This window comes from Protomyctophum parallelum, assembly GCF_964188405.1.
Source record: "Protomyctophum parallelum genome assembly, chromosome: 14".
Lineage (NCBI taxonomy): Eukaryota > Metazoa > Chordata > Actinopteri > Myctophiformes > Myctophidae > Protomyctophum > Protomyctophum parallelum.
This window is the reverse complement of record NC_139709.1, coordinates 26,358,013-26,430,101: the sequence shown is the minus strand read 5'-3', so window position 1 is coordinate 26,430,101 and position 72,089 is coordinate 26,358,013. Positions and strand designations below refer to the sequence as shown.

Genomic DNA, 72,089 nt, shown 5'->3' with positions numbered 1-72,089 from the left:
TTTTAGATTTTGTCAGAACAGAACAAAGAACCACATGGAAACATTTTTTTTGCTAATCACATTTGAACCACATTCCTAGGTGGTTCGAAATATGATTTCAATCTGATTTCTAAAGATGTGCATACTTCATTGTACAACAGTATCGCTCACCAAAAATAGCCTATCTACAGGCTCACAAGTCACAACGCATTGCATCATATCGCCTTGTGAGCTTATAGATTGGCTATTTTCTGCAAGCAACGCGTTGTATGACAAAGTAGAGTAACCTAATCTCTCAAGGTAGGTGAAAGTGGTGGAGAGTGGTTTCGCTCAGGTCCAGGTCCAAAATAACATATTTTTTGTAAAAAAAAAACAATCCTAATGATTATAGGCCTACTTCATTGCATGACGGTGCTGAAAATAACAGGTCTTCAATTATCTTGAACATCAGATATTTTTGGTGAGCGGCCTCTAACTTAAGACCTGGCAAGAAAGCTTACCTGCTCATTCTAAATCGAAACCTCCCTTCTCATCCTCATCATTACAAACCTCCGGTATCATATTAAGACCATATTAATTATAAAAGCAAAATGAAAGAATAATGAATGACAGAGAGGGAAGCAGAGAGACATTATAGGGAGTAATGCAGGAAGAATGAGAAAATTAATGGGACGGACGAGAGGCAGAGGAGAAAGAGCGGGGAAGGAACTCATGAAAGGAGAGGAAGAGAGAATGACAGAGGGGCGGTAAAACCAGCTCAGCAGAGAAACCCTAGCTGTCTTAATCAATATGTGGAGGTATTTTTGGAAGAAACAGACATGGGATCTATTGGATTGTTGATGCTTTTTGTGGAGGCCAAATGGAATGCAAGGCCAAGACATCACATATATCAAGCCTCTTCTGCTGAGTAAGGGCGTTTCATTGTCCCTCTTCTTCCAATATATTTGCTGTGCTGACATAATCCAAAGGCTCAAGTCATATCCTGACATCCGTTTAGAATGTATACAAAAGTGATATGTATTTAATCAAATTTTCCTCCAGACTGTTTTTCCGACTATCCTTGGGATTGTGTGTAGGGGGAGGGTGGGATAGGGGATTGAGTTTTATTTTTATATTTTATATGTCTGTTAAATACTTGCCCCTGGGCTTGTCACAAAAAACCTGAATAAAAAGATTTTGAAAAGAAAAGAATGTATACAAAAGTGTACAAAATGTTAATGTCTCCCAACTGACTCAAGGCTTGAAAATCATCTTTAACCGCTTACTTTTTTGCTTTTGTCCCTCTAGACAAAATCTCTTTGCTGATAATAGCCAATCTACAAGCTCATGAGAAGACTTTGACTCTGAATCTGCTATGTCCGCTGAATGTTTGCCTCACAGATCAAGGCTCATGTGAGCTTGTAGATCTGCTATGTCCGCTGAATGTTTGCCTCACAGAGGGCTCATGTGGGTAAGCCTTCTCCTCCTCTTCATCTTCTACAATCTACATCCACCCTTCATGACTAAAGCCAAGGTGATTTCCACAGATACGGTTGATTAAAGGGTGTGTAGCACTAATATAGGCCATCAATTCTACATAAAAGTTTCAACGCAATAGGAACAGGTTAAAGGTATATTTAATATACAGCACTACTACAGACCTCTTGGAGGAGGCGTGATGATATAGATTGGAGTGTACCTGGTACACGCAGCATATCTAGGGCATGGTTCCATTGAGAACACTTCAACACAAATTAGACTAAAACCTTCATCCCGAGTTTATGACTGTACTCTACTGTAAATGCATTTTTATTTTATTGTGTGGACCCCGGGAGGATTAGCAGCTGCCTTTCCAAACGCTGATGGAGAACCAACAAATAGACCAATTTACTAAATGCAGAAGCTGCGTGCTAACTACCGTAACCATGGCACATCATGGACAGGGAAATCAATACATGAATTCTACAGATGGTCTGCCATCAATTATATTATCTCCTTTATGAAATCATTCTTCTTCTTAGCCTTCAACATGTAGCAGAATACCCTATGTACTAACATGGAATGTGAATATACTAATATTAGCCAGAATTGTGAGGACTGCAATCACTGTATATATGTATCCTTCATGAATGTGGTGTGCATGCTGTCAGTGTTCTCATGGACAATGAGTAGAACAAGGACATGAGAGTAATGCTGAGATCCTGCTGATTTGACAGCTGTTTAACCAGCCAAAGTATCAGTATTATTTGCCCTTAACAATAGGGATTAATGCTGATATACACATTCACACAGAGAGGGAGAACGAAAGACAGAGAGAGAGACCACGTGAGGGAGAGGGTGAGAAAAAGTCGTGATTACAGTAATTAGTCAGAAACAAACCCTCCGATTGGTCAATGTGACACCCAGGGCCAATCAATAGGCTGTAATTAAAGAGACGTGTGTGTTCAGGTGTCAAGGCAAGGCCATCGCTACAACCCCCATACCAAACTAAAGCATCTATTGTGAGGCTCACTTGGCAAACTATAAAGCACTTTCTTTGCAGTATGTAATGTCATCTTCCCCTAGGAAGATGACAAATATAATCTTGTCTTTAATATTTTTAAACGGAATGTACATAACCGCCCTTTAATGTTCAGTAGAGTCGGGCAGGCTAGACAATTGTTTAATACTACAGCAAAGGTCAGCATGTTGTAATGATGATTAGACTGACTCCCAAGCTTTTCCCACGAGAGATTGCATTGTAGTATGACGCATTGAAAAGCTGAAACAATTAATTGGGCTTTTAAAGGATCACCAGCACTCACTTTAAGTGAGTGCTGGGGATCTTTTTAAAGATGTTTTTAAAGATATTGTTCCCGCCAGAGCCGAACAGCACCCAATGAAAGGGAACTGTAAAATACTCAGCTGATGAGTGTTCACATTCTGGACTGTCATTTATTTATGCTTATATAAATATAAGAAAATAGGTGAGAAGAGAAGAGAAGAGAAGAGAAGAGAAGAGAAGAGAAGAGAAGAGAAGAGAAGAGAAGAGAAGAGAAGAGAAGAGAAGAGAAGAGAAGAGAAGAGAAGAGAAGAGAATTTAGAAAGATAGCTATAGAAAGAAAGATAAGAAAAGAAAAGAGGTAATAAGAAAAAAAGGTAATGATAGGAGAGGAGAGGACTTAATTCATTAGAAAGATAGATATAGAAATAAACATATAACGATAAGAAAAGAGGCAACAAGAAAAGAGGTAATGAGAGGAGATAAGAGGAGAGGACTTAATTCATTAGAAACATACTTGTAACATCCTGATCTTGAGACATCTGGACCGGGAAATTGAAAAGATTAGACAGTAAATTATGAAGCAGCAGATATTTTCTATTTTAATTAATCCAATACAAAATTGCTGTCAGTGCTAAACTTTTCAAGACTGAAATGCGGAGAAATAAAAAAGTAGCTAACATTTTGTGCGGATCCTATCAGAACTCATCTTGGAATATGATTATGTGCTCATTTCACACACACAAATCACATTTATTTGCAATGTTGCAAATTCTTATGTCACCACCTGAGCTTGTGGCTTTCATCTTAATTAGATTTTCACCGGTCAGTCTCCATGTGAGGTCAACCCTCCCTAGATTCTAATCAACCTCAACAGATGCACACCGTGAAACAGTTCAACCTCGAGCTATTAGGGTACGAGTACAAGCAGTTAATCCATCTCCCACAGAGTGCGACATTCTGAACACTATACGCCCGTCCCTGGGGGTAGCAACACACTTTATATTGACATCTTTCCCTATGTGTCCAGTGACTCCAGTCACTTTATACTAATGAACAATACTTGGAATACTTGGAATCCCATGCTTCTGACTACTTAAAGGGACACTTCACCCTTTTTGCAAAAAATACATGTTATGTTAATGAAGTGTAGAAGATTTAGAACACTTTACTGGGGTTCTTTATGTGTGTAATGTGTGGTTTAAGATATTTTAGATTTCATCAGTGAGCCCAGTGTCTCCGATGTCATGGACACTGGGCTCACTTACTTCCTGGACTACATGTTGTCTCAGTAAGACAGCCCTCCCCCTATCCACAAGGAGGAGCAGTGCACCAAAGCATTATGGGATTTGTAGTCCAGGAAGTAAGTGAGCCCAGTGTTGATGGCATCAGAGACACTGGGCTCACTGCTAAAATCTAAAATATCTAAAACCACATATTACACACATAAAGACCCCCAGGAAAGTGTTCTAAATCTTCTAAACGTCATTAACATGTATTTTTTCGCAAAAAGGTTTCCCTTTAAGGCTCTGATAGGTTACCGAAAATGATGTCTTGAAGTGTGTGTGTGTGCACTCTACACATCTTTATACTGGTGTCTGATAAACTGAAAGTTAAGCAGAGTGTAATTGAATGTCAACAAAGTCAGTAGCAGCACTTTAACTTTAATCTGCTCTTTGCACTCTCCTCACATTTTCCCCTCTATATTAATCTTCTCTTCCTTTCACTGCCAGACGTTCAGCAGACTAACCCTGCATCCCAAAGAGCCCACTTCCCCTGAGAGTCTGTGTCTGAATATCCGAGGGCAAGACACTGCCTTCAGTCAACGGGACAAAGTGCACAATTCGCCCCTACAGAATACCCCCCAAACCCCCCCCCCCCCCCCCCCCCCCGCCTCACACAAGTAAAATTGAGGGATTGAGATTGAGAAATAAAAAATGGCAATTGGATATGAGTCTCACTGTATTTAATGGTGTGGTAGGGTATCCTGAAGCTTCCCTGATATTTACTTCCTGCTTCTCATCTATAGGTGAACTCTGTACTGCAGCAAGACGAGGAGATTACTGAATGAGGGACACTTAATTCCCTCAGGGGACCAGGAGGCGTTGTGTGTGGGACAGAGAATAACACTATAAAACTACCACCCCACCCCCATTCTTTTCTCCCTCCATCCTTCTTCTTAGTCACACAGACTGTCCTCTCCATCATTCCCACCACTCCATTCTTTGAACTGTTCCCCTCCCCTCCCCTCCCCCTCTCTCTCCCCCTCCCCTCCCCTCCCCTCCCCCCCCCCTCTCTCTCTCTCTCTCTCTCTCTCTCTCTCTCTCTCCTTAAGTTTCTCACTTCATTGTGCGTGTGAGCAGCAAAAGCTGAGGAAGCCGTCCAAATACAGTTGTGTGACGAAATAGTTCTTTCTCACTGGCAAACATGGACACATGCACACAGAACCTACATCTTGCTATTCTATCTCACGCCATCTGTGTTCCTCCATACTTCCCTGCCTCCTCTCCTCTCCCAGACAGACATGTGGCAGTCAAGAGTCTGGGCAGTGGGCAGCAACAGTCTATTTGCAGCGGCGTCTCTGGTAATAGCCCCAAAGGAGATTAAATCACTTAATCACTCTGTTTCTCCCTGTCAATTTATCGGTTCAGTTTGGTTCAGTTTGGACCAAAACATTTAATACTGTAAAAACTCAAACTGTAAAACAGAACAAGAAGTGTGTGTTAGTGTGTGTGTGTGTGTGTGTGTGTGTGTGTGTGTGGCATCTGCGTGTGTGTGTGTGTGTGTGTGTGTGTGTGTGTGTGTGTGTGTGTGTGTGTGTGTGTGTGTGTGTGTGTGTGTGTGTCTTCCAGCTGACTCAAACTTATGATTGACGATACAAACCCATGGTCTATTCTGTCAAATACTCTATTCCTCCTCTTGCCTGATTTACACATAGTTGCGTGCCAGTGTCCTGCACCAAGATTAGCTGATCTAAGCTCACAACACGCTGCTGCGTGACCCGTTGCCAGCTTGTAGATCTGCTATCTATTCTGGTGTTAGAAATGATACACAACCAAGTGTAATTCAAGGGTTAGCTCTTGGCTCTTACACATTCTTTACCATGTATTGTGTTCATTTAACTGTAAAAATATAAAATCTGAATAATTAAAATTAAAGAAATGGCTCTGCACTTATATGATCTCTTTGGAATGTCAGTAATATTGTACAGTGAAATGTCTAAATAAATATACAAATACACATGGCATATGACAGAATTGATTTGAAATGCTCAATAAGCTTTTTAAGCCAAAATGAGACTGATAACTAATGAATAATGTTATATTCTATGCTTCTGATATGACATATCAGAAGCATAGAATATAACATTATTGTATTGAAATATAAGACTTATCATAAAATACAACCTATGTTGTATGCATGGCCGCTGTCTGTCTGTCTGTCTGTCTGTCTGTCTGTCTGTCTGTCTGTCTGTCTGCACATACACACACACCCCTCCTGCTGTGTACTGTACCCTGCGAGTACATGGACAACAGTACAGTATATAGAGCGTATGGATGGATGGAATGGACAGACATCAGGGGAGGGACGAGGTGACAGAGGATTACCCCACCTTGCCTCCTCCTCCGTGATACACTGCGTGAAGGAAATCCTAAGCCCCGCATGTGCCGCCCAACCTGCTCTTAGAAAATGAACTCAAGAGTGTGTGTGGGGGAGGGGGTCGAGGGATTGGTAAGACTGACAAAGAATGGGCTAGGAAGAGGGAGGTTTACCCTGTGCCTCACCTGCAATCTAGGTAATGAAGACCGGCTCAACAGGGGCAGTTAGGGGTTAACTGTCTCAAAGGCACTTCGGGGCACTTTGACACTAGCCCAGGGGGGACCGGGAATTTGGGAAATTAATCTTCAGATTTTGGAAGTGGCCGTGTGTGTGTGTGTGTGTGTGTGTGTGTGTGTGTGTGTGTGTGTGGGTGGGTGTGCGCGCGCGTGTGTGTGTGTGTGTGTGTGTGTGTGTGTCTGTGTGTGTGGACAGAACGTGTGCCAGTGATGCACAGCCTTTTGTCTGTCTTGCCTGATCTTGATGCAGACTGAATTGTTGAAAGCAGGCATAGATTTGTCAGCTTTAAGCCAAACAATGTGTCAGCTCCTAACCCTGATTGTAGTCCTTGCTTCCCCCGAGCATAAACCCAAACAACCCTGACTCATGGGCTGTTGCCCAGCCAGAGGTCGTCTCAGGCAGTCACAGTGTGACGGACGTCTCCCCAGAAACACGATTAGTTCCTTCTCCCAACTGCAGCACAGCAGTGGGGCTACCATGCACCGCTGCTTGTGTACTGTTGTGTTTTTATTTTGGTTTGATCGTGTACACAAACAGTAGCTAATCGGTCCCTTTCATTCTCAATATCTGGTCCCTTCCTCTCTTGTACCCTAGCTGCCTGTCACCCTTAATCACCTCACGCTGCAATGGCTTAGGAGTAGATAGAGTGGTTGACTGTGAACTCAATGTCGGTTCCCAGTTCGATCCAACAAGTTTAAGTGTCCTTGAGCAAGACACTGACTGCCTAACAAATGCCTTGCATGGCGACAATGTGTGAATGCAACACATTCATACAAAATGCATAACACGAAAAGAGGAGGGAAGAGAGGGAAGAGAGACAAATCTCTTCCCCTACTACTTTCCTTCCTTGATTTGATTCAACTAGAACTGTAAAATGCCGAGCAGTACTCGATACATAATCTTTTCTCAGCCATCTACATGGTACAGGACAAAACCAATAGCTATACCAGTTTTGAAAGTTGGACATTTCTAAAACTATAATAACCAGGCGCATCACCGCCATTCACTGTGAGTACGTCGCGACACCCCCACTCTCACAGATAGGTGATTTCATCATCATATGCCTTTCTATCCCCCAAAATATACAGTTACGGCAAGGTCAGACCTTTAGTCTAACTAATGGAGTGTTCTATTTTCCGATATTCACTTGAGGATGAAGGCCAAATGAGTGCCAGCGTCAATATGATTCTTCCCAGTCTAGAGAAAAGATGAAAACATTTTATTGCGCATCAACAAGCTTTTAGTAATGGACCAGAAACCAATACAATCACACCAACACATTTACTAATGGACAAAAAGATTGCTTTCATTGTGTTCTGGGAAGCTGGCTTGCTGTTGGCTAACTGCCATACAAACTTTATTTACAGGGTACGATAACACTTCGTAAAACAAGCATAGCTGCTGTCACACCACATTGGGGAATTGTTTTACTGTACTAGCACTCTGTCTGCAGAGCTGTAGTCACAACGTCAACAAAACATGATTCCACTTGATGTATAATGTTTTGGGTATGCTGGACACAGGCCAGGGACTTCACCTACTGTGTATTAATAAAAAGGATATCCTTGACAACATCCCTGCAGTTTGTCTCATCCTCTCTCATCAAAGTATTCTTCAAAGACTTTAAACTTCTTCTTTAAGCAGTAAGTATGAATGTGTAATTTGTAACTGGTTACAATTTCTAATTACAGTGTATATCATCATTATGTTTTTCCTTCATTTACATTAGATATAGTCCAGCAAGAGCAAACTTAATAAACAATTCCTCACTTTCCTCACAAGGAACCACTGTCAATTTTTTTTATTTGGACCCTGAGAGAATTCTGCCCATTACAGATAGCTATAAACATGTATGAGCGATCTCTAGTAACTATTCCTCGTTTTTTGCTATTGTTCTCTGCTATCACCAGAAATCAACAGAACAGAGATAAGGTGTTATACTTATTACTATCAATAAACCCTTTGAACACACTTTACAATATATACAGCATCTACAGTAGCCTACTGTATATTTAAGTAGTTGCACTGTAGAAGATTGCATGAGGCAGTAATCTTCCTGTGTCCTTTCTGTTGCTCTGTTTCTATGACTGTCTGTCTCTTTCTGTCTCTATCTCCATCTCTCACTCTCTTATCTGATTACTCAATAGGTGAAAGAGGATTAGGAGCTCGATGGCACTTTAATGGCCAGCTGTGATGTCACAACATGTTCACAGATGTCATTAACAGCCGAGAGGTGGCAGTGTACAAATTTACTGCAGTATATAGTTCTGCATAATTCTGAACTATATACAGAACAGAATAGAAACTGGAGCCCAATTAAAGGGAAACTTAATGACGTTTAGAAGCGTTTTCTGGGGGCTGTGTAATATGTGGTTTTAGATATTTTAGATTTTAGCAGTGAGCCCTGTGTCTCTGATATCATGGACACTGGGCTCACTTACTTCCTGGACTACATGTTGTCTCAGTAAGACAGCCCTCCCTCTATGCACAGGGAGGAGCAGTGGGAATAGTGGGAATGGGAATAGTAGTCCAGGAAGGAAGCGAGCCCAGTGTCGATGACATCAGAGACACTGGGCTCACTGCTCAAATATCTAAAACCACATATTACACACATAAAGACCCCCAGGAAAGTGTTTTAAAGCTTCTAAACGTCATTAACATGTATCTTTTTGCAAAAAGGGTGAAGTGTCCCTTTAACTCTCCTTTTATAGGACTAGATTTGATTTGAAGTTGAAATGTAGAATACTTGAAGAGGAAATCCCCTCTCTAGGCCAGTCCACACCAATGTAACACCCTGCAACTCCTTGCAACTGCTCACGTGCTCAGACCACACCGCTGCAACGGAGCCAAACTATTCTTGTGACCTGAATTTTACAAATCTTTTTGTAGGGTGGTTTTAAGGGCGCATGTGTAGTACAAATATTTAGATATTTTACCTTGGCAGCCACAGATGAGCTGGGTTTCTCCAGGAGGTCCCAGAGCTTCTGTCTCTTGTCAGGACAGCATCCTTCCTCCTCAATGTCCCCATCCTTCTCCCTCAGTGACTCAGCCTCTCTCCTCAACTCCTCATTCATCTGTTCCTTCTTCTGATGATAGCGCGCTTGGCAGCACGACTCCAAGTAGATCTCATCGATGCCCCAGTAGTCCAGCTCCTGTCCGAACGATAGGGCACACATTTCCTCCATCATGTGCAGCTTGCCCGTGCGGTAGAAGTTGAGTATGGACGCGAAGGCACCCGGATGGCGGTCAAAGAAGTACTCATTCTCATTGAGGGTGTAGTCATCACACATTTCTAGTAATGACTCGTGGGTGTTACAGTCCCGTAGCTTCCCCAGGCGGGTTCTGGGAAGTCGGTCCAGCGTTCTCCACAGGACTTCATGGACCAGGCCTCCGACGTTGAGCCGCACCCGTCGGTATCTGGCCTTGATGCGGATGATGTCGATAGGCTCCGGAGGAAGCGGGTTGGCTTTGGTCCCTCTGTCCGCCATGGGTGCTGTTTGTGTGATGGTGTGATGATGACTATTGGTTTACACCAGAGAGCTTGGAGGTGTGAGCGGGGAGGGGCTGATTTGGAGCTTTTGGGGATGGGTGGTAATGGGGTCTCAGGCACAATCTCTCCACACACCCAGGAAAGATGCTGAGGCCCTCTGAGCTCACAGGCTCTTATTACAACACCACCCTGCAGATTATTGTAGGTCCATGGCTGAAGAAACAGAAGAAGACAAAATTAGGACATTATTAGTGCAAATCAAAAGTTCAAAACTGATAATGTGATAGGGGTCATTAATCGTCATTGAATAACTTTGCAGGCTGTATAATAGAATTTTGGGACAACACATTGTTATTAATGGTCTATCTACACTAACATGAAAATCCAACCTACACAACCTGGCTGATCAGTGGAACGTCTTGTTAAAATGGAGGTTAATAAGGGGTGGATTAATATATCATTCGATATTTTAACACTTAACAACCTGACCTATACAGTAGCCGTGATGTATAACCTTTTAAACACACAGGGAGCTCTCTGCTCTTTGTCTAAGTGACATGCAGAAACCCTATTCTATTATGCATGGGGATTCTGTTTTTTGACAAATAAAAACAATTTCCTACTTTACAAAACAACATTTAGCCTGATGAAGACCTAACAGTCGAAACGTTGACACTTTTTCCATTTAAATAAAGTAAGTCCATGGAGCTCTAAAAAGTGTGCGGATGTTTCTTTCTTCTAAGTTACAAAAAAATAAAATACCATTCCAATAATGAATAGATATACATAGCAATAAGTAATGACATTCCTGGAGGTGTAGGACTGTAGGTATAAACATTTTCTGTGTTGTTCTCGCATTGAAAGGAGGCTATTTTTTTCACGTTACTTACAGAACACCATGACTGTATAAAACAGACTGTAATGCAATTATGGAAATATCATTATACTTTACCTTGTCATTATACGGTCAACAATATCATTTTGAAGAGTCTGATGTTAAATTACATACAGTATGTATTGTACCATGTATTGTATCATGTTGTTCTTGTGTTTATGTATTCATTGTTCTGACCACAACAGTGTTAAAGTAATGAGGTTTCACGGTAGAAATTACACATTAATGCAAAGATTACAGTATAGAAAGTCCTCCAGCAGTGGGCAGGTTGACTAGCCATGCGATCACAGGGACAAGAGAGGCTCTTATCTGTTTGTATAATTGGTGTTCCATAAATCCCTGTACCGGTATTAGGCTTCGCTAGCAGCAGCCTACCATAGTTAATTATAGAATTGTCTAGTCTATCTACTCCATAGGACAGCATAGGACACAGGAAGACGTCAGGATCAACCTGGCCACGTGACACGTCACTGCCAGCCAGGTCAGAATAGGCCTCAGTATGCCTTTCTATCCCCCAAAATATCTGTCGTCTGAAACAGGAAAAGTTTTCATGCTGGGTATTACTATTGATGCATCATTTAATTGGTGAAATCTATTTGAATGAAACACATATAGCCTATAACATATTGTCATTTTCCTTGGCCCCTGCGTTATACTGTAAGTTTGATAATAGTCCATGACAGCTTGAATTCACTTTTGGCTGAATAAACATGAATTCCAAATAGAACATAAAAAAATAAAGTAACACAATTTCTAAGAAACATAAATGAACTATATATTCTATTATTATGCTCTGTCCTGTAACTACATTAAATTAACAATCAGTCAAGATTATATGGAAGAGTGAAAGCACATGACAAGCAGCATACTACTACTACATACTACTAACACCATGGCAAAGTGCAAGCCGAAAACCAGAGCGCACGGCAAAAAGTAAGCAAAACGGTACCATACCTGTTGAGAATATATATATGGCTCTAAACCGGTGTTCTTCTTCCACCTCGCCCCAGCAGGGAGTCAGCCAAGCTTATTCGGCTTCACCTCCCTTCCATCTCCGGTCGTAAGCCTCCTGTGAGTGCAGAGACAAGTGAAGCTCCACATCTTGTGGGATATTCCCATATACAAATATTATTAACTATCTGTCTTGCAGCCACAGCATTCTACAAACTATAAAGGAGTCGGCGGCTGCTGCCATGGGGTCATATGACGAAATTAATGGAATAAAGGAACTCTGAACCGGCCGGCGCCCAGAGAGGATGGCTGGCCTGGCGTGTCCGAGTGTGTAAAAATAAACAGATGAGCGCAAGGAGAGAGGGGGGTGAGTAGGGGAGAGAGTTTGTGTGTGGGCGTGTGTGTGCGTGAGAGAAAGAGAGAGAGAGAGAGAGAGAGAGAGAGAGAGAGAGAGAGAGAGGGAGAGAGCTAATTGGATTGAAGGACCAAGGACAGCTCCAGCTCGTCCCAGCTAGAGCGCAACACCATCACCAAGCATTTCCGTGTTGCTGCTCCTCGACAGCCTACTGATCGCTCAGTTCTCCGAAAGCGAGATAACTTTTTAAAGGAAATGTGCTCATGCCCTTCAGTTAATATTCACAAATGAGGAATTAATTAGACCTCAAAGCAAAGGGAATGCGTTGTGTTGTAGTTATATTTGTAAAAACTTAAGGTCCCGATCAAAATGTTTGATTCTTCTTGAACCAAATTTACCAGTAGCAGCAGTCCTAGCACTCCTTTGGATGAGTTGATACTTGGCTATGAGTGTTGAATTTAGCCAACATTTGTTTGTATAGCTGAATTATATGATTATATCAGATATGACATATGAGATGACAATTAAGGCTGCCCGTTTGCCTTGCCTTGTTGCTGCTGCACAGTCCGTCTGCCTGCATCCTGCATCAAACTCAGCTGAAACCTATCCCTCATTATCTAACTGAACTGTCAATCTATTTGTTCGGTTGAGCAATGCAGTGAGTCGTCGACTCGTCGGCGTTCACGTGCGGTGCGCTCATCGCGATTTCTTCACCCGTTAATAACGTTGGGTCTCTTGTTATATGTCGAAACTAACCTGTATGCGTAAGCAAAAAGAGCAGGAATTCAAACTAAAAGCCACAATAGGTTCGCTTGTTTTGTCTAACCAGTAACCATTTACAGTACACTACCTCAAATAAAGTTCCCCAAATTGTGGTGCAATGTAGCTACAGGCTGGCTAATGACATTTTCAGTCTGTTCGTTCTGTGTGTAGTGTGTCTGGTAGGTCTACTCCTTTGCCAGTACTAGTAACCTGCATTTTTGTACCTTTTGCACCTTGAAGCCTACCTTTATCATTACTTAGTATAGCCTTTTCTTCTGTACCTGCATGCCCTGTGTTTCTAACTGATGTTCTACATTTGGATTCCCCCCACTGGATCAATGAAGGTCTATCTTTAATATCACTGTGAAAGACACCATCATTCTCAATATCTCCCTGAGTGAGGAACCCTCCTGAAATAGGGTTGGAAATTGTGGTCAAAAGTACACATTCGATAACCGTGCATTAGTGTGATATGAGAGAGAGAAAAGAAGAGCAACTTTTCCTCATGATAGAGAATGACATCCTGATAACCATAATCCTGGATATGGTATGAAAATAAAATAAAAATAAGATGATATAATACTAATTCCTCTGGCAGAATCTGCAATAAGGTAGCCTATACAGAACAATATTTGCAATCTGTACACGATTACTGGTAAATACATTTTCAAATTCAGTGCAAAAAGTCGAACATTTGACAGTCCAGTGGTACAAAATCCATAGACCCTTGTCCATAGACGCATCAGGGGAGAAGTGATATATCAGATGAATTATTTCTTCAGTCATCCTTTCTATTCTCAATAAGTGGGACAATGTGTGGTGTACAGTACACCAATAGAACAGTGCAGGCATGAATGCTTGACCCTGACAGAGAGGTGGCTCTGTTATGCTGTGTGGGGCATTTTCCTGGCATGGTTTGGCCGTTTGGGTCCAGTTGTCCCCTCAGAGGGAAGGGTCACTGCATTGCAAATCAATACGAAGTTATTCTGAGTGATCACTTAATCTCTTCCTGGATGACAATGCCCCTTCCACATGGCACAAGGGTTCACAGAGCATAATGAGCATGACATTATATGCTATATTGCCTTCCCAGTCACCAGATCTCAACCCAACAGTACACCTATATTCCGAGATTTAGGGCTGTCATATTATAGACACAAGATAAAGTTGATCCAGAATGTCAGGTCATGCGTAGTATTGACTTGATGTAATTTAATTTCATGTTTATAATCACAGTTTTACAAACACATGCTATGATGTTATTACCCAAAGTGCCATGGACTCTGCATGGCAGGGGCGTCCTCCTCCCTGAGCCAAGCTTGCGCCTAACCGCATACCTGAATGGTACTGGGTGTTACAATCCAGAAACAAAAGACACACTGTAGTGAGGTGAACTTAGTCATACCAGTGATAGCACAATATGCCGTTTCTTTTTTTGCACTATGTAAAACAATTCCTCAAATTTGAAGATCAGTAACTCAGGAATTACCATCCTTCTACTGCTTATCCAGACTATAGGATGCAGAGGTAACAGTTCCAGAAGAGAAGCCCAGACTTCCCTTTCCCGTGTCACATTAGCCACTTCTGATTGGAGATCCTCAGGCGTTCCCAGGCCAGTGTGAGATATAATCCCTCCCTGGTCTCTTTCCAGCTGGACATTCACAGAAAACCTCCCTAGGGAGGTGCCAACGAAGCATCGATATTAAATGCCAGAACTCCTTCACTTGGGGTAAGGACCTTTTCTCTATACTAACTAGGCCGGCCTGGGCCAGGACAAATTTAATCTTGATCAGTTCAAAATTTGTGTCGGGTCCTGTGTCTAGGTGTGACATGACCTTTGACATAATCTAAATGTCTCAATATAAGAGCACGGAGACAAATACAACCACCCCAATTGTATAAGTTATATTATTAAATTACATTTGTCATTAAAAAATACAGTATACAGTGAGGCTTTAAGGTTCAAGGTCATATTACTGCCATTATTTCTTTATTTTGACTGAGCACCATTTTGACTCAAGTACTGGGGCTTGAGTACTTTAACAGTAGGCTAGTAGATAACAGCGTTCTTGTGCTGCCATGAGGTGAAAGTTTAAAGTAAAAACATTCTCAGCGATGGATACAGCGATCATCACAGTGCAAGAAGCCCAAGTTAAATGTCGATCAAATTTGATTTTCGCCTGTTGCAACGACACTAAATCACCATATAAACAGCCCTATATTCCGAGGATGACATGAGTTGATTTATGCCCCTTCTCCATTCCATTTCCATTCCCCTTCACAGTAAAATTTGCAGTGTTAAATTAGCTCAGAATTTATCACTCCAGATTTCACTGTGTCTTAAAAATGATTGATATATAAAATCAGCTCTTGGATTTTCTTTAGCATGAACAACCAACCACCTAACGGTAAAGTCAAGGAATATGTGTCTGTCCAGAGGGATATAAAGTGTTGGGGATTATTAGCTACTTTGAAATCATAGCAGGGCTACCTGCTACAACATCAGCATGAAAATAGTTGGAACTATGGCAAAGCTACCCCGGGGGAAATGCAGTTTAGGAAAGGAAAAGAAGTTGAAACTACTATATGAAATAAAATCTGTCCCGACCGATCAACTTCAAATTAAATGTGTAAAGTAGACTTGATATAGGCTAGAGCCGCTAGCTTTATACTCCTGGACAGATTTTACTGAACAAGTGAAAGTTGCTCAAATTTGTACTTGAGTTAAAGTGGCTCTGTCACATTTGTACTTTAAAGTACTGAGTACTTTAAAGAATTTAAGTATTAGTATTAAAAAGTAAAAATTACAAATAATACCAAAATAAAACATGCATGCAAACGTGCATATTTTTCTACATAATTTGACAGCAATGTTGCAACAATAAAGTGCCACTCACCAGCAGAAACACCTTGATGTTCGTATTGCTTGTCATGCGTTTACTTTAAATCAAAGGCCTTTGAAACTTTTCAGCTTCGAGACAGTCTCGCTCTCACTCACACAGAGAGAGAGAGAGAGAGAGAGAGAGAGAGAGAGAGAGAGAGCGTTTACAGGGAGCCAACATGCACAGCAGACTCATTTGACCAGAAGTTAATACAGCCTTAATCAGTATCAATGGTAACACCTGTGAAGGAAGTAGGAAGTGGCCTAATTTCACACCAATATGGCTGCCATCAGTTAGATTGGTCAACAAAGTGAGGATGTACGCCTCGGTATAGTCTCCAGTAGTGGGGTGAGTTCAGTTTATACACACATTAAACATTAAAGTGGGACATCTATGCTTGTACTGATCTAATATCTGCAAATTCAACAGCCAATAACCTAAAACTGATCTTGAATGGTTGTTGTTGCAACACGTCTTTCATGCTCTGTACTAGCAATGTGTCTCACACACACTAGTCTAGTCTTCCTTTGTGATTATGTACAGTATTGAATTATGTATTGAATTGAAGCTTACAGATTTCTATGTTTTTTCCCTAATAGTTTATAGGGACTAGGGAGAGATCATTGAGCCTCTGGTGAGTCTCGTCTTGTGTGTCTATTCTTTTACTCAGAAAAGCACTTGAAGGCATCAATATCTTCTACAGCATTGTCAAAAACTGAACCAATGTTTAGCTCGCTTTGTCTGTCAGCAAATAGTGTTTTGTCTTGACAGATTAGACTGTAAATGTACCTTTGAATGCACCAGACTATTATTTTTAAGTTAAGTGAATAAAATAAATAAATTTGTAATCTGAAGGGTACTGTGGTCAGATCTGTATGTTTCAACAATTAGTATGATTCTAACTCTAAACATATATTGTGCCACAGATTGGGATTATTTCACTTAGCCGATCCTCAAACCACCTTGGAGTAGGATTGTCAGGTTGTCAGAGTTGCGATGGATGGTGATGAAGATGTGTTGGAGATGACTCGAGAGGAGCTTGGAGAATGGATCAAAGAGAAGGTGACAAAGATGTTGAACCCAGGAACTTCACAGAGCAGCTGGAGTCAACCCTTGATAGAGAGGAGAGAGAGCCGGCTGACTGTGTTCCGCAGTCTCTGCGAGTGAGTGCCCTGGGATACATACAGTACAAGGCATACAATAATGTAGAGTACAGCAGAGGCCTCTGACAGGAGACCCGGGACCCCTAGGGGCCCCTCCCAGGTACTACAGGGAGGCCACCAAGTTCAACATTTGGTAGCTTTGCTGTAGTATTAGGAAAACTGGGAAAACAAAGTGTGATGTAACATTTTTTTCCCCTTTAAAAATGGAAAATGTACATTAACATAAATTCAACACATTATTACCAGAAACGAAGTGTAAGCAAACATAATTTAATTTACACAGCACTGGTGATAGTGTTGCTGTGTGCTGTCATGTGAATCTATGAAGCCATCAAAGCTGCAGCATCACTTTTAGTCAACCCATAGTTAAAGTGGAATCCCAATAATGTTCACTCAATAATATGCATTATGCATCCCTGATTGTGCCTGGCAGCTCTGTGGCAGAATGTGAGGCTACCATGAAGGAAGCTGACAGTATGCTGGGTTACTTTGGAGTACAGAGACACTGATTCAGAGGATGAGACACACTGCACCAACTCTGACCATGGAGCTGCAGCAGACGTATGTGATGATGATGCAGACGACGGTAAATATGTTCATTGAAATCATGAATTGAATATGGCTTCATGTGTATTTATTGAACACAAATCTTTTGTATTTTGGACGTTCATAAACAAAACGGGAGTAGGAAAAGTTAAAGATATTAACCCATTAAGACTCCTAAATCTTAACGGTTATCAAAATAAAGAAATCTATGTTGCTATATCTGTGGTACTGGTAATCAAAGCTTTTCACGTCAAGGACCCCCAAAATTATATGTATGTACAGTATATATATTTTATTATGTCTTATATTCACACTTTTGTCCTTCCTAGGTGATATGCATTCCATTTCATTCCTTCACAAACTGCCGCTGGAAAAGGTTTGCCATGCTCTCCGTCCACCATCACCCCTGAAGCAATGCAGTAGCGATGAGGATGAGGTGGTGGAGTGGACTCTTCGTCTGTCTGGTAATCCTATACTGTTACTGTACCATAATGAATAATCTGAAGGCGATTGGTTTTGATAAAACATAAAACATCTGTAGACTGGATGAAATCCTACCTTGAGGGAACCATGTAATGACATCACATTATGTCAACATACTTCCACCTCCTTCCCCCCTGAGAACTTCCCCACAGAAGCATACTACAGTACAGGGCCAAATATTACTGTTCCTTCTATACATTAATGACGTGAAAGCAGCCTGTAACTGCAATTTGTTCTTGTTCGCTGACGACTTGGGGTGAGGACAAAATGCAAGTTGAGGAAGCCCTCAGTAACTCAGTTCGGAACTTGGCAAAATCTGTACTTGGCTTTCCGATAAGCTGACATTAAAACAGAATCCAATCTTTTTGGGTCCAAACATTCCAAGGTAAAAGTTTACGATATAGTAATCTCAAGCATAGAAGAGATTACAGGTATTCTTGACAAACTGATTTGGGCTGTATTTTTCACACCCGTGTGAAGTGAGGAGCACTCTTATCATCATACATCATCATGACGTAATATGTTGATTTGCTCGACCACATATGACGTACATTCTCCTTTCATTGTCAATGGGAATTTAATGTTTGTAAGACGAAAATCTACACTAATGGCTGAATATAAGAGGGACATCAAACTGAGGTGAAAAATGTACATCAAAAATTGATCAAGAAAGTCAATCAAAGAAGATTTTTGGGCAGAATTTTCTCTTGTCAACAAAAGTGCTCTCAAGACTCTTGCTGGAGCCCTCGATCATTCAATGCCACTTTGACTATGTTTGCGCCTCATGGTTCTCCAACATCTCGGATGTCACTAACAACTATTCTTTTGGAAGGTCTGAACCTTCCAAAAGAAACTGATTTGACTAATTAACTCATAAACCAACTAAGTGGAAAAAGCGGCACTCCAAAATACAAGATTGGCTCAGATGTAGTTTCTTTGAGAACGCTGAGCCAGTCTTGCATCTTTTATTTGCTGCTTTTTCCACTAAGTTATATTCAAAGCTGAGAACTCACTGCTTTTCTTTCTTTACCGATTTGACTACTTCTCAGCCTAAAACCCATGACTCACCTAATTCCATTTCCAACACACTTTGCTAGTCTGGGATGGCTCAGGGTAGAATACTGGGTTAATCAAATAAAAATGGGATTGGCATTTAAGATAGTCAAAGGGGCAGTGAGTGCCATTAATACCCTCATACTGTACCTGACTAACTACTTCTCCAAAGTGATTACACCCACAGCCACAATACTACAGGGAGCTACAATGATCTGGACTGGTACTAGTATCAAATATAGAACAAACTTTATGTGGAATGCCCTGACATCATCCATTTAAATCTATCTGGAGACCACAAGGAGAGGTAATTGCAATTTCCCATAGACAGGAGGTGTCGTTCACTGACATTTGTCCCCTTTCTCCTTTTGTAAATACAGTTTTGAATTTGTTGATGACATGTATTACAGTTACTTTTTATGCCGTGTTGATGAATTGAACCGCAATGGAAACAAGTCCCCAGGCCTTTTTTGTGTTATGCTTTTAGCCTTAATGTCTTGACTGTACCATGCGCTGTTGACATTTCTGACAAGTATTCAATCAATCAAAATCCCCCCCACCCAGATTTTTCCAGCTGGTCCAGGAGATTGAACCTGGGAACGCTTTGTCCAGAAGTAGTACGCTCCTATAACCTTTACTGTTGGCCACTGCTGCAACCAATTTTCACCTGTCTCTACCTTTCTCTCCCTCTCTCAGGAAGGAGGTCCCAGTTTTCGAAGACTCGGGTCTACTCCTGTTTTAAGTGTCCATATACCTGCACCTCTCAGGTCTTCCTCCATAAACACATGAGGACCCACAATGACCTCTACCACCAGATGCTGAGCAAAGGACAGATCACCTCAGCAGCCTGTCAGAAACCCATCGACTCTGTAGCCAGCCAGAAACAAGGACACACTGATGAACCAAGATCTCAGCCAGGAGAAGCGTGTAAAGATCAGACTTGCACAGGAAAGAAAACCCACTTCTGTAATCGGTGTCCAAAGAGTTTCCGTTGTTCAAGTGAACTGAAGCACCACCTGCGTGTCCACACTGGAGAAAAACCTTTCCCCTGCAATCAGTGTGATAAGCGTTTCAGTTGTTCAAGTGAACTGAATCGCCACCTGCGCATGCACACTGGAGAAAAACCTTTCCCCTGCAATCAGTGTGATAAGCGTTTCAGTCAGTCAAGTATTCTGAAGTCACACCAGCTTGTCCACACTGGAGTAAAACCCTTTTCCTGCAATCAGTGTGACAAGCGTTTCAGTTGTTCAGGTGAACTGAAGCGCCACCTGCGTGTCCACACTGGAGAAAAACCTTTCCCCTGCAATCAGTGTGATAAGCGTTTCAGTCTGTCAAGTACTCTGAAGTCACACCTGCGTGTCCACACTGGAGAATTGTTTTTCCCTGCAATCAGTGTGACAAGCGTTTCAGTCGCTCAAGTCATCTGAAGTCACACCTGCGTGTCCACACTGGAGAAAAACCTTTCCCCTGCAATCAGTGTGACAAGCGTTTCAGTCGTTCAGGTGATCTGAAGCATCACATGCGTGTCCACACTGGAGAAAATCTTTTCCCCTGCAATCAGTGTGACAAGCGTTGCAGTTCAAGTGAACTGAAGCGCCACCTGCGCATCCACACTGGAGAAACACCTTTTCAATGCAATCAGTGTGACAAGCATTACAGTCGCTCAGATCTTCTGAAGCGACACATGCGTGTCCATACTGGAGAAAATCTTTTCCCCTGCAATCAGTGTGACAAGCGTTTCAGTCACTCAAATCATCTGAAGCAACACATGCGTGTCCATGCAGGAGAAAAGCCTTAGTTTTCCCCTGCAATCAGGGTGACACGAGTTACAGTGCTACAGCTAGATTGAAGAAACACCAGCATCTCCACACTTGAGAAACCTTGCCTAGAGAGTGGTCACAGATTCACTCACTTGAGTGAGGCCATTGTAAAAAAAAGTGTTGCTGTGATTAATCTGTCCTTTACACAAGGCATATTTAACACAATCATGCACTGTTTGTAAATACTGGAACAAAGATTTACTTTCTTTTTTCTTTTTTTGGTCTTTTTTTTTTCACGATAAACGGTATATCCCAAGCATTTCTTTTAATTGAAAACTAACTACTTTTTTAAACATTTTATCATTCATTTGATGTTTTTCCAAACATTTTGTGTGGAATTTTGTTTGAGTGATCACTGCAATATACAATATATGTACTGTAGTGTATAGACTACATTTGAATAAAAGTTTTTGGTACATTTTCACCTGTTTTTAACTTTTTATGCTTCTGTCCAGAAAATCTCAGGAAAATGAATATTTAACATAAAACTGTCGGTGCTCACCAAAGCCAGAGTATGGTAGATGTTATAATGACCTTGGGGTTTGTAGCAGGAGTAGTTAAACTGAAAATACATTTCCAAAAAGCAGTTGAACTACTTGACCGACTACACAAATGTTAATGTAGCTGGACTAGCAGCAAGCTATTCCAAAATGATCTTGTTAAACAAGTACAGTAAGTGCATTTTATTTCGGTCCATTAAAAGAAACGCTTGGGATGCTGCTGTTTGTTACACCAGCCCTGATATCGTTAACATAATTATTAAGGCTCAATCAGTTATCCAAACTAAAACAAATGGGCAGACCCTGCACCAAAATGAGTAGACATAACACCAAGAACCCTCTGTAGCCAACAAAATAACTATGGCCTTCAAAAATACTACACCCGATAATACAATTCTTTTTTTCACACTACAGTAAAATTAAGTTGTTACCATAGAGTACACTGTACAACTATTGGTAGGTTATTTTAACTTCAGTGTACAAATTTTAACTTAATTTGTTACATATTTTTTTTACACTAAGTGATTAGAGAAGCGAAAATAGTGACTTTGCTGATCCAGACCTATAGTGTGTGTGCATGACTGTGTGCACACAATTTTATGTCTGTGTTCAGTCTGTTCACACTTAAGTGAATGAATTGAACCATGCCAAGGGGTATTATAATAATTGAACGACATGGCCAACTGGTGGGATGCTGATAATGCAATTTTACCTTGACCTACTTAAGACAGAATTTTATGCCAAGAGGATTCTTTGGGACTTTTTGAATCAATTCTTGCAAGTTTTGCAATCATTATGAATGTAAATAAGTAGTTTGCAACTTTAAAATGACAAGAATTAATACTATTCTAGTAGGCCGATTCTTCCACTAAGCCTGACCTTCACCTGTGCTTTGAATATATATAATATAATTTAATATGTATTATATTATGTATGTACTTAACCTCTAGTCTTAATAGTTTCCTGTGTATAAGCTCATAAAGGTTTGTTACCATCAATATATGGGAGCTATTTTAGGAGTAATGTCCTCATGGCCAAGGCCAGGGTGATGTGATACTGTATATTCACTCTATTTTACCCTTGTATTATAAAAAGAAACCTATTCTGACACTGGCACTTATATCTCTTTATGTGATCCCAGTTTCTGGCATCACAGAAATAGTGTCTGGCCAGTGGCCACTCTACTGTCATTTGACAGTATAGTGGCCACTGGCCAGACAGGTGTGTTAATTTAACTCTGATTGTGGAAAAATGGACCGTTATTTCATTTGAACACTCTTGAAGTTAATAGACGGGATGGAATGAATTCTGTACTGGCCATACGTGTCTTGAGTATACAGGGTTTGATGAGGTCAGATCAACATATGGAATGTCAGAACAGGAAGGACGGGTGGGAATTGACATTCCCATATATGGGGAAGGGCCCCCGTGACTACATAATATGTAGTGGGCATATATTATATGCCCATATATGGAGATCACTTATGATGTCACGTTGCTGTCATGAGGCATGACCATATATGGAGGCGTTGGGTGACTAACCCTGACAGGAAATGTACGTTTTCATACCTGTGGTCACAATTAACAGAGGATTTTACTGTCTATGTTTCTGACACATATACTTCATACTGTACATGTACTTGATGACTCATGCAGGACATGAAGCTCATGTTTCACTCGTATGTGAACGGGCAGATATGAATATATGAGTTAATTCAATTAAAGTTATTATGAAAAGATGGAAATGACTGCAGGGATTATTTAATGGGTTTATAATTTCAAGTGCTAATGGGGAAACGAATGTAGTTTCTTATAGACGCATACTACAAAACTGGCCACAGGGTGGGGCTGAGAGGCCATGATTATAAAAGTAAAGCACTGTTCATTGTCCCCACCAGGCCGAAGGCATGGGAAGAGAGTATGTTTTTCACTCCGTCTGTCTGTTACCAGCTAATCTCCGGCACCGATAACCCGGTCGATGCCAAATTTTGCACACACTCCCCGGCCTGTTATAGCCACCAGGAGGCCGACTTTTGAAAAACACATTATTTTTATATTACTCCTTCAGATTCTGTCCAAAATTCCCACAAATCGTTGCACACTATCTCTATAGTCAGGTGTTCAAGCCGGATCTGTCCGATATTTCATATTCCATCCTAATTGGCTAACATTGGCTTTCAAAGTTTGCAGGATTGGCCCGTTTCGAACAAAAAGCCTCAAATCATGAACGCAGCGTGCAATTTACGTGAAATCTTTCACAGACTTTCCGACTAGGCTGAGGAATATATCTCACCCTTTTCACATTGGCCTGTTATAGCACCACCAACAGGTGGAATCCCATTTTTTTTATTACTTAAAATATTTAATGTAAAGATAATTGTAAATTACACACAGAGCAACTCAGAGAAATAGACAATGATCCTAAACCTAACCTTGATTTTAACCACTAACCTAACAAACACAAAATAAACAAAACCTTTATTAAAAACATATTTACACATGGTACCGGATATCTATCCTGTGCTGTAATTATACCTTATGTTTTACCTCAGATACACTTACCGCATGATCTGATATAGGCCTATGTGTAAATAAATATTATCTCTCTACCCCCCTCCGCCCTCTTCTTCCCTTTCTCTTATGGAAATAACTAGCAGAAAAAGGAATGCAGCCAACGCTCTCACATAACAAAATGACTCAAGACACACAAACAAACTATAACTACAGTAAACTAACAAGGAACAACACAGACTGCATGTGTGGGTGGACAGCATTACTGCAAATGCTGCCAGATACCACAGGTGTTTGAAAGTACTAAATAGTCTTCTAAATAGACTCCAACCAAACACTGGAAGCAGTAGGCCTACGTGATGATTCATGGCTGCCATGCAATCAGGCAATGGTCAGCAGTCAGCACCTGGCAAGTGAACACTCACACAACCACACACAGTCCCACACATACACTGTCACTGACACAATCTCCACACAATCCTCACACACAGAACAATTATCATAAAATGTATTTAGGCTATACTATAAATTGGACTGTAGCATCAGAATTAAGTATATGGTGATAAGAAGCGGCCTGCTCACTCCTCATGCATTGAAGAAAGCATGAACTCAGTTCAGGGCTCTCCCCAGGTTGGCAGAGGGAGAGTAGCGCCCAGGATTAGCTTTTGGCACAGGGTGAAAAACTTGTCTCTATAATCGTGGAATAAAACATTAAGGGCTTACATAGTTTTATGATCCTTTGGTTGTGAGGATACATTTTGTAATCTAACTTCTTATTCTCATTACACGTGAGAGTTGGCTATTTACTTTAGCAACGGATCCATCACATGAAGGACTCGATTGTGCTGTACTACAAGATCTGTACATTTTGAAGAGTAATGACGTTTTTTGTCTAAAAGGCAACCGTTTCCAGTTGCCTTATATGGTCTTTCATGGCGTGGAAGAATGCAAATGATCTCCAGCACGCCTGGATACTTTCACCTGGACACTTGTGATCTGCTAGAGCGCAACACCTACCATCAGCTCCCAGTACCCAGTACCCAGTAATTACACTAAACCTGCTAAATCAGGCAGGCGCTACTGCTCAGAAATACAAGGTAAATTCCAATTTCCCTGGGATGGTTATTTATATAGATTATATTCTTAAAAAATCACACTTGTGTGAAGTATGGGGCACTCTTAATTATCATACATTATCATACATCATCCCATTCCGGCCAATCACAATGTGCGTCCTCACACTCGCCATCGATGTTTGTGTTACGCAATGTTTGTGTTTACACTATGATATAAAATATGACGTAATTTTACTATGACGTAAAATGTACACTATGAAACATTTACATTCATTGTCAATGGGAATTTAAATTTGTGTATAGGACAAAGTTTGTGGACACACACAAAAAACTGGACATAGGAGGGGCTATAGCGCCCCTCAAAAATGATTGGGTCCCATCATCCCACTACACAAGGTCATAGCATCGGGTCAAAATTCCATGCAGCTACTGTACATGTGACACCAAACATACATTCATTGTGTGATTGTAATATTACAATGTTGTAGTTGTACAGTACTTGTTTGAGATGAATTTACTGAGAACCTATAGAACCAGGAACAGAGACGTTGCTGTAGATACATACAGATAGGTCAATCTTCAGGTCCATTCAAACTGCATCTTCTGTGGCAACCCAAAACCTTCTGTTCCAAAATACAGAGCGAATGAGACAGAGGCACAGCCTCCGATTAAAGGCCGTTCTCATGCTCAAGGCCAATCTAAACATCACAATCATCTGATAGATGATGATGGATGGATCTATCTATCTATGCATCTGTCTATTTACAGTATGCACAACGTGCAATTACTATGATTATATCAGAAATGTAGCCTATTTGGTGTGCTCAGCTGGGCCAGACACTCTTAAGTCCCACCCCCAGTGTCTACTGGAGGCAGGTTTAACCGGAAACATGCTGATATTGTTCATAGATGTGAATACACCCCCAGTGTAAATGAGATGGTGGTCAAGTGGTAATATAAAAATCACCGCTCTCGTTATAACATTCACAGCAAAGGTTTCAGCCAACAATTCGCTGCTCTACTGTATCCTGAGGACCGCAGCACACGGTAGGAGAAAGATATCTTCTTTTCTCTTTTTTTATATAATAAACTCTTATGGCACAGTGAAAGAGATATATCCAACATGCGTATAATGCTATGGTATAATGTCACCAATTCAAAACAGTACAGCTTTAGATATTGGAAACATGGGAGAACAGGGAAACAATGGTTAATTTATAATCTGTTATACAAATCAGGCTCAAGGTTGCTGTAGACAAAATGCCATACACATTGTTATAAGTGTCCATGAGTTAAGGCCAGAACCACTTCCGTTTGCTTAATGCATTTATAGTAGTTACATTTGAATGGAAGATTTGAATTTACATTAATAAAATTCTGATAGCAAAAGTCCACAGTTAGTCCTTTAAACGTCCATGTCCATTAAACACCCTTCTGCTTATTATCAATCCCACTAACACTTCCACAGCTCTGAACAATGCATTTGGTAGCTCTAGATTAGCCTAAAAGCTTTTATAGTGTTTTCAAATCACTGTACCCTTGTTTCTTTTATTTACATATCCCATACTGTAAGTACAGGTACGTGCCACACCGTCCACATTTAGTAGTACAGTGTATCATCGTCTTAATCTGGACACAAGGCTGTGATACTTTGTATAATATATTAGATCTCTCACTCAATATGTGACACACTGACATGGTGGTCAAAGGTCAGAAAGGCCAATTATAACACATTTGTCATACATAACGTCTGAGTTATTCACTGTATAGAAGAATAAGACTGATTGTATTTGCAACTTCTCTGCATTAAGGGTACCTAGATGATGCAAGATGATGATGTAAATGGATGTCGAAGTTTAGTTTTTCACCAGTTACAGTTACGTTTATATTTCTCTGTTTATGAAGAATCTCTATAATTATACTGTGTAATTTTGAATATAATTACAGACGATCTCCCCCGAACAGTAGAAATGTCTCCCTGAGTCAAGGAGATCCAGTGAACATGTCAAAGAACAACATTGTAATGAGCAACATTTACCACAATGTCATAGTGGAAGATGACACTGCTGGGATTTCCACCAAAGTATTTGAGGTGAGTTTTGTCTTGTGTTTTATGTTTCTTCAAATATTGGCCAGTACGATGTTGGACAATGTAATTTGGACCAACATCTGAGTGCTTACTGACACTGCCTACAGATTGACAGACCTTGGAAGGGGTGGCGGGAGGGGGATTCAATAAAAGAAAACGGGCTAAAAAATTAACTTACAAAAAAATAAGGAAAAAAAAGATTTTTGAAAGATACAGTTGATCAATAGAAATACAAATTCATAACCATGTCATTTGGAAATAAATAGGAATTAAGTAGGAATAAATGTATTTAACAATTCCACTTTCAATTCTTAACTGATGTACCAGTGGGCTAAGAATGGCAACTCAGAGGCTTTAAGGAAGCACAGTGACTACCTGGGTATCAGGGACAGTGCCAAAGCCGGCCCTCTTCACCATGCCACAGCAGGGGGCCATGATCACACTATACGGAGCATAGTGGAAGTCATCGGACTACAAGGTGTGTACGTCAGTGTGTGTGTGTGTGTGTGTGTGTGTGTGTGTGTGTGTGTGCGCATGTGTTGACTTTAAGTATCTTCTGGACATTTTAATATACAATATTACACTTATTTAGGTAAAGTATACACTAGCTCAGGGGTAGGCAACCTTTGGCACTGGTGCCAACCTTGGCACAAAGGAGGGTGATCACTGGCACACTGGCATAACAAAAAAAAACATTTAAAAAATGTAGTCAAATAAATTAATTCACTCATATTTGTATGTAAATTATACATCCTGCACAATTGCACATCATTCTACATTCATTAAAACTCTGAACTCTGACTGGGGGAGGGAGATAGGAGGCCTATGCTCTGAGTCTAATGATCAATATAACAATGTGATTATATTATTTAACAAGGGAAAAGGTTATATTCATGGCCAATAAAAACATGTTGGAATTGTGGTCATTAAAGTGACACACTGACTATCCAGAAACTAAAAACATGGCACTTTGTTTCAAAAAGGTTGCAGACCCCTGCACTAGCTCACTGGCAGAGAGACATATAAGGAGACACAGACAAGCACACACAGCCACACACACGATAGGCCAGCCCCCACAGCTGGATTACATCAACTCACATACATACATATTTTTGAGGGGTACAATTGATCAACAGCACTCCCAACTTACATAAGCACACACAGACATATTGCCCGTACATAGACACTCATGGTAATTCCCCCTATAAGTAACATGGTTGAACAAAGGGACTTAGACTTTTTGTGTGTCTCTACAAGGGATTGGTTAATCATATCCTCTGCCCATATCTCCAGCAGAGCCCTCACCTCGTCATCTGCCCAAGTTGACCCCTGACTCATTGCTGCTCTGTCCTTCTCTTTATAATAATTAATATGTCACTAATAATAATAATAATGTCACTGACCGTCACCGTGTACCTGCTGTCAACCTGTTCTCTTTTGGCGCTCTGAACCCACAATGCAATGCATTATTCATGTATTTGTTTATTTCCTGTATTTGGTCCGCTATAAAGTCCGAATGCATTCACACCAGTAACGAAGCGCACCGTGGTTCGTTTAAAACGAACCAAACATGTCCGGTGTGAAAGCGCCCTTAGACAGAGATGGACTCATATAGACTTGGACTGTACGAGATAGACTGTAACAGAGATAGTCTATCTAGCCTCGGACTGGAGATGTACTGCAACTGAACTCACGGACTGGCAGCGGACTGTTGGCGTCCCTCGCATCGGACACACCATGCCAAATTGACTTGTAACCTTTTCTAATAAACCATGTTTACTGAAGAGATGTTACTACCTGAGTCTCCCTGTTTCTCATTCTGCAATATCACATCAAGATCTTACACGTGCATGCTTGCGTGCGTGCGGAAATAGCAGATGTACAAAATCACAACATGTTGCAACAGGCCCAAAGTTTTGTATACGGATTACATAACATTGTGCATCGTTTTTAAACCCAAGAGCAAACATTTTGACATTTTGTTATTTGTCTTTCCAAATGTTGTGAATGTGCCATGTAGATGTGAACATCACGGATATGGAGGGGAATACTCCGTTACACTGGGCAGTGCAGAAAAGGCAGAGCCAGAGCTGTGTTTGCCTGATGGACCTAGGAGCCGACCCCAACCTGCTCAACAATCAATCTATGTCCCCTTTGCATCTCGCTGTTAACCTGCAATACAACGACTTAGTAGAGGTTAGCGTTTGTTCATTTTCATCTTTTGTTCATTTTGTTAGCGTTTGTTCATTTTTTGGTCCACCAGATGTGGACCAACAAGATCCACAAGATGTGGATCTTGGGGTATTTTCAAACTGTGTGGCTTTGTGGATCACACATTAATCTATATGAAAGTCAAATAAAATATTTACAAAACATCATTATGTGGGGGTGAGTTTAGCTCCAGACAGACCCTGGCTAGCCTCTTGCAGAGCAACGCAATATATTACTCATGTTAAACTCTGCTTTTGTGTGTGTGTGTGTGTGTGTGTGTGTGTGTGTGTGTGTGTGTGTGTGTGCGCGCGCGCATATGTGTGTGTGTGTGTGTGTGTGTGTGTGTGTGTGTGTGTGTGTGTGTGTGTGTGTGTGTGTGTGTAGACGTTACTGTCCTATGGTATCACCAATGCTGATCTCACAGGGGACCTGGGGAACTCAGCAGTTATGATGGCCTGCTCTGTGGACAATCACGAAGCTCTGAAAATACTGGTGAGTGAGCCTACACTACAGTACAAACAACCCTATTCCTTAACGCTCCACTGTTAAGCATACAGTACAAAGTCATTAAGGCTATCTAGTACAGTACATAGTAACGCTATATCCCTTAAAATCCACAATTGGGTGATAAATGATTGCAATGGCAACGATAAACGGCCTACTGGTAATCAAGGGCAATAAATGACAATACAAAATGTCACATGCACCCAACAGACATTGGCAGCCAAGCTGAGAAAATTACATTTTCAAATGGGTGCAGATTGTAAAAGTTGTAACCATTCAGCTCAAAATGTGGAGAAGTCACCTTGCCTCAAGTTGGATTTATTCAATTTGGATATGATGAAAACTCATATCGATGTCCGAGTCCTTTGGTTGGGCTTCATTTTGAAAACTTGCTTTTAATCCCTGAGCAATTTGCTGCGTTATTTTAAAATGCGCTGTGATACATAAGATATTTACATGAGTCAAAACCAAATTAACAAGGCTATTACAAACATTTGTGTTCCCGACATGCTGTTTTTGATATTGTGGTCCTCTGCTCTACTGTAGTACAAACACGGAGGGAAGCTGTGTCAACAAAACAAACTGGGATATTATCCCATCCACGCAGCTGCCGTTGCTGGAGCCAGGAGGTCCCTGGAGGTAGTTCTTCACAAAGGTAAGTCAACCATAAAACACTGCCTGGCTCCAGGCAAATTATATATGTACAATATACAAATATGATATCCTTTATTGTTCCTGCCCAGCTAAGAAAATGGAAAAATACATTTTCATGTATTTTTTGTCCCTTCCCAAATAGGGAGACTAGAGATAGCATGTTGTTTAGACAGATTTTACTGTATAGGTTCATTGTTTAAAAAGACTACAGGTCTCTTTGAGGTCCTATACGGTTCTCTCTGCATTATTTACATTGTTTATTGACGGAGTCAGATAAAATCATCTGTCCCAGAAAGCGTTTGCCCCCACAAAAACGCCACTGTCATGTCCGTCCGCCAACGTTCCTCCAGGACACCATCAAAATCTAACTCTGTCCTCTACAGACAAGCCAAGCATGCTGCCAATGGTTTACAAAATACATTTGAGAGCTGATATCAACAGGGTCTAGCAACTAACACCTATTGCCTTCATTCAACAGTATAAGTCAGGACCCAATGCTCATTTCGCCTGCAAAATTCCTGTTTTGATAGGCTACATACGAACACGGAACCAGAAAGATCCCAGTTCTGGAAATATAGGAAATTTAACATGCATTCAGGCACAACCTGTCTTCAAAGAACCGGGCAGATAATACTTTATAAAAATTAAAAATATTCAACGTTAGATTGTTGATTGGTAGGCTAAAGCAATCAATGAGTTTATTATTGATCATAATCAGGTATTATACTTTCAACCTTTAGCGAAGTATGGGTAGACCTACTACATCTGTGACCTCACTACGAAGCAAAACTAGCAGTGGAGTTGCCATTCTGTTCAAAGATTCCTTCTAATGCAGGCAGGATTGCATGGAAATTGTACCTCTTTTGAATATGTAGGTCTGGTGAAATGAACAAACACATACATGACATGACTGCGGACACACTATAGAGTCTAGACCTGATAATTTCCAAAGGCCTGGACATATCGAACATCGCTGTGAGTGGCTAAAGTCTGCGTTATTTGATCATTGCTGTATCTTCTTTGAAAGTCACATTTCTGTGCACAAAAATATTCAAAAAGACAATCATAAAATGATTTATCACAGAAGCCACCAGACAATGTATGCAGGTACTCCTCTCTACTCTTTGCTATCTCAACCATATCCTTGTGTCTTATTCTCTCTTCTTCTCATTCCTCCTTTGTACCCCTTCTCTTGCTTTCTCCCTCACTCCCTCTTTGTGTTTTGTATAGGAGAGGAGCTGGGTTACTCTATTGAGACGCACGTAAACTATGTGGATAAGTATTTCTGCAGCCCTCTGCACCTAGCAGTCCGTGGTGGGAATTTGGATGTCATCAGACTCCTTATTGAGATGGGATCCAGTATCGACCAGCAACAGGTCACATCACATCTTTCACACACACACACACACACACACACACACACACACACACACACACACACACACACACACACACACACACACACACACACACACACACACACACACACACACACACACACACACACACACACACACACACACACACACACACACACACACACACACACACACACACACACACACACACACCCCCCTAAGGATACAGGTGGCACCTTCTCCTCCACACAGACAAACTGCTTATAACAGCTGAAACAGAGCAGTATTTGGCAAGTTGTTTGCCTTTGCTCTTTGTCATGCCAGCTATTGTTAGGCCACTCGTGGTCAGTTTATGTACATGGCCCAGGCTTCCAAATATCAGTATGACGACTTTACATCGATACCCAAGGTTTGTTATGATTTCAAGTAATGGTTGGTACTTAGAATGTTTATCTTGGAATGCCTGGTCTATGTACAAATCAAAGACACAGCCCACCTCCAAAATCAGGACTTCCTTGTGGCTGGTGTCAACAAATCAGGTGTACCTATTTGGGATGTTAGCAAAGACATCACATGCACAACTAAACCAATCCGGTTTAGTCTTGAATGTTTTGTTTATACATTGCTACACTGTTGGCATAATTATATTTTCGAACTGCATCAGACACTAGGTCAACAATACAGTTGTGGCGAGCAATATAAAAAATGTTGTATGCACTACATCCATTTGTTATGTGTGCAATGGATTGTAGGTGTTGTTCAGAATCATGATGGTTTTATGCAAAGTGGAGTGTGGAATCTGCACCTGGCTCGCTGATAACAAACTATCTTTACACCTGGGAAAAACTGAATCCATTCTCTTTGGATCTAATTGTAATCTCAACAAGGCAAATGGCTTCTTGGTTAGAGTGGGTGACAATGTTATCACACGTAAAGAAGAAATTACCTACCTAGGTTCCATCCTGGAGGCTAATCTTTCCGGTGATAAAATGGCCACCAACGTAATCAAAAAAGTCAACCAAAGAACAAGATTCCTTTACAGGATCTCCTCACTGGTCAACAAAAACACCTTGAAGACCTTAACAGGAGCCCTCGTACAAGGTTTCTTTGACTATGCATGCACCACCTGGTACCACAGCACTTCAGCAGCAGCTCCAGACTTCCGAAAACAAACTGGTCAGGCTCCTACTTGGCCTCACCCCCCGAACCCACCTCACCCCTGCCCACTTTGACAGGCTGGAATGGCTTAGGGTCGACGACAGAGTACAGCATCTTGCAATGGGTCTGGTCCACAAGATTCGATACACCACCAAGATACCCATGTACCTGTCTAGATACTTCCTTAATGTTAACGAAGTCCGCACCCACAACACCATGGGAGTGCAACGAACCATGTACAGCCCAGATTCGGCACAAACAAGGGACTAAATTATTTTCGCTCCTATGCCACCAAAATGTGGAACGCCCTACCAACAGTCATTAAGACATGCGAATCCCTTGACTCCTTCAAAACCGCTCTCAAAGGGCACCTACGGACAGCTGCAATTCGAAACTGGCCCCTGTAAAATCTGAATTCACCCCCCCCCCCCTTTTTCCCCCACTGTATATGTTTCTTTTCCCTTTTTACCTCCTTTATGATGAATTCCTGTTCTGTTCTTTGTCGATATAGAAGTGTCTATTTGTACGTCTCTAAATGTTTTGATGAATTGAACATGGTGGACCCTCTTGTAAACAAGTGTAATGCTTAATTGGGTCGTCCACTCACAGTTAACAGTCTTTGTAGTTTGTGCTTGAAATGTACTGTAATTCTGCAAACTGTTAATAAATATTTCAATCAATCAATCAATGTCAGGGTACCAGATTGACAGTTTGTACTTGGTTGGTAATACTTGCAGTCTAGCTGTCTAGACACACACGCGCGCACACATGCATGCACGCCGCACACACACACAGCTGTAACCAAAGCCCATTAATAGCGACCGCTGCTCCTAAAATATAGTTTGGAGGGGTTAATGCAAACCAGGACAATTTCCATGTATGTGCAAATGTATTTGACAAATATCAACACCTAAAAGGGGACACTTAGGCTAATAATATTAATTGGTCGCCATGTTTTTAAGCTGGCAATTGTAGAAATAAAAAGAGAACACATTTCAGTCCTCTTGTGTGCTGTGAATTTTCTTTTGCATTACTCATTGCTGAGTATGTATTAGAGTGGTGGTGAAACCACCGCAGACACTCATAAACCATAATTGTTGCATTATCATATTATGTTACAGTTACGCCCTCTTAAGATGGCGGAAATGTGGTTAAACCTTCTAAACAACTCTGTACCATCATAAATGAAATTAACTTCAATTAGATCTGTTGCATTTCCCAAAGTATAGTGTGTGGTTTCCTCTAAATGATTCGAGAAAGACGTCTGCTTAACCGACATCCCCTCAGCCTGTTGTTAATTATCTTGTGTAACCTTGCTGCATTAGTCATCATATAGCATTATAGCTATTAGGTCAGGCAAAAGCATAAAAAATTAAATAAACATATACATAGAGAAGACAGTACAAAGGAAACATCACTATAAAACATTAACGAATAGTTCAAGAGTTAATAGTATATAAAATAAACCTGCAGTTTTCTGGGAATTTGTTCCAGATACAATAAATAAGGTTTGTGGTAGATAAAACCAAATGCTGCTTTGGTCCTAAACCATTTAATGCAAAACTTTGTATTCAATGTAATAAATTCTTTGAAAGAGAATCTGAGAACTGGAGTGCTATGATCCACTTTCATGGTACAGTATAGTAATACTAAGGACTTGAAGCACATTGAGTAGGCACTTGTCATATGAAATGTGCTACAGTATATAAATAAATGTGACTTGAGCAGCAGTATTCTGAATCAACCGCTGCTGTAACATCCATTCTCTGCTTTCCAGAGTGATAAGTCGACAGCACTCCACGGCGCATGCACCCAGGGCTCCATTGAGGCCGTAAAATTAATGTTGTCATCATACACCAAAAGCTGTGATGTCATCAACATCCGCGACGGAGCCAACCAGACACCACTACACAAGTAAGTGATTTAATGAAATGAAAACATACGTATATAGTGAACGGTAAACAACTATTGACATCATCACAATATCTTAACAAAAATCTAGAGTTATCTGAGGGCTGTGCATGTGTGTGTGTGTGTGTGTGTGTGTGTGTGTGTGTGCATTTCCCTTACAGAGCGACACTATTTGACCACAGCGAGTTGGCTGAATACCTTATTTCAATGGTATGTAACTATGTAACTAAGTAACATTTTGTTAAGACTGCTTAAATTAGCACTTCAACACTTTTATGTACTTTACCCACCGTTACAAAATAATGAAATTATTGCAAAAGCACTTTTTTACCCTTTTTGTATTGACTTATCACTTGTGCTTTCGTTTGAAATGCCCCCATTCCATTTCATATCAATCAATCAAAGCTTTTTGCAAACAAAATTGTATTCAGGCTCATGGTTATAGTGAGAAGTCATTTGAAGTATGTTGATTCCTTAATGCTCTAATAATGTTCTTTGTTTTCCTCCAATCATTTGGAAACTATAGGTACAGTAACAGTTCAAATTGTTCAGAAAATGTGAATGTGTCTAAACCTTGTTAAAACTCATTGAGTAACATTCAGAAACCATTATAGTGTCCCAACTACCACATGCCACACAAATCAGGCATCACGAACAAGTCAAACCCCCAAAAGGGCCAGGCTGCTCCTTACACACAATCGAGCCAAATAAATTATTATTATTTATCAGTGCAGGCCTGTACCCGCATGCCAGTTTATTTATTTTGCGTGCGTGCGTGCATTGTGGAGCACTGGTAAATAGACGGATACCGAGTCATCCGCATCCACCTTTCTTCACTATATCTAAATAACAATATTTATAGTAGAGTCAATTCCCCTGTGCTAACAATTTACACAAAGAAACCATTTACAGTGTTGTCATTATGATGAATCACAGGCCATGGATGAGTGGTTGTATATACCACAGTAAATGGTGCATCTTTTCCAGGGAGCAGATGTAAATGCCACTGATTGTAAGGGACACACCCCGTTGCTACTAGCGTCCAGCTGTCGTGCCTGGAGAACAATCAAAGTACTCCTTTCAAATGGTGAGTGAAAGCCACTTTCAGAGAGTAATCACTTCTAGTCGTTGTTCAGTGTTTATCCTGTATGCGTTCTCTCTCCTAATTGGATGACATTGGTATCCCGACCTGAAAATGTATTATTTATTTACCAAAACTATTTACTTTGAGCCAGACTGACAGATGTTTACTATCAGAATATTTATCTATCTATAAATGCACCAAGTCTAGCCCCACCGACTTCAAAATGACACACACGTTCCACACCACCGCAGGTGGTGCAGTGTCCGGTGTCGAGTCGGTCGGACCCACAGTTGTCCAGAACCGCCACAAAAGGCCTCTGCCCGGGTTCTGGACAGGGCCCCTGCCCAGCGTCCATATATGGAGCTGGCCTGTTCTGACCTCACAACACTCCATATTTGGGCATGCCTGACACAGAACTCCACAAGCTGGCCTGTTCTGACATCCCAACACCACAACCATATAATTGGGCATGACCACAGAACTCCATAAAAGGGACACAGACATATCTGCGTGTGTGGGGCATTCATTTCCAACTGGCATCATTCCAAGTAGGCCAGTGCCCAACAAGCACCGCCTTAAGGCTCATACATAGTCTGGATTTACGGTGGTGGGGTGACCACCGAACTACAACATGACGTCACGAGCCGCGGTGAAGAGCAAACCACCGCCACCGCTCCAGCCCTTCTCTCTGTTTTTACTCACCACCGCTCAACGTTATTTCAGCTCCGGTGGTCAGCTCACCACCGAAAATCCAGACTATGAATAGGCCTTTAGAGGCCCCATGGGCACCGCGTATATCTTTTCTACGTCCGAGCATAGACATGGTAACGCCCCGCCTGCCTCTGATTGGCCTACTTGAATTTAATAATGATAATGATACTTTGATCTTTATCTTTTTTAGTATAATAGTATTAGTTTACTATAATTAGATGAATACACGATAATCAACACTAACACTTGATTCAATCAAAGCAAACGGCACAAACAATATTAGTTTGCCTCTCGCGAGTTACTGTCGCGTGTTGCCATTCTCTTGTACTTGTATTATTTCCTACCACGTAGTACCCTTGCATCTCGGAGGACAGGCAAGAGCGGCAGTGTCAGTAGGCCAATCAGAGGCAGGCGGGGCGTTAACATTCTATGCTCGGACGTAGAATAGATAAACGCATGGCACCGCTCTAGTGACAATAAATGGAGAAATCTAACTTGATAAATATAAATTATACACTGTTCTCTCACTTCTCTGCTACTGTATTGTGGGGATTCATTTTTTTATTTTTAAGAATTCAATAATGCAATATATGCCATCCTTACATTTTCAAGGGGCCGATCTGCAAACCCAAGACAAGTCTGGTTGTAACTTCCTCCATCTAGTAATGTTGCAGCCCAAGGGACAGAAGAATCTGACTCTGGATGTCCTCCAGGTGAGGGCATGGATGGATGGATGGCTTCTTCTTACAAAGAAATTGCGATTTTGGCGTTGAACATTGGACAACTTAATATGAATAAATATGTAATTTCAGATTGCCTTTAACTCATTTAGGCCTGACCTCAAAATTTCAAACAAATCTTCTAAAATCCGATTTTTCAAAAATAGCAGACCTACAAGCTCGTAGCGCACCACTTAACTCGTGGCGCGCTATGAGCTTGTAGATCTGCTATTTTTCAATAGCTAAATTAGAACATAATGTTTAAAACACCAAAAGGGGTTCCCGCCCAAAATGGGTTAAGGCCTCGTAATCAAACATTGCACAGGGCAGATGACAAATAACTACTGAGATATTTAATAATTTTATACAAAAAAAGATTTAAAAATAGCAATCTACAAGCCTAAAATGCACCATGAAGGGACACGTTATAAGCTTGCTATTTCATTTTTGCTATTTTTTTCTTTCATTTCGACGATTATAAAGAAATTGTGACTATCTAAAATTATTGCGATTAGATAAAATGGTAAATGGTGCATTTATATAGCGCCTTTATCCAAGGCACTTTACAGAGATTGTGCATTACATTCACCCATTCACACACACATTCATACACCGATGGCAGCGGAAACCATGCAAGGCACCAACTAGCACATCGGGAGCAATTAGGGGTTCAGTGTCTTGCTCAAGGACACTTCGACAGTAACTCTGGGGGAGGCCAGGTTCGAACTGGCAACCTTACGGTTACCATCCAGGCACTCTACCCCTGAGCCACCGCCGCTGTAATATTTGCCAGCCATATACTATGATGGACACAAAGGTGGATGAATGGATGAATGGCTGAATGAACAAAAAAAAATAAGCCTTCTGCTGTGATCCAACAGACATTATACTGACCTGATGAAGATCGAAATGTTGCATAATCTTTAATAAAGTGATTCCTTTACCGGGAAGACAGTGGGCAGGCTCTACCTCTTATTATAGTTTCTTTGGCCACCCACTGTTGTTGCGCGTGCAATTAAGACTTGTACACATTTTACGCTATATTTCTATTTTGACAACCAAGATAAAACATGGACAAGTACTGTATATCAACGCCAAAGAGATAATCTGTTTCCATGGCGGTGGGCAGGTGCTTCACCTCTATGTCCTAGTGTATGTTTTATGTGGAAAGAAAAGTGTAGAAATATAGGTGATTCATGTTTATTTTATTTTTTTATCTGTGGGAAGTATATGTGTCTATATGTCTCTATGATTCACTGTCTGTTTTTAATGTTTTATTTCTCAAGCTGAGCAATGTTAAAGAGCTCCTACACGCAGAGGACCATGAGGGCTGCACCCCCCTCCACTATGCCTGTAGACTTGGGGTTCTGGACTCTGTCAACAACATGCTGAGTCTCAATGCGTCTCTGGAACAAAAGTCAAAAAAGAAGAAATCTGCCCTGCATTTTGCTGCAGAGTGAGTGTGATAATGACCGTCTTAGCAGGCTGGAAACAGTATAGAGGTGCCAAATGGTGTATTTATTTATTTATTCAACATATAAAAGATGACAAGGACATGAGCTGACGCATCCAATCATCGTGTCCAGCTTCTCACCCTCAGCACTCTCTCTTGTTAACTGGCAGCCCAGGTGAGCTAGACTGCAACATTAGACTGCACCATTCAAAGGGGTGTTCTAAAAACAAAATACCCAATTATATACAAAAAATACTATAAAAATACAATAAATAAAGGATGCCTGGCTATTAAGCCTTACAGGCTTAATCTTGCTACACTAATTGAAAGGGGTGGTTCATCAGGGGATGTCATTTGTCCAGGTGTGGTCCAAGTCCAAACCTATGGAATTTATGCAATGCACGTGTTAATAGGGTTATAAGGCTAATTGTTATTAGCACATGCATTCCATACAGGCCATAGAGCTGGACCGCACATGGGCGAATTACATCATCAACTTGCGACTGCAGTTGTGAAAGATGGAAATTATTTCACTAATATATATAATATATTGCACTCCATCATGACGCCCGACATTTGTTTGCCTTTCTCAGTAATTATGAGTGGCCACCAGCTGGACATTAAATTACTACTCAATGTTCTGTAAAATGCATTCGATAATAAATTAATTACTGGGCCTTTCTCTGCTGCGCAAATTAATGAAGTGCAAACATGCTGTGCAAACAGGATTCAATAAATTTGTGTTAAATTACACGTGCAAACATAGGTATCAGAGGACTGAGTCAGTTCAAACAATGACAATATTATATTACCTAAAAATAAATAATCATATTGACATGTGTAACATGTCAATATAGACTATATAGACTTGGGGTTATGGACTCTGTCAACAACATGCTGAGTCTTGTCTCTGGAACAAAAGTCCAAAAAGAAGAAATCTGCCCTGTATTTTGCTGCAGAGTGAGTGTGATAATGACCGTCTTAGCAGGCTGGAAACAGTATAGAGGTGCCAAATGTTGTATTTATTTATTCCTAGTGTGGTTAGTATATGTTAGGCCAGAAGGCACTGATTGAAAATAGTAAAAACACTGGAAAATGATTGAAAAAGATGGCCAGAGAGTCCTTAGTGCAGAGACGAGGTGGTTGTTTTATTCACCTTTAACACACAAATCCAGGGATCAAAATGAAACAAAAGTATTTACAACCGAAACCAGAAAGATTGGCCTGGGTCTCACACCTCCACAGTCCTATACTTTGACTGATCTATCTGGCAGTGGCAGGTCTCCCTACTTATAGGCTAAGCCCCTCCCACTGGACCATACCAAATCTTAATTGAATCCACAATTACACCAGTTAATTTGACTATGTACAGAGACATTACATGTATTACTCAAAAATATCCACATAATATAAACACATAATTAGTACTCAATTTCCCATGTTACACAAATCCAATGTTGGCATTTTCCCAACCACACCCAGTTGGTAGTTGCTCCCTACAATGGAGTCAACAATCAGTCAATCAACAAACAAACACACAATATATATAGTCAAACAAATCTAATTCCCTGCAACATAAATCATAATTCAAACTTACCCTTAACCCTGTGTATTAAAAGTCTCAGTGGCAGCTAGGCTGAACTGCCACACTCTCCATCATGACGACGCCCAACATTTGTTTGCCTTTCTCCACAGGTGGATTAACTCAGTCATTATGTAGTGCATTTTGTGCCCCGTCAGGTATGGCAGGATCAACACTTGTGAGAAACTGCTGGACAACATGACAGACACCCGGCTGCTGAACGAGGGGGATGAAAGGGGAATGACAGCTTTGCACCTGGCATCCCATGGTGGCCATGTCCAAGTAGTGGAGCTCCTGCTCCGTAGAGGCGCACTGTTTCACAGGCATGTTTTGGGAAGGAATAGAACACTGAATACAAAGATCTAAAATAACTGCAAACAGGTGCTCCTTGGCGAGTGTTCAACAATAGAACAAAGGAAAACCAAGGCACTCTGTTTCAGTGAAGTTTAAAAAGCCTTTATTTTAATGGCATCAGCTAGGCAAAAAAATTGTTAAAAAACCTTTAACTTATGAGTGATTTATTGGCATTTATCAACAGAGGTGTCATTTGTTGCTTTCCAGTGACTACCAGGGCAGAACCAGTCTACACTATGCAGCATTGGAGGGCTACACCAACACCATGTCCACTCTGCTGACCTCTGACCTCGACCTCCTGGACAGAACTGACGAAGAAGGGGTTAACCATGATTTTCATGCTTTTCACAAGGCGGTTAATGTGTCCAGGAATATCCATTTGCAAGCTTTGTTATAAAGTCACTCCCAAATGTCCCATATAGAATCAATACAATCTTGACAATGTTAGCAAGTGACTATACAGCTTCTCAAATAAAAATGAAATATGGGAGATGTATAGAGTAATATGGACATAGATGGGCAATGTCAAAAGTACTATACACCCTATACAAAGATCCTGCCTGATGCAGAACTAGAAAAAATAAAGCATAGTTAGAATTCAGCACACAGGTAAGGTTACTAATGACAGAGTGGATGTCACACTGCACAACGTATTGCTGCTAAGTCATGAAAAGTCAATTACTGTCAATGACCTCATGTGAGTTTGTAGATCTGCTAACTAAACGCATTTGGTGTGGATCGTTTCTTTTCAGAACACCGCTCTGCATCTGTGTGCTAGAAGAGGGCATACTAGAGCCGTACTCTTACTATTGAACCGAGGGGCCCAGCTGACACTCAACAAGATGGACTCCTCTTTTCTCCACGAGGCAGTGCTCAACGGGAAGAAGGAGACAAGTGACACCATTGTGAATAGTGACAGGTCTGCACTGCCTCTATTCAGTTTCAGTGGTTCTCACAGTGGGGTCTGGGATTCCCCAGCGGTCCTTGAGAGGGTTCCAGGGGGTCCCGAGCAAAATGAGTTGAAATAGCATCAAAATGTAACACTTTAACCAATTTAACCGTATCGCTATAGCCGATCTACATGCTCAGAACATAGTTTTGTGCCATAGTCGCAGTGTTCATCACATTTGTCATTTAGCCCAAGGAGTGTTTTTTGTGCAAAAACTAATAGAATCTTCTTGTTTCCTTATGAAAGGTAAAAACAGGCCCCATGTTATGAACATAGTGTGTTCATGACACTGTGACGACAAAAAACATAAAAAATGTCCGCTCATGCCAAAAAATGAAAGGTGGATGCCGAATGGAGAGGTTTCGACAAAATATTGACTACTAAGTATTATATATTAATAATATACTGTATACTCTTACCAGCTTGTCAAAACAATGCCATTTACTGCTTTTTTATATAGAAATAGAATTAATATCATGCAGAATTGAGTTCAACCTTTTGGCCTGGCCCTCCATAATATTTTCTGTTTCTCATTTGGCCACCTTTGCTCTAGACGTCATTCAAGTGGATGGTCAGCCACAGAAGAGCACGTCTTGAATTTTGCATTGGTTCAGTGTTTGCTCAAAGACACACAGAGCAAAAGAGGTTTTTTCATGTTCAGATAAAAATGCTTTGTATTTGCCCCTAATATTTCAACACAACACCAACCCGGCAGGTTGACATGTTTTAGGCATAAATCTATCTTACCGTTTATACTTGAATTGTTTTTGTATGCCTGTGTATGTGATACAGATGCATGGAAGCTATGTGTGCATTCAGTATGACATCATCCATCCGGCGCCATGTTAGTATAGAGATGATTGAGACTCTACCCGAGGCATTCAAGGTCAGTTTTATAGAGCAGATGTTTTGCATGATGTTCATTGAACATATAACTTATTGTAATTCATCCTTCTCTGTGAACATACTGTAGACCTACCTGGCCAATAAGAACATACTGTAGGCCTACCTGGCCAATAAGAACATACTGTAGGCCTACCGCCAATAAGAACATACTGTAGGCCTACCTGGCCAATAAGAACATACTGTAGGCCTACCTGGCCAATAAGCGGATTAGCTCAGTGTCGTCCAAACATCTATACTGCTGTCCGTTGCCACCCGTTTTGGGTCGCAGATGCTTTATTTTATGGCGTTACGAGTACATTTTATTATTTGTTTCAGAAATCTCAAAAACATTATGGGAATAGCAGCTCTACAAGCTCACAGCACATAATAAGACACTGCGAGTTTGTAGACTGGCTATTTATTTATTAGTTTATTTATTTGCTGAATATTAACCAATTATGACATGCTCAGAAAAGGGATACTACTGGGATGTCCTGGCTAAAAGGGATGCGTTCATGTGGTTAAATTGGTAGAGCATCTCTTTCCAACCCCTTCTTTACATGCCTACCCTCTGGCATTCTGCTATAAGATAGTATCTTATAGCAGAACAGAACACAGAGGAGAGTGTGTGCATTTTGTGTATCAGAAGCCTGTCTAGAATGGAATTGATTCTCATAGTAATGTGGCTGTCTGTAGACGCTGTTGGACACTTGCATAACAGAATCAGCGGAGGACATCACCAGCTCCAACTATTCTGTAAGTACCCATTGTACCCGTCTGTCTGTCTGTGTCCCTTTTATGCCCATATATGGAGATTACTGTATCTGTCTGTCTGTGTACCTTTCATGACCATAATGTGGAGTTCCGTGTCAGGCATGGCCTATTGAGTCCAGGCCAGTCTATGTCTACGACACACACACACACGCACGTAAAAGGAAATGTTGGGTAAGTGCTGTTGTTCTTTTGTTTACAGATCAGTTATAATTTCCTATGGCTTCAGGCACCTGTCAAAATGATGAAGAAGAGACAAATAGACACCCTTAAGATCAATCCTCTTGCTGCTTTGAATGTAAGTATGAATCATAAAGCCGAGACCGGCGATTCCCGACCTGTGGGCCGGGCCCACTGGTGAGCTGTGAGGATATTGCAAGTGGGTCCCCAGATAATTGACACATAGATAAACTATGATGTAGATGCATACTGTACATATGTTTATTTAGTGTGTTATTGTTGTTATTGTTGTTGTTTAGACTTTGGTGAAGTTCAACCGTGTTGAGTTGTTGACCCATCCTGTATGCAGGAAATATCTGTTGATGAAGTGGTAAGTATTAGATGCCTATTTGGAGCTACACTTTCTGTTTAAATGTAGGCCTACACCTGTAATGTCTACATTTATGACCCATAGTCTAATAGAGCCAAACCAAGACTCATTTGAAGCTGCTTAACCAATTATTCATTATTTATTTGATTTGTGATGGAATTATGTCCTCAGACTTATCCTGATAATTGTACTGTAGGCCCACTATGCACTTTGGTGAATTGTATCACGAATGTATCAAATAAATCAAATCAAATCAAATCGAACCCATAAAATAGAAACAAGCCACAGAGAAATGTTGTTAGAAAGTTCAGGCTTGCATGGCAAGCGTATTTGTACAGTAGCTTAGTAGCACTATATTACAAAACCTAAATGTGCTTCTTATTCTTATTCGTCTGATAATTTTACAGTTCAAGGATATTAGCTATTTTAATGTGGTCACAGCAAACCCAGCTTTAAAAGGTTGTAGTGGGTGAAACATTATGGAAAAATGCAAAGCTCCTATTTCTTTACAGCTTGCTTTAAGCAAGCCTTCTACAGTAAACTGCCATTTTATCAATAGGTGGAAAAAATTGGAGAACACGTCATTTTCATTACAGACAATAGTACGACTCTAATATAATAATTCTATCCCACCACCAGGAAAGCCTATGGTGTAATCGTGCACCTGTTGAACCTCTCAGTGTACTCTCTGGGTCTGCTGCCTCTCACCCACCTCATCCTCACCCTGAGACCTCATTCAAATGGCAACTCCAGCAGCCCTGAAGGTCGCACCCCGGTCCGCACTTCAATGGACAACGTGAGAAAATACACTCACTTTTTCGTTTCTCCTTTTCTGCATTGAGATGCACAGTAGGACTGATCAAGTGAACAATAACGAACAATAACCTGTGTACTTCCATGTCCTAGCAACCTTACTTGATCAGCATCTGTATGTTCCTGGTGTTGGCAATGAATTTGTACATGGTGTTCAAGGAGCTGTTGCAGATTGTAGTCCAGGTAACTGGACTATCTCGCTTTGTAAAATCGGAAAATAAATGTGGTACCTTGTTAATAATTTAAATAGAGTGCAAAAATAGAACATTCTGCTAAATCAGTGAAAATCAAAGACAAATAGTAAATCTTCAAGCTCTGCAAGAGCTTGAAGAGAGCTTTTTTTGTTTTAAGCCTTAAATCTTACAAGGATTTATGCTCTGAATCTATGACCTTGTGTTGGTATTTATCTCTTGTCTTTGTGTGGAGCGCTGGGAATATTTCCATGACTTTACCAACCTGCTGGACTGGACGTCTGCCTTGAGCTCGCTGGCTTTTGTTATCCCTCTACTGATGGACAGCAAGTCACTCTGGAACTGGCAAGCTGGCGCAGTGGCGGTCCTCATATCCTGGATCAATTTCCTCTTCTACCTACAACGGTATACTGAATACAGACATTTACCATTATTGTTGGGTGGAAAACCTTGTAGACCAAAACAGTTACTTTTCAGGAAATTGAAAAAACAACTGTGTTCAGGCACTCTGACAACAGACAGATATACAGTACCCGCATACAGACACAGTACCCGTGCATACAGACACAGTACCTGTAAGACACAGTACCTGTGTCTGTGCATACAGATACTCTCTGACAACGGGTACAGCGGGTATGGCATAACCGAGTGGCACATATTCCCAACTTGCATTTTTCCCGATCCTGACATGCATTGTTCAAGTGTTTATAAAACCCACAGACAAACTTGATACTTGTACACACACACACACACACACACACACACACACACACACACGGTTTTTGCCGACAGCAACACTTTAAGATAATTACCGGTAATAATCTTAAAGTGTATACTCTACTCTACTGTATGTATCAATTCTTATGCAGGTTTGAAAGTATTGGGATCTATGTGGTGATGTTCAGGGAGATCGCCAAAACTCTGCTCGTCATCGGTAATCTCTTCTTCTTCCTCATCCTGGCCTTCGCTCTGTCCTTCTATGCCGTGATGGCAGATCTGGTATTTGTTTAACTCTCATCACCATTAACAATTTCACAGGAAAGAATGAGAAGACTTGTAATGGATCCGTTAACCCTAATCATTTGCAGGATGACCTTGAAGGGGATTTGGTGCTCCTGTTAATGGAAACCTTCATGATGATGGTGGGGGACTATAATTACCAGGAAAATGTCCGAGATCCTTACCTTAAGAGAAAGCTTCCCTTCGCCGGCCTCACCTTCACCATCTTTATTTGGTTCATTCTGCTGGTGCCAATTCTGCTCATGAACCTCCTGGTAAGACGAGTCATTTTTCCAAATGTATGACGTCTCATTTACAGATAAACCTGTTCAAAAGTAACACAAATAATGGTATTTTGCAGATTGGTTTGGCCGTTGGTGATATTGCAGCGGTGCAAAACAATGCTGTGCTGAAACAGATTGCAATGCAGGTGGGTGGAAATTAGGTATATGCTTTCCGAGTCAGGGTCATTATAGTTTAACATATTTAATTTAGCTATTTTATTTACTTTAATTTCCACTTTCTATTATCATTAGTAAGTGTGTCCTGTGTGTTTTGTTCTCAAGCTTTCCAAGACTTAGGGCCTATTAGGGAAAACATGTGCACTATACGAAAGGGGGTTATCTGGCGAAAATCTAAGAAAAGTCCATTGCTATGCCGTTTTTATGCCGTTATAACTATTGCTGCAGTCAACACAAATGATCTTTGTTAAGGCTCATTTATACTCAACAATAATACCGATACGGACAGGACAACTCTTTTCTGTACCTTCTACTTACTACTTGTTATTCTTACTTATCTCTGTTATTGATGCTACAATGTTCAAAATGTCATCCTCAATATATTTTCAAGGAATATGTATCTGCCGCAGTGTATGCTCTGTGTTTGCTCTGGTACTATATTTTTGTTACCGGTATGTCAAAGTAATCAGATGGCTTCTCTCTCTCTCTCTCTCTATCTCTAGATTGATCTTCACACCAATCTGGAGAAAAAGCTTCCATATTGGTTACTGAAGCGAGTTGACCAGGACACCATCACAGAATACCCCAACAAATGTAAAAGGGTAAATATTTCCACATAGGAGTTCATAAGCTACACAGACTACAGTTGCTGCATTTTAAATACACTAAAAAAACATCTTCTCTGGGGTATTGGTCCTTTAACTTAAGAGCCCAAAAAGGTTAGGTTCCTACTTTGCCTACAAACATGGAGAAAACACAACGACAAAGTTGTATCTGAATCATGTCACTAAAACGTTGAAGGAAACGTGTTTACAGCCTGGGCAGATGTCATTCCTCCATCAAGGAGAGCCAGTCACTACCGAGGAAGAGTGAGCACTTTGTGTAGCAAAATCTTGTTCATGACAGGCTGTCTGCCTGTTAGTCAGAGCCAGGTGTCATTAATGAGCTGGCCAAGGGGCCGGTGCTGGCCGTGGTGCTGAAATCTTCCCTCAGACCTCTGACTAACTTGGTGGAAGCGCTCACCTCGGTGGTGTGTGTGTGTGTGTGTGTGTGTGTGTGTAATTCATACAATACAAAAAAAAACACACTTAGTTCAAACAAAATTAACCATAGAGCTCAAATTGCTACAACAGATGAGACTTCTGGCTTTCCTGGGCAATGAGCGAACTAAACAGAAGCTGTCATTCACCTCCCAGGAGGTTCTTCCTTTGGAGAGAGAAGTCAGGAAACAGAAGTACAGGTGAGGAAACCTACAGTATACTTAGAGTTGGATGATTTGACATACAAATGTTACTTCAGTTCATTGTTTATTAATGTAAAACAAACACAGAGATAACGTTTAAAAGTATTCCCCTCCCGCTTATTCAGTTCCTTGTTAATTATAATCTGCAGTCCCATTAATGGTTACCTCCTATGAATGCCTAATGTCTCTAAAGAAGCATTCCACTGCTCTTCATATCCAACCCGTATCAAAATCCATGAGATAAAAGCAATAGCCTACAACATCAGATCATGATAAGTGATAAACATGATATCTAGTATTATTTCTTAATTATATGGTGGCTTGGTGGTACAGTGTTGTGTGGAATTTGATTGCATGGCTTTGGACATTAATTGCACAGTATGCGATGTGCCTGACATGGTGCTCCTTCATTTGTGTGTGAGGAGGACTGGTGTATATTAACACCCTCAACACTCTTAGCATTAACAATACCCACCAGTACCAACACTCTTAACACTACTAACAATTAACACTATCAACACATTAACACTTAACACTATACCAACAGTCTAAGTACAACATACTTGCTACCAGAACCAACCAGAAGTGTAGCATCCATCCGTCCATTTCCACCCGACGGCAACGATATGCTGGTCCATAAATTTGAGATTTGTTTTATTTTTCTTCCTTGTGTGACTAAAGTGCTGTTCTCTTCATGTTCAGATTGCGGGAGATCTCCAGTATGCAGGAGAAACAGCTTGAGCTGTTGAAACTGATCCTCCAGAGGATGGACATCAGCTTGGAACAAGAGGAACGTGATGGGCCCATGCAGGACCACAGACAGATGGACCAGCCTCCTCCTTACCACTAAGAGCACGTCGGACCACTAAGAACTTATATTATATACTCTATAATCCCATTTCAGCCTAATGGAGCAATCCGTAAACCATCTCTTGCTATGCGTGGAGCTAATGTATGTAATTAATATTTTGTATAGATTATTATATTAGTGTAGCATGCTTTAATACAGTGGTTGCATCTCTACTTGGTTGTGGACCTCATCAGAAAATATATTGTGCCTGGAAACACCATATACAAGATTTGTGTTGTTAAAATGTTCAAAAATATTCAATGTTTCAACAAAAAGAGTTTTTGAAAATAGCTGATGTACAAGCTCACAACGTATCTATCTATCTATCCGAATTGAGGAAGAGGTAACAGCTTATGAATAGGAATCTCTCCTGCCACATATTTCAATGATTACCGTAAACAATTGACAAATTAAATTATAAGTCCAGTTAAGTTTTGTCGTGAACAAATAAATAGAATCTCGATGTACACTAAAACCAACAAACTGATGACAGGCTGACTCATCACAAACACGAACCAACATCATATTCTTTTACGGTTTAATATTTTCAACACAAAGGCAATGCTTTCACACATTCTAACACACTGACAAGATGATATAGGAAATAGAAGAGTTAAATAAAGACAAGAATTGTCTCAGATATTATCAAATTATTAAAAAAAGAGGATTCATTAAAATAAATTGCTCTTTCAATCGCTAAATACATTTAACCCGAGGTTGCATTGTGATTGGTGATTATGTGGGCTCACTTTTCTTGTACTTGTACTGTACTTCTTTGTAACTGTAAATAAAGGGTTAATGTGTGTTGTATTTGAGCACCAATGGCACTTTATATTATACGATACTGTACCTTGTTTGTTGTTTTTTTAAGCTAATGTTAAAATAATACAATAGTATGGTGGGCCTTTTAGAAATGTCCGGCACCCTTCCTTATCAAAAGTCTGTGGCCAACAATTTAAATTTGTGTAACATAACACATTCTGACACTGTTTGCTTAAACATCCTTCAAACAGTCAGACTAATATTCGTTATGTTGAATGTCCTCAACATAATGTCCTCCATAAACATAAAACAGCAACATATCCTTGCTCTTGGGTGGAAACCTTTCTAGTTCTAAATGGTGTCATACTGTAGAAATATTTGTTTTGTTGTGAAGCTCTAAAGTACTGTGTGTGTGTGTGTGTGTGTGTGTGTGTGTGTGTGTGTGTGTGTGTGTGTGTGTGTGTGTATGTGTGTGTGTGTATGTGTGTGTGTGTGTGTGTGTGTGTGTGTGTGTGTGTGTTTATGTGTGCATGTGTTGACTACAATCTACCGTAGTCTAAGTATTTCTAACAAAGCTGATAAGAAGACATCAACCTCTTGATCTATCAATGTAGGCCATTTCTTTATAAGATTCCCTAGGCCTAGGACACTGTTTGTAAGGCGACATGTCCCCTGGCTGGTTGTTAGGGGATTGCAATTGGTACAAAGCTTAGACAAAGAACTAAAAAGATTATGCCATGCACCTCTTCATTGCATTGACATTTTGTACCGCCAGTATTTATGTCTTTTACCATTGCTCTCTATGCAAATGAGTGTGTATGTGTGTGTTATGGTCTTCTCTTCTTGGCATCCTCTTCTGGGGTTAAAGGTTTTTTCCTCTTCAAGTCTGTGTGACCTGGAGTCAAATATAACAAACTGAGTGGATCCACACACTTAGCAATTGTTCAGCATATTCAGTTCCCTTTTGATAAGATTGTATCATGTTTTATGACAGAAACTTCTAGAAATTAATGATGGAATGGTGGTGAAATTCAGAAAGGCATCAGCTGATGATGCAACCATTTGGCTGCTCTGAGGAAACTACTGGCTAGAAATATTCTTTGCAGAACCATGTTCCACAGACCACATACCCTCTTGATTATAGCCTCTCCTGTAGCTCCACCCTTAGGTCAAAATGTCCACTTGCAGGCAAAATATTTCAAACTCTATTTTATTTACAGCATAAGGTATCTTTTTTCAGGTGTTGTTCATGTTAACAGAGTGGGGTTTTCGAGCATTGAGTTGAAGTGGAAGTGAGTTGCTAAGAAATCTGTATTATCAGTACGATTTGGTATTTGTTTGAATATGAAACGGGTTTGATCATTTTTACATTTCATATTTTGTAAGATTTCTCTTTTTCTAGTTAAAAAAAGTTAAAAGTAGTCATGTAAAAATAAATAAGGCCATAGAAAACGAAAAGAAAACAAAACACAAAAGGAGATACAGGAGTTAATTTTGTCTGGCTTTTAACCCCAGGTCAAGCCTGACTTTGACATTCAGGACATTTGTGGACAAAGTAAAACAGTTGTCTGCTCACTTTAAGGTTTACACTTATCTTTAAATCACATGACTTAGCTTGGTCAAAATAGTAACCATGGTCACTACTCACTAGACATGTACATACCTGACTCTGAGCTCCTTTTTGAGGAAGAGGTGGTTGAATTGTGTTGTGTTTGGGTAAGAGAAGAGGTGTGTGGGGAGACTCTGCCTCTGGTCTCTACAACAGCAGTTGTATTGTCGTTAGGTTTGCCTGGGGGAGAAGGGAATACAACTTCACAGTTACCAATAACCACCTGGTCTACCAGACCCCCTGTGCCATGACATAGGGAGAGTGCTTATGTAAAAACGAGGCTGGGTTATATTGGGCACATTGGGGTTCATCCTTTTATCTAGTATCACTAGCTTTTGGTGGAATATAACAACATTTCTCAGATCGGCTACTGACTTTTCAACAAAGGTGCTAAGGAACAGGAGTCAATGGGCAGCTGATTTAGTTGCACGCTAGTGTCGCTCTCTGATCTGCAAGCTCACAATGCATCCCATGAGCATGTAGATGTGCTAATTTCGGTGTGTGACGCTGGCTGCATGTCCAAATGGTGCATTTAGTACATCCCCAATTTCCTTGGAGAAGGGGACGGACGGACACAGCTAGTGGCTACAGACTCGGGATTGTCATCTCTCCTCTTCTGTACATTTTAGTGTTGAAGTGGAGTGTCATTGAATCAATGTGCTGCAGTGGGAATGTGTGCTTTGTGTCTTGCGTGGATGTGTGCAGGTGGAGTGACGGGGAGAGCTAGTTCGGTTACCCACATCTCCTCCCCCTTGTGTTCTGTTGGATGCACATCTGAGTGAAACACAGTTGGGCCCCATTTTCATTGTTCCACGCACCAAAAGGCAACCGGAAATATCCAACATGAAACCAACTTCACCGTGCTGAGAACACGACTCCAAGATCAACTCTATGGGTCAATGCTCATCAAAAGAACAGATCTGAGAGCTCACAACGCTTTGCAGCAACGCCTTGGCAACTTGTAGATGAGTGTATTTGGCAAATAAGTCCCACGTGCTACGGATTAGCTGAATGTGAATTAAATATTGCTCTCGTGAGTATATGAGAAGAAAAGGTTACAAGGTTTTACAAATAATAGGCTAATGCAGGATATTATATAAGGCTATTCTACTGAAGATTTGCCCACCTTTGCTGATGTAAAGAAGAAAGAGAAAAGGATTATGCTAGAATCCAGGATATATTAGCTATCACACTACTCAATAGATTTTTATGTTTTTATATTGATCACAGAGGCGAAAGCATATCTTATCCTACATCGATTGGAATGGGCAGATTTCATCCAGACGACGTCACTACTTGTAGGCAAAAACAGTGCCAACTGAATAATAAACAAAAGTTTGTTATGTCTATGAGCCCATATGCATCCAAGCAATAAATCCTATAACAGACATTTTTCTCACGTAATATATTTTAATTTGGGGTGTACCGCTATTGTAATTGATTTTGGATGAATAAAAAGGCATTCTAATAAAAGCTACGCATGATTTGTGGCACATACAAGAACCCCAGAGCAGACATCAGTTTCAGTGTACCTGGCGCAAAATAAATCACGTACAAAGAATAATGCAGAATCAGACTACCGTATGTACAATACTTTAGTATATAAAATCTGTGCATACTAATTCATAGCAACACTTTGTGAATGAGGCCCATTATAATTTGTAATTAGTCCTTAAGGGATTAAAGTGCATATACTGGGCCCAGACAGTTAGCTCAACCATCTCCGCCAAGCCAGCCGGACGGCGTGCCACGGGTTCGACCCCGACGGCCTTTGCTGCGTGTCACTCACCATCCCTCTCCCCTTTTCCTGTCTGATTACCGTAGTACTGTTCCCTATCAATAAAGGCATAAAAAGTGCATATACTGTATATAAGTTATGCCTCAGAAAGCTAAATCAGTTTGTATTTGTTCATGGTGTTTTGAAACAAACACCATATACAATATCTGTTTAAGCTTTAGGGCACATAATTGACAGTGATAATGGGCAGGGACTATTAAAGCTGCCTGGTTCGTTTTAACCAAGTATTTCCCTTCAACGCAAATATCTTTGCAGAAAATAACCAAACGTGACACGTTGAGCTTGTAGATCAACCAGTTTCGCCAAATGGGGGTTCATGTAAATGTCTGTGGTCTCCGAGGATAGGGTTCATGTGGTTAACATAAGTGGAAACTGGATTAATGACCTCATCAACCCACTGCTCTGCTTCTTTGCAAAAATACAAGTAAATAAGGCTTTCATCAGGCTTTTAGTTTTTGAACACAGGACCAGACTAATTGAGTTTGTCTGGAAGAATATGCAGTAGATACGCTTCTATAAACTGTACTGATCATGTGGCCATGTGGTGTGACAAGAGAGAATGTAGTGTGCATTCTGTGCAATGCAAAGCCATGCAGCAAGAAACCATTTTCAGTGAAAGTCCCAACATTGTTTTTTCAGTTGTGAAAACAAATGTGATCAAATCTTTAAGTGTACTCAACTGCCTCGGAGGTGATGGCAAGGTTGAAATCTAAAAATTTAATTTATTTTTAAGGGTGTGCATGGATTTGCTATATTAAATCAACTCAAACTGTCTTCAGTACTTCTGTTGGTGTAATTGTTGAAAAGGTATATTTTAGCGTTTTGAATAAAAAGCTAAAATGCATAGCATGGAAACTTGGAAAGATGTGCAGATCATGCAGAAACTTGATTATAGGCAATCAACAATTTTGTTAGTGCCAGTGTGCTTACATGCATGCTCTTTTATCAGGTGCAAAACACAGAGAAGGGAAGGGCTCTGGGTTAATAAATCAATCCGAAATCAACCGTGCGTTCACATTCAAGTTAATTTATGTGTAATATATTTGGATGAAACAGCAATGGTTACAACCTCTAAATACCAACAGACCAGCTGCCTCTTTTCTTTAACAATCACGTGTAATGACAGTTGATTTGGTGGGGGAAAAAACAGCACAAGCCACCCCAGACTTACACATCCCCAAAAAAGGATGAAACTCATATTTATTGGTTTGAAATTGTTTTACAAAGTACACAAAATTCCTTGTTTATTCATATATAATTTATAGAATCATTAATTTGTGCATTGTTATGCAGCTATAACATTAAGACTCACAATTATTGTCATACATGCTTATTAAATGAAGGGGGGGGGGAGAAAAAAAACCCACTTGTTTTAGGACATAAAAAACACATATCACATTCTACCAGCATTTTTTTTTTTTTTTTTTTCTTTTTTTGTCTTTTTTTTTTTTTATACAAAAATGAAATGTTACTTGGCGAGGTTAGATAAGCCATAAAGATTAAGGGCTAAGTTTAGTCAAAGCAAACAAAAGTTGGGGTTTAGTGTATTTCTGATCCAGTTCAACACTCCAATATCCAGATGGGGAAAAAGCAAACTTCATGCTTTTATTTTCAGAATGCATGTTGTATCAACTGTATGAAACACCAGTCAAAAGGCAATATGCCCAGCAGGAATGAAAGCATAATAGATAGATCAATACAAGAGGACGATAAGAGACAGAAACAGAGAGCGGAGTGCATACAGAAGACAGTACATGATGAAGAAGGGAAGATTTCTCTTGTCCTATACATGGGTCATATTAACATTGTGGTCCCGAACACAAGTTATTAAAACGACAACAGCACCCTGAGCCAAAACATACTGACAGCTCCATATTCATAAATACGTTAAACAAAATGCATAGAAAAAATCCCCATCTAAGATCAACACATTGGACCTGTGGTAGGTAGAAACAAACACTAATCTGGGAAGGAGGCGAGGAAAATAAAAGTTTTTTTTGTTTTGTTTTCTTGGAACACCGGAAGTACGTCCAAATAATGGTAGCACTGTTATAGCGTTGCTTGTTGCTTTTTCTGTGTTTGTTTCAAGCTCGAATTTGTGTGTTTGTGCTGCTTGTGCGAGGAATGGAGGTAGAGGGCGTTTTCTTTACTTGTTATCCAGACGCAGTAGCTGTTCCTTACCATTGATGGTCAGTGACCGCAACTGTCCATCCTCCTCCACCTCCACACGCTCCTGTCCATTCTCCACGATCCTGAAGGAATGGAAGAGGAACAAATTGTTGCTGTCGGGCGGATGGCGAAGTAGTGCGTTAATTTCCGAAACAAATATGGAGATAAGGGGTTTCTGCCCGACAGCAACACAACTGAGAGAATATGAATCAGAATCTCGTGTGGGATGTTAGACGGCATGCAAATATATACTTATCCCTCCTCATTTTAGCAGTAGTAGCTATGGTGGTGGCTGTATAGTAGCATTACTGTTAGAGATGCACAATATGGCCCAGGCCGTAGCGTAACGGTCTGGGCACCGGACTGGTGATCCAGTCGCAGTGTGCCGCGGGTTCGACTCCCGGACCCGACACGGCCTTTACTGCATGTCATCCCCCCATCTCTCTCCCGTTTCCTGTCAGCCTACTGTCTGTCCCTTCAAAAATCAATAAAAGGCGTAAGCCGCAAAAAAATATCTTAAAAAAAAAAAAGAGATGCACAATATAAATCGGTAGCATAATCGGAATGGGCCATAGAAATGCCATATCGGTATCGGATCGGTCTCAAAATGATCCAGATGATTTAATCGCTTTTCACCAGCAAAATAAATAAATAAATGGACAATGTAAAAATTCATCAATGACTTCAATATAAATCAAGTGTCTAGTACCTCTAGTCTAGAACAAAAGCCAAATCAAATATGATGTAAAGTCTTAAACTTTACATTTTTCTACATTTAATTTGTGTACTCCTCTCATTCAGTTGTGAAAACAGACACTTGGAAAATAGTATAGGCTATTTATTGATTAGGCTTTGGGCAAAGCCCCTAGGGCCTAGGCTTGTTTCCACTGTGGTCCTCTGTATAATCGGAATCGGTATCGGCAGATATGACCCTGCAAATAATCGGAGATTGGATATTGGTCATAATTTCATAATCGTGCACATTTAATTACTGTGAATCATTTGAAAGTGTTTCATGGTGAAGAGGGGGAGTTTTCCAGGTGTCACTTTCTCTTCAGTTCAGCAGAGCAAGGTAAGATGTACTGTATATACGTTACAGCTGTCCCCGAACAGGAATTTCCTTAGTCAACTGAAAGTGTCAATTTTCAGTGAGCAGTTGACAATTCGTAGTGCATAGTAGTAGTGGGTTACTGCCAAACTGGCATGGTGGATGTATTCACTAGCATTGATTGATTGATTTTTGATTGATTGAAGTATTTATTAACAGTTTGCAGAATTACAGTACATTTCAAGCACAACTCAATACAAAAACTGTTAACTGTGAGTGAACACCATAAAGCATTACACTTGCTTACAAGAGGGTCCACCAGGGATGAGCCAAGCTAAAACACTAAATAAATAACATCTTAAGAATGATTCCTAATACAACGTCAGCAGTAAAGGTCCACACCACAACTATAACCATGACAGAGGTGAACTATATCGTTGGGATTACTTTCAGAGCGATCTGAGGAAACGATTAAAACACTTGACAGTGACAGTCAAACAAAATCCATCTGAATTTACAGGTCGTCACATTCAACACACATTACTGCCAGTAGGTGGTAGCATAAGCACACCTAAAGGCTCATACATACTCTTTTTTTGGTGATAGGTTATCACTGTGGTGTACAACATTATGCAGATTATAACAGATTGACACTGTATGTTCTTCTATCATGAGTGACACCCTGCAACAGAACTGTGGAAGTGATATGTGACTCACCTTTTTCATCTGGAGCCATGAAGACATTATGATTAGCAGACCACAGGTGAGACTATCTCTCTCTCTCTCATTCTCTCATCTCAGAGTTTTCAGTTTTTAAAGGGTTGGAAAACTACACCATTACGTCAGTCGCAGTGATGATCAGCTATCACTGCGGACACAGACCCATCTCTCTGTTTTTACTATGAGACAAGTCTTTTCACTCTGGAGCTATCACCCCGTTCACTGATTGGTCTAGAAGTTGGGTAAACCACAGGGAGGCAGGGTCAATCCTTAAGGACATCACCGCGAGTATGATGGCCTCAACTCTTATCACCGTTTTAGGTGATAAGCTATCACCTAAAACGGTGATAAGCGATCACCAAAAACTGGAGTATGTATGAGCCTTAAGCTGTGCCACTCGTCTGCTCTCACTCTACCATCCTTGTTTCATTTCCGGGTTATTCAGTGAGGTAGGGGCTGCTGTTGTGAGCACAGTGAATGTTAGCATTAGCTCATACCCCTTAGGTCTCGATACAAGCAGTTACATTTGCGCAGCGATGCGATACAAACTCACAAATGATTTATGAACGTCGGTATGCGCGACAGCTCACCACGGACATCGCTCGAAGATTTAGAGATACAAGGCTTTGAAAATCCTGTTATAATGGAAGCTCAATGGAGCTGGATTTAAAAACGCCATAGCTGGTGAGGACGGAGGCTCCCCATAGCAACCGGAGCAATGCTAAAAGGTATATTGACATTCGCCACTTTCATATACGGTATACAGTCGTCTACAAACATGTACGGAGATGGCACCTTTAGCTACGATTATAATCGTAGAAAGCAGAGAAAAAGTTAATAGAAATTAGCGATAAAGAAAATTTCAATTAAAAAAATAATTTAAACAAGTGCTTCTTGATTACTCGATTAATTGAAAACGTAATCGATAGAGAAAATAAAATAATGGCTAGCTGCAGTCCTAATAGCCAGTCATGAACAGCAATCGTGTACCTCTTTGTGGTGATCTTTCTGCCGTTGATGAACTTGGTGGAAGTGGAGACGGAGCGGAAGTTGCCTCCCATGCCCCCCCCACCACCACCTCCGCCTCCCCCGAAGGAAGAGGACGAGAAGGAGGTGAAGCCTCCTCCCAGACTGCCCATGGAGGTCATGTGACCCATGTGGCCCATGGAGCCCATAGGACCGAAAGAACCAAAGCCTGAGGACAGAGGGAATGGACCGGATGTAAGTCCTTTACACAGCCCCACGTTATAATAGATTAATGAAGCAAGTGAAACCAGATGAAAAGTGTTTTGACTTAGTGTTGTGAGGCTACATGCAGTCTTCTCCAGGGAAAAGAGTTTAAATGTTCCTTTATTTTTTTCAAAATACCAAAAATAGATCCATAATGCATCGCAATGCATTGTGAGTAGGCATGTAACGATATATCGTATATCGATATATATCGATATTAATCCCGACGATATGAATCGATTCATTAAAATACAAAAATCTATATATATATATATATTTTTTTAGGGGGGCTAGTGTGTGCTTTAGTCATATTCCATCATATTCAAGTGCTTTTGGAGAGAAATGATAGTCACTTTCAGTAGTAGAGCACTGTAGAGGGGAGCTGTGTGTGTCTGTGACTGTGCCCAGGTGATGATGGTCGTTGATGCTCATCAAGGAAGGCAATTATGTTTCTGCTTTCTGCACTGTCAAAAGTAATGCTACTTCTTTTGCAATGTAGTTAAATAAGAAATCTCAGGGGGAAGATAAATTATATAACATTTAAAAAACGGTTTTCTTTAAAAAAAATATATTTTTTAATATCGTGAAAAATTGTATCGTGAACCTCATATCGTGATACGAAACGTATCGTGAGTTGAGTGAATCGTTACATGCCTAATTGTGAGCTTGTAGTTTTGTGTATTTTTGCATGACAATCTTTGTAAAAAAAAACATTGACAAAGAGGGGATAGCGTACACTACAAGCAGCCCAGTCCTGAGAGGCTTTGGCTAGCTCACAGGAGCAGCTTATGAAGCTTAAAAGCTCAACGGTCGGCCGCTAAGAGCGGAGGTTCCAAAAAGAGTAGGCATATTATTGGCTGTAGTGGGGCCCCACGGAAGAGGCCTGATTTTTTTTTTAAATGGCCATTGTACATTGTGTTAATTAACGGCCAAACCTGCGAGAGTTGGTTGCGAAAGTGGCACATTTTCCACACAGAGAACTTAGAAATTGAATATAGAGCACCGAAGTCCTGACGTCACAAAAATCAACAAAAACTGACATGTGTTTGGAGATTATTATTATTTGTCTTACTCTTTGGATGATTTTGTACTTTTTCCAGTCAGCTGATGCTCCATATCCATACGAGTAAAATCGCCTGGCTGATTTGTTTATTTTTGGAACAGTGATGTGATCCAAGATTTCCAATAGAAATGGGAATTCCAATAGAAAAAATGACTCTGTGACACAGGGGGATAGCGGCCACTACCTGCAGTCATGCTCTATTTTTGAAGGGGCTAACCCTTGCTTTTGGCCGAAATGATAACGTTCTTATTGGTAAGAACTATCCACATCACAATAATGAGCTATTGGCAAAAAGTTCACATTGAAATATTTTCACCAAATACCTTGATAAAAAAAAAAATGCAATAGCTTAGGCTAAGACTTTTCAGGACATGCAGACACTAGAAAGCATTGTTAGTGTGGTTTCCCATAGGGCAACCAGACTCTAGTAACTGTAACACTTTATTATTTCACTGTAGTCTTTATTTTGACGCTTTATACCTCCCACACTGTACGCTGTACGCACTTGAGCCATATGTCAAATTGACCGGAAAAATCGGGAATCGTGTGCTTGTATTTTGTTAAGAGAAATGTTGTATAGTTTAATTGATATGAATTTATTAGTGAATTAAATTTCCCCATTGACATGAATGGGAAAAGGCAAAAATTCACATTCAAGTATTTGTTCCTCGGAGACTGTAATCACTATAGTTACAAAACTTGGGAGGATAAATTCAACATTATCCCGAAAATGATTTAACACTAAAATTTTCTCGGTCGGCCTCATGGTGGCGCTATAACAGCCCACTTTACCTTTTGGCTCATAACTCTTGAACCGTAGGTCGTAAAATCAAATTTATTTTTTCCGCCATGATAGATTTTCCGCCATTTTGAATTTTGTCCAAAACACACTTTTTGCTTTTCCTCCTACAGATTTTGTCCAAATCTCACAGAAATCGGCACACATGATCTCTGGACCTATCCGATTAAAACACCAACTGCTGAATTTTGGTAGTGCGTATCGTTCGGCCGTAATCGTCTTCCGAAGTTAGTAGAAGGGGCCTATATCACAAAAATGCCATAAATCACGAACGGAATGTCCAATCCATCCCAAATTCCAATCACATGTCCGGGGTGGTTCAATCAACCAAGTTCTAAAAGCAATTCCATTTTCATCCATAGGGGCGCCGCAAATGCGAGAAATGTAACCGTTTGTCGCAAAAACATGAATTTTGGCGGTTAAATCCCCTCCGAATTACTTACGCATGATCTAAGGCGTGACTTGAAATTGTAATTGGCTGGCAATATTAGTGGGAGGGGCATATGTAAGCCACTGCGGCAACCACACTCTGCGATTTTTTTAAATTGCAAATTTTCTAGTTATCTTTGGTTTACATTGCTCTATTCTGTACCTGGGTCAAAGGGAGAGAAGCCAGCACCGAAGGGAGGGAAACCACCAAAGCCTCCAAAGAAAGGACCGCCTGTCCGACTCCGACTGACCCGACTGTGGTGGTGCCGTCGCCCCCCACCAAAGAACGGATCATCACCAAACAGATCACCACCTGGAGAGTAATGGTAGGGTTAACAGATTGACAGAGAAAGAGTTACGAGGGAGCACAGGTTAACTCTTTAAAAGTCACAAAAAATAGGGTACAACAACCACAGTTTATTCAGGAAAATAAATCATAGCAACTGGGTTAAGTGTGTGAATCTGTATCTCAGTGCGATGGTTGTGAATGATAAGTGCTTAGGCGGGGATAATGTATGGTTAAAAAAAAGACATTGAAAACTTTTCAACATCACTGGGTCATCATAATGTAATACAATAACAAGTGCATGCCTTCAGACAGGCTATGTGCTTGTGCACCACCCAACTAACCGCTATACCTTGATACTGTAGCGCAGCAGCGCTTCTTTCCACCATCGTAGATGCTCTGCATTGTTCCTGCATTAGTTTCCTATAAAGAATTATTTATCGACTCTGTAGCTTGCCAAAAAGAACAGAAAAGTAGTCAAGACGGACTGAGTGATATAGGCTACTATATCTACAAGCTATCAACAGATCTAGAAGCTTGCGCCATGTCGGCTTGTAGATCTTCTTTTTGGAAGCTGTATTGTGAAACTGTGATACAACAAAGTATAAAACCAAGCAGGTTGAGCACGTTTCTGACTTTGTCCAACCTACATAATAACTGTCAATAACTGTTTACTGTTTCATGATGCCAAGAAAGTAACTTGCCAGCAATGTGTGACCAAGTTGTTCTATGACTTTGCTCCTCGAGTGCCTGCTTGTCTTCCGACTCTTAAATCCACATACTGTAGGCTCCAAAATCAGGGCTTTTACAGACTGAAGCAACTAGCTCATTGCAATAAATTGATGAATGTCATTTTGTTGCATATTGTACGACTTTGAGCTGCCATATGAGTATAACAGAAGATCATGGCTTGGCATTAGTCTTTACTCTACTGCTGCAATGTGATCAATACGTGACAGATCTGTTATTGCTCCCCGTTTCATGTTGGTCACAAGAGATCATGTCCATTTCACTGTCACAACACTGCGCAACTCCAGGCCTTTGTGTGGCTGTGTGTGTTTTTCTGTGTTTATTGTATCACATGAGGGGCTGTCGGGAAACCACACATACATTGCCAATCATGTGTGTTGCCGTAAAGGATACTATATGGAACTGTCATAAAGTGTACAATAGAGAGCAATACAAGTTAACATTAATGGCCAATTACTGGCATATACCGGCTTATGGAAACTTTGCGCCTTAGCAAAGGCTACCATTTCTCCTTTGAGAGATTTCTGTAGTCTGATGTCAGGTTTAGTGTAGTAGCAGGGAATTGGAGACAGACCAGTGCTTACATAGTGTTGAAAAAAGCAGGCAAGTATGTGGACGGACAATACCGCAGTGTGCCTGTGGAATTTTGTGAGCTTTCATAGTCCATCTATTCTAGTGTGCTGGAAGAATACTCAAAGCGTGCCAAACACATTTTACAGACAACACTGCCCATGGATAAATAACAACTGACATGTGGATCTCTTAGGTGGACATCCACTCAGTCTGTATGTTCAGGTGGACCCCCACCCTGCAGACATTCATCTGCATACATTTTGGCAACTATATATGTATGGACTGTCGTGATAAAACATCTGCAACGCCATGCTGTTCTTTCCTTTTGCAACTTCACACACATGCCCGAGCTGCATACCCAGAACACTTTACACAAAAAGGCAGTCATGAATAAGTGAATAAAGCCACCCTCTCCCCAGAGGGTGTGTGTGTGTGTGTGTAATTCAAAAGGAAAGAGACTAACCAAAGAAATCAGCACCAAATGGGTCTGTGCCCCCAAAAAACTCCCGGAATACATCCTCTGGGTTGCGGAATGTGAAATGGTGGTCTCCGTTGTGGAAGTGGTCTCCGTTGTGGTAATGTCCTCCTGAAATATTAACATTTCACAGTTAAGAGATGTAGAAAATGTGGACCAAACATCCACTTATTGCTGGTTCCAATCCAACTGTTAGGTTGCATGCAATGCATCTGCACAAAGTGGTTTCACTGACAATAGCTTTAAGGAGTTGGGATGTCACTTTACCTCCTCCATTACTTTGCGTCAGCCCTTCTTTGCCATAGCGGTCATATAAGCTTCTCTTGTTGGCTGAGGGAGAAGTAGACACAGTAGAAGGAAGAATTATTACAGAATATTTAAGAGAAACCACACATCTTTCTGTATCTCTCTCACACGCACACACACACACACACACACACACACACACACACACACACACACACACACACACACACACACACACACACACACACACACACACACACACACACTAAGGTGCTATTTACACGAGGATGGTGTTCATAGAAAATGGCAAAGTCCCGTTGCGTTCATCATTTTTTCTTACCCTTTACACGAGAACGCACACGTTATGCTATAATGTGCTATTATGCTATAATGTCGCTAGGTGGCGATAACGGGCTGCCAAATAGACAGGTCACCCACGTAAAAGAATAAGAACCCCGGCTTGCGCAACACGGCTCCGTCTTTTTGGCAAATCTAGAACTTCCTGTTTGAGAGCTAGCAAATTTAAGACATCCGGTTGCTTTCAGAATAAAAGTGTCGTTAATTAAATAATGATTACATTACATTATTAGTATTATTATTACATTACAGCTATTGTAAAGACACACATTATGTTTGTGTAAAAATAAGTAATTAAATAACACAGAAACATAATGTGTGTCTTATAGCATCATTTAAATGCTTAATTTGTAGTTTTAATGTGCAAATTAAACTTTTTTTCAATACTCTAGATACTCTTATTTTGAAGAGATGGTCTTAAATTTGCTAGCTTAGATTTGCCAAAAAACAGTGCAAGCGGCGCAACACTGCTCTGGGCTGACACCGACAGGCAAAAGCGCCACGGGATGGTATATATTTTATAATACATTAGGCTACATAAACGCTGCTGCCGTGGCTATCACAAGGCTTATTTACATCATGGTTGTACATTCACCATCGCTGATGAGCAGCACTTTGTAGGCGAGGAGGGAGGCTTGTTCAGGAACTCCATTATATCATAATTATATGGCTCTGCATCAATGTAATGCGCTGTGAGCCAACGTGAGCCATGATGTCATAAGTTTTGCGGATTCACCGTTTTGCCCGTTTACACGGAGAAGGGATAAAACGGCGTTCTCAAAGATTTCCACTCGGGAAGGTGGTTTCACTTTGTTGCGTTTTCACCTCATGAGAACACGGTTCTCGTCTAAACAACCACAGCAAACGGTACTTTATTTTGCCGTTTTCTATGAACACCATCCTCGTGTAAATAGCACCTAAGGTAACACCCATTTTCCTGGTGGGTTGAGCTCAAGTGATTCAATCGCACAAACTGGCCACAGCCTTCTAGAATAGCAGCCGGGTCTGCCTTCTATAATTGTACTACTGACCGTCTGACAGGACTTCATAAGCCTCAGAAAGTTCCTTGAACTTCTTCTCTGCGTCATCTTTGTTCTCAGGATTTTTGTCTGGATGCCACTTCAGGGCCAGCTTTCTGTACCTGGATGGGGTATGGGGGAGAACAGCAGTCTTAGAAAAATCATGATGAAAATGAAAGAGTGTGGTAGAACCTTTTATGTTATTACCAATGACATCAAAACTATTTGCTATTCTGAAACATTGCTACAGTATGTTGCATTGCTGAATGCACATGGTGATACTAGTCTGACAACACAGCCCGACAGTATGTCAAGTATGTCTACTTGACATACTGGGACCAGAGCCTACCGATGTAACGGTCTGTACTCTGTAGGCATGGCGGGACCAAAGCCTTCCAATGTCAAATTCAAGTCACTTCCCTTCCTACTGTGATTCGTGGAGCACTATCCAATCAGCAATGAAGTGCCTACGTAACAGGTGACCTTCTGAAATCATGGAAGCTTCCCAGATTGAGAAGCGAAGTGAAGAAAGAAAAAAGAAACGCTGAACACAGTCTGGATTCCAGGCTAGAATGTTTATGGAATACAGTCAATGATGTTAACTAAACAATGATTGTGTACGATAAGACAGTTCATAACACAGACCACCATGACCATATGCTCTTAACACATGCTAAAAGGTAATGTCTTAAACCATTTTTCAGTTGATGTTTTTGGGGCAGGGCTAAATCATGGGTTGACATTCATCAGAGCCATTTTCCAGTGAGTCGGTCAGTTTCACTGGGTGGGGGAGGGGCAAACCAGCATGTTCTCTCTGTTCTCCCATGAATGGGAGTGATTTTAGTGCCTCTGACGGACACGCCCCCAGGGTTCAGAGCAAAGTGACTAGAAATAATGCTTATTTGTCATGATTCTGACTGGTTGGTTTATAACACATTCTACTGTGGTGTGTGACAATGACAACCAACAATACTAATTGCTTTGCAGGATCTTGATATAATCAATTAAATCCTCTACTAACTTTTAGTACCAAGAAAAGCGCTATATAAATTAGTAGTAGTTTGATTAAATGTTGCTCTTCTTGTATTGTTTAGTATTTTTTCATTAAAGTTCCATCATGTGATGTCACTCTAATTCCACATTAGATGACTGTAAGGACAGTAAGGATACAGTAATGCGCATGCAAAAGGTGTGTAAAGGCCTATTCATAGTCTGGAATTTCGGTGGTGAGGTGACCACCGCTCCGGTGGTGAGCTGACCACCGGAGCTGAAATAACGTTGAGCGGTGGTGAGTAAAAACAGAGAGAAGGGCTGGAGCGGTGGCGGTGGCGGTGGTTTGCTCTTCACCGCGGCTCGTGACGTCATGTTGTAGTTTGGTGGTCACCCCACCACCGAAAATCCAGACTATGTATGAGCCTTAAAGTGCACAGGATTATTAAATTAAATTATATGCAATTGTGATGAACAGAAGTTTTCTGTTGCAGACGGGACAAAGATGTTTTTTTTATTTCACGTTTTCCACTTTTGTTGCTTTTTTTACCAACCTTTTCTCACCCATTTAGTTGTTATTCCAATTGATTTCTCCCCAACCCACATGTCTGTGTTGTCATCCTACTCTACTGACTTACCTACCAATGAGGAGCGCCCACCGGGAGGATGTATCCTTCGTCCTACTCCTCCCACCCAATACTCCCCGCTGACAACTTAGGAAGGCTATTGCCCCAGCCCGTAGGATTATGCGCAGAGACAATTATCACTCTTCCCGCCCGGCTTCCCTACCCTGAACATGGGCTAATTGTGTTTGTGTAGATAGACGCTGGACAAAGCCGGATGCACCACCGCCCACCGTGGGTTCGAACCAACAACCTCCGCGTTGGTGGGCAGCCAGGCACTTTACCGAGTCGCCACTCGAGCAACCTTTTTTATTTGTCACTGACTTACAAAGGTACAAGCAACGAAATGTTTTTGGAACTTGTCCCACAGATTGCACTACATACATATAATGAAAATAATTTCAAACAATGAAATGAAAAATAAAATAGATTGACAATACAAAAAATATATACAAAATATACAGTGATAGGGCTATAATACACATTTCTGCCACTGTCAAAAATTAACATCCTCTGTGTAATAATAATAAAGTCATAAAACCAGCATTATAGTTTGATCTTTCTATGTAGGGATAAGAATAACGTTACTGTAAACTGGCCACTATAGTTCACCTATAAACTACTAGAAATTAAGAACAATGTTTGTGTGAGAGATTCACTGAAAAACTTTTTTTTTTACACATACATGTGTAATCAGCTATACATTGGTCTCTACAAGGAAACAGAAACTTAGGAAGGCTATTGCTGATGACTTTATGACTTTGACTATGACTACTTTATGACTTTATTCTATTCTTTTTTCAGCAAATCAACATTGTTCTTGTGAAACCGTTTTGTTCATAGATCAAAACTCCAAATGTTAAGATTAAGGCAATAATGCTTTCATTGCCACTTTAGCTGCGGTTGGAGGAGTTATGTCAATTATACAACTAAGCTAAGGTCAAGAACAGGGACATTGACAGAACTAAACAAATAAATTACTCCCTAAACTTGGAGAAAAAAGGTAAAGGGGGGAAAAAAACAGACAGTAGGAGCTCCACCACTAGAATGAAGTATACTCCACTCACGCTTTCTTTATGTCTTCTCCAGTTGCATCTCGCCGCACACCTAATATTTGGTAATATTCCACCATGATGAGAGGCGAGGACAATCTTCAACAAGCCTGGAGAAGTTTTAAGATAAAACATGGCATAACAGTTAGGCTGGCAGGATTTGCAATAACAAAAATCTAGATTAGAACTTTGTCTGATATCTGTCACAGACTACTGTCACATAACATGGAATGTGCATTTTCACTCATGTGAGTCTTCTATGTCCAATGCACCATGTCAATATCCTTGTAAACATATTTTGACCATGGTTGGCCCCACAACGCACACCAAAGATTCCTTCAACTTTCTTATTAAAGTATAATAGACTGATAAAAAATAAATGAGGTACTAGCCCAGCACACAAGTCATAAATGTTGGATGTACTTAAATTCAAGGAACGTAAAACTGTAGCCAGCTATTCTCTGTTCATCTAGTTTATCCTGAGTTATCTCTTCTGATCGGATAACATGTAAGCTTGCATAAGTATTACACAGTATTATGGTGCTGGCCTGGGACAACTCCGATATAGTGAGGCACAGTGTGCATTCAAGATGGGATGCAATGATTTTGTGTTAAACTGCAATGACTAGCAAAGCAAACTGCAATGACTAGTAGCACTACTTTACTTTGGTTGCAAAAACTGAAATTGACGATGGCACGTTAGTGACGTTACATGATCCAAGTCTCGACTGTAACAGTAAATAATTGCTGATTTGTGATGTCAATACAGTAACATTACTGTCATTGGTAGACTGTGCTGCTCTGCAGACTAAGTATCCATCCACTGAACCAAACAAAGGACAGCTTGGCACACACCTCCAACTGTCACCACTGTGCAGTATTTCTGGATAGATATACGGCGTATTTTGTCTGACAAATTAAAAAAAAAGAAGCAGCTCGAATGAAAAAACATTTCGATTAAATTATTGTGATGTTGTTTTTTTTGTTTGCGATGGCTAACGTTATCCCCGTTTAAAGAAAGCAGGTAATTAAGCTAGCATTTGCTGCTAGCCGATTGCACCAGGGCAGCAGCAAAGAGCCGCGGCGCCCATTCTGTCAGTTTACCTGTCCAACACGCAGTCCAGTTTCTCCGCGCACTGATGAAAATGTAACAATATGAAACGTGTTGTTGTTTTTCTGCTTCTAGAAGAGAACCTAGCTGGGGGTTTTCGTCATGGTCAGCAGCCTAGCTGGAGGACGGTTGTTTGAGATTTGACGCAACGTCCTGTGGCAGTGGTTACAGCTTTCCGGTGGGCCTTCGCGTTGGATTGGCTCCTGCTTGGCCCCCGTCGCCGTCTGTCACACACGCGTGGGAGGGACCCACATGATGTGACTGCTGAACCTTGCGTCACCAGAGATAGAGCCTGCCTGCCTAGTGCCTAGTACTGACTGTATCCATTGATTGATTGATTGATTGAATGATTGATTGATTGATTGATTGATTGATTGATTGATTGATTGGTTTTATTTATATTTACACGTTGCTTTGTTTTTGGTAAGAGTGTGTGTGTGTGTGTGTGTGTGTGTGTGTGTGTGTGTGTGTGTGTGTGTGTGTGTGTGTGTGTGTGTGTGTGTGTGTGTGTGTGTGTGTGTGTGTTTTGATTGATTGATTGAAATATTTATTAACAGTTTGTAGAATTACAGTACATTTCAAGCACAAACTCAATACAAAGACTGTTAACTGTGAGTGGACGACCCAATTAAGCATTACACTTGTTTACAACAGGGTCCACATTGTTCAATTCATCAAAACATTTAGAGACATACAAATAGACACTTCTATGTAGTTAAAGAACAGAACAGGAATTCATCATATAGGAAGCAAAAAGGGAAAAGATACATATACAGCGAGGGGAAAAGGGGGGGAGCGGTGGGGGGGATTGTGTGTGTGTGTGTGTGTGTGTGTGTGTGTGTGTGTGTGTGTGTGTGTGTGTGTGTGTGTGTGTGTGTGTGTGTGTGTGTGTGTGTGTGTGTGTGTGTGTGTGTGTGTGCGTGCGCAGTGGTAAATACCATTTAATGTGAAGTCATTGATCACCCCTTGCAATGTTTTTCTGCTTTCATAATGTTTGGATAATAATATATGTAGGCTATAAGCCTGCAAAACAATGAACACCATTAAAGGGCCACTTCACCCCTTTTGCAACCAGATGATGTTTAGGGCACAAGAAACACTTTCCTGGGGTTTGTATGTGTGTAATATCAGTGTTTTTAGATATTTTAATATTTCAAAGTGGCTGTGATGTCAATTCCTTCATGGACTATACATGTTGTCTCAGTACCCACAATCTCGGCCACTCACTCACTTACCACTTACACTTGCCACAGTGAAATTGGTGACCTATACTGAAATATGTGACCATCTTGTCGACTTCACATAACTTTCATGGGGTCTTTAAATATGTGGCCTAAATAGTGCTAGATAAAACTCTGCTAATAAACAAACCGCAATGATTTATTACATTATGTTATGTCTACAGCCGGTCACCAATTTCACCGTAACTTGACCATGCTGGAGTGACCCAAGTGTGAGTGAGTGAGTGGCCGAGATTTTGGATATTGGAATTCAGCTATCCATGCAGTCAAACTCTAGTCAAACACACAGACTACTGTTCAGATCATTTTTCTTAGCCTGGCACGGCCAGACTCATAGCGAGGATTCACTGACGCTTCCTAAATTTGGCAAAATCTTTCTGGCCATATAGGGTACAAATTTCAAATTGTGCTACTGTTATCTATTCTACTGCAAATATACCAGTAAGACGCCTGAGGGCGTGATCCGCCTGGGTGACATCAGACTGCTGGGCGAGCGCTGGCGCTTTGGAATGGGGGGTCAGATCAACATATCCGCCTGGGTGACAGCAGACTGCTGGGCGAGTGCTGGCGCTTTGGCATGAAGGGGTCAGAACACTGAACACTGTTAAGTGTTTACTGCAGTGGTTCCCAGTGGTCCTTGACGGAGTTCCATGCAGGGGGTCCCCAGCTAAATGATAGTTTGGAACCAAATGGACCCTTATGGGTCTGTAACTCTGAGATTTGTACTCTCTCAGAGTTAAATTATATAAACCACTGGTTTACTTGTCACTGTTCCTAATCACACTGACCTTCCTAAACCAGCCATTTACTTATTTATATTCTGTCCCTCAATCTCTGCAGCATTGTAATGTGACCACAGACTAGATGAGACGATGACACAGTAATCCTAAAAATGAGATAGCTAAAATTTGATAATATAACAGTTTAAAAGTTACTTTGAAGGTGTCCCTTGTGATTAAACAGCAGAAATATATACTGCCATAAATAAAATACATTATTTACAGTAAGACACCCTGAGGGCAAGAAGAAGCGGCCTCGTCCTAAAGGGCGAGGTCGCGTCCGCCAGGCAGACTGCTGGGCGAGCAGCGAGTGCTGGCGCTTTGGCATGGGCATGATGGGGGCCGGGGGTCAGATCAACATAATCAAATTAATTCTGTACTGGCCATATATGGAGCGTGTCTTGAGTGTACAGGGTTTTATGAGGTCAGATCAACATATGGAATGTCAGAACAGGTCAGCTCCATATATGGAGATCTACGGGTGGCAGAGATAGAAATGCCATTAACTGGGGGTCCTTGAAATTAAACGGGGAGGGGGCTAATTAGTGTCAATTTAGAGGTCCTTACCTTGACGTGACAAAGTTTGGGAACAACTGGTCTAGATATAGCAGTAGTATGTAGTCATCTAGTATATATTGCCATCTAGTGGCTGTTATAAATCATAGCCCATATCACAACATCCCTTTTTCTTTCAATGTAAAATCACAACAAAATACTTTTAAACATTCCTGTTGAACTCTGTGAAATTACACAACTCTTCTCTTCATCTTCCCCATCTACTGCTGCATTTTCTGGCAGAGATAGTTATACATCCATATATATAGGATAGGATACGTTATCTTTATACTTTTGAAAGTTGACAGCAGTTCTTTTTTTTTGCATTCACTTAGTATACAAAACATTCGTAGCAGCAATTTATTCAAATGTAATTGAATTGAAGTTTGTTACTCTGTATATATAACAGAATTTCTATGTACCGATGTGTAAGCAGTGTAGAGTAGGCCTATAGTGTGCATACAATGATTTGTATTGGTGCTTGTATTACATTCTCTCTCTCTCTGTCTAGTTACTGCCCTGCCTACACATCCCACAGTACCAAACATGATGGTGTGAAAAGGTTTATGCTGAACCGGAAATTTGTCTTGGGCTTTCACCCCAGCTGCAGCCACACATAAAACATCAGTGACAAACAAAAATACATAACAGAGTTATGTATTACTATTTTTGTTAATTGCATATAATACCAGCCTGAGGGCGAGAAGCGACCTCGCCCAGGTCCATATATGGCACAGGTCATATATGGAGTGTGTCTTGAGTGTTTGATGAGGTCAGATCAACATATGGAATGTCAGAACAGGTCAGCTCCATATATGGAGATCTAAGGGTGGCAGCGGTGGCAGTGTCTTGAGTGTACAATGTACATGGTTTGATGAGGACCCAGGTAGGGCCGGGCCTTCATTTTCGGGGCTGTTGAGAACTCTAGTTTTCGCCGACTATACCTCTGAGTTCATGATCCTTTTAAAATCTCTCATCGTCCATTTTTGTACCTTGCTAGAAGTTGCTACCCATTGCAATTTCTGTCTCATAGAAGCAATGCTACATAAAGATCTAGCTTACACATGAGACATAACACACATTTAAAGATGCACTGGCTGACTGCTGTTCACTAAGAATAAGATTGTAAAGGCTTTGTGTATACAAACTAGTAGTACCGGTATACTAATATTATGGCTCTGAAAGATATCAGCCCTTCACTTACTGTTTTTTTATTGGGTGAAGGCAAATTAACATGCTAGATGACCCCAATCAATTATCATTAGTATTAATGTCCATTCATATGAACCCGTTTTATAATATATACCTAGTATATCTTGTTATACATTACTATTAACACAGTCTGTGGAGCATGTCACCCTAACATTTCGCCACGAACAATTTTAGTGATAAAGAAACCCCTTTGAATCTTGAGATGATTTGCCATCTCTCAAATGTAAAATTTGTTTTAACTGAGTGCAGCATTATACATACGCAGAAACCCCAGAATGATAACACAAATAAATGAATTGACCCTATATCTTTGTTTCCATCTTATTGTATCGCAGTATAAGTAAATTTAATATTTAGATCACATTAAATCTGACAGTCATCTGACAATGACAAGAGGCATTTACATGTTATGAAGAGCCCTAAACTGGGCTGTACACGACAAGAGGCTGATTTTACAAACATCACACAGACAAGGAGATAACCATTAGGATACAGGATTAAATTTACAGGGCATAGAGCAAGTGATGGATTTGCCACAGTCCAGCAAAGCAATTGGCAAGATGTTGATCCAGGGGGAAAAAAGAAGAAGTGTTCTATTAAATCAATGTCAATAAATAAGGTGTCTTTGTGCCTGGCTGAGAATAGTGTAA

At 40.7% G+C, this 72,089-nt stretch overlaps 3 protein-coding genes across 4 annotated transcripts in view; 1 reads left to right on the top strand and 2 right to left on the bottom strand.

Annotated features, from left to right (window-relative positions):
* The window catches only part of LOC310871209 (potassium voltage-gated channel subfamily B member 2-like), a gene marked incomplete at both ends in the record, with an annotated part of 23,671 nt that extends 13,627 nt beyond the window's left edge, over positions 1-10,044 (bottom strand). Inside the window, one exon of the mRNA XM_083782700.1 lies at positions 9,493-10,044. Within this exon, the coding sequence (XP_083638826.1) occupies positions 9,493-10,044 (552 nt within the window). The remainder of the gene's footprint in view (positions 1-9,492) is intronic.
* Positions 10,045-27,013: 16,969 nt separating this feature from the next.
* On the top strand, positions 27,014-48,628 carry LOC310870658 (transient receptor potential cation channel subfamily A member 1-like). The gene is made up of 27 exons (XM_083781928.1): positions 27,014-27,135; positions 27,460-27,610; positions 29,153-29,328; positions 29,728-29,835; positions 30,394-30,502; positions 31,732-31,877; positions 34,795-34,931; positions 35,090-35,138; positions 35,916-36,015; positions 37,336-37,436; positions 38,729-38,898; positions 40,636-40,800; positions 41,039-41,153; positions 41,584-41,750; positions 42,573-42,666; positions 43,362-43,421; positions 43,639-43,734; positions 43,916-43,986; positions 44,626-44,782; positions 44,893-44,982; positions 45,226-45,395; positions 45,860-45,989; positions 46,079-46,264; positions 46,351-46,419; positions 46,954-47,052; positions 47,584-47,690; positions 48,396-48,628. The coding sequence occupies exons 1-27, from the start codon at positions 27,046-27,048 to the stop codon at positions 48,541-48,543; spliced, it is 3,261 nt and encodes a 1,086-aa protein (XP_083638054.1). The 5' UTR covers positions 27,014-27,045; the 3' UTR covers positions 48,544-48,628.
* A 436-nt stretch (positions 48,629-49,064) lies between these two features.
* dnajb6a (DnaJ heat shock protein family (Hsp40) member B6a) lies at positions 49,065-67,806 on the bottom strand. 2 transcript variants are annotated; one of them, XM_083782305.1, is made up of 10 exons: positions 67,646-67,806; positions 66,557-66,651; positions 63,889-63,998; positions 62,522-62,584; positions 62,243-62,365; positions 60,334-60,483; positions 57,640-57,844; positions 54,894-54,964; positions 50,969-51,094; positions 49,065-50,200 (listed from the first exon to the last, which is right to left on the bottom strand). In XM_083782305.1, exons 2-10 carry the CDS (start codon positions 66,619-66,621, stop codon positions 50,133-50,135), a joined length of 981 nt encoding a protein of 326 aa, XP_083638431.1. In that variant the 5' UTR covers positions 66,622-66,651; positions 67,646-67,806; the 3' UTR covers positions 49,065-50,132. The 2 variants fall into 2 exon arrangements, with proteins under 2 accessions (XP_083638431.1, XP_083638432.1); XM_083782306.1 differs by lacking the exons at positions 49,065-50,200; positions 50,969-51,094 and having other exon boundaries at positions 53,880-54,964.
* Between the last annotated feature and the right edge of the window lie 4,283 nt (positions 67,807-72,089).

What these genes read in the sequence shown, in the direction of transcription:
- LOC310870658 (XM_083781928.1), top strand. Translation starts at nt 27,046, where the DNA reads ATGTCAAAGAACAACATTGTAATGAGCAACATTTACCACAATGTCATA. An exon ending in AATACAACGACTTAGTAGAG is followed by an intron (nt 29,329 to 29,727) that starts GTTAGCGTTTGT and finishes GTGTGTGTGTAG; the next exon opens with ACGTTACTGTCCTATGGTAT. An exon ending in TGACTCTGGATGTCCTCCAG is followed by an intron (nt 37,437 to 38,728) that starts GTGAGGGCATGG and finishes TTATTTCTCAAG; the next exon opens with CTGAGCAATGTTAAAGAGCT.
- dnajb6a (XM_083782305.1), bottom strand. Translation starts at nt 66,621, where the DNA reads ATGGTGGAATATTACCAAATATTAGGTGTGCGGCGAGATGCAACTGGA. An exon ending in GGAGAAGACATAAAGAAAGC is followed by an intron (nt 63,999 to 66,556) that starts GTGAGTGGAGTA and finishes TACCCCATCCAG; the next exon opens with GTACAGAAAGCTGGCCCTGA. An exon ending in AAAAAGGAGCTCAGAGTCAG is followed by an intron (nt 50,201 to 50,968) that starts GTATGTACATGT and finishes ATTTGACTCCAG; the next exon opens with GTCACACAGACTTGAAGAGG.